The following is a 72,089-nucleotide window of genomic DNA, read 5'->3' on the forward strand; positions in this document are numbered from 1 at the left end:
AAATAACACCCGTTTTTCTTTAAATATTTTTTCCTTTAACAATCACTCAATGATTGTTTTAAATGAAAGGCAATACAACATTTAAAAGACACTTTAAACATTTTTTTTTGGTTTTAGTCTTTTGTTTTTATGTTTTTGAGTTTGAAATTTTCTTATTCTTTCTGATTTAATGGATGTGAGAATGAACATGGCCTCCTGGAGTATCAGAAAATTACAGGAACTCTTCCAGCAATGTTTATGAACCCATTGAAAATACACTTAGTGATGAAGATTTAAGTAAGTTTGGAAAAAGATTTAAGCACATAACTGGGAGAAAGCTTTAATACTGAACTTCCAGACAAATATTTACTAAAATTACATAAGACATTATGAAATGACATTTCACGTGAACAGTTCTGGGTGGATCCGGATTCAACCCTCTTTTTGTCTGTCAACACTTTGCTGACAGGTTTAATGGACACCTTTGTAAATTATTTTAACTGGTATTAACAACACTGGTCCTTAAGCCCCCTCAAATCTTACCCTACAGATTGACTTCTAATGGATTAACTGAATGCAGCGGACCAGAGTTGCCAAAGCATTAGCATTTCTTTACATTTCAGTTTTGGCTTAATGCTAAGATGTCAATGTTTACTTAAAAACTAAATCGTATCCCTGAAAAATATTTACCGTCCATGTGCCAATAACTTTGTCTAGCACTACGGCATAGGTAATTATAACTGATGGAAATCGGCAGTGATAAACTTGCTTAATAATATATCTCAGAGACGCTTGCAGTACACAGAACACACGCTTTTCCAGCTCATTATTAAAAACATCTGATATGTCTGTGAGAACCGGAGGGTTTTCTCCCCCCTCCACTGGTGTTCTGAGTACTGGGAACAGTTACAACTACAACGTTTTAAGAGACTGATTTTTTTTTTTTTCCCTTCACACACACACAAAACCATGAAAGGAGCTTTTACAGGAAGTAACAAATACTCCTAAATGACATTTCATTAAAAATGTGTTCCCTTGGAAAGCGGACAGAACTAAAAGCCATGCTTTTACTTGGCAGAAAAAGTGGTACAGCAGGCAATGTGTGAAGCTAAGGAGCATCAAAATCTACTTTGCCATGGATGTGAGAAGCATTCTGACCTAGAAAACAAAAAGGCAAAGGAATTTTATATGTGCTTTGATTTCTTCTAAAGTAAAGTTGCAGTGGAATTCCTGTTTCAAGGCAAAGAACAAACAAAATGCAGACAATTGTATATAAACTATGCTTAGTACAACACTACCAGCTATATTCCTGATTTCATTTTTTAAGAATCCCACATCATGACAATAAAGACTAAATGGTTTTTTTAAGGAAAAAAATTAATTTGAATATACATTTACACAAAATATGTCAATAGTATCTGAATACATCAATGATATTATGTCCGTCTTATTCTTTGTATGCTGTTCCTTTCCTTTCCTTTTTTTTTTTTTTAGCCAAATGAAATTTTGTTAAGGGTCCAGAATATATGAATTGTTTCTGCGATGAATAGAAAAATAATAAAAAAATTTTAAAAATTGTAAACAAGGTGGCCAAAGAAATATTTTAAGTCATTTTTGCTTAAGACATCTGCTTTTAGCTATACTTACCCCAAGGACAGATGATTAATCTGAGTTGTTTCCTCCTCTTCTAGATAGAAGCATGCCTAAGTCATTTTTCCCCTTTCCCCCTCTAAGTCCTAAAAAAGGAGATTACAATTGTCATTGAAAAATCTTCTGTCTGTGACAAGCTTTAACACACAGTAAAAGAGTTTGCAAAGCAGAGTCAAACTCTTCTGGGAATGGCATTGCCAAGTTGTTTTTCAAGGTTACTTTCTGCTCATTAAAAAACTTTGTAAAATAATAATGAAGAAGAAACTGCTTCCCATTAAGGAAAGAATAAGATCACTCGTCAGTTTTACTGCTCCCCTACTCTGACTTTCTCTTGGTTCGAGGGTAATTCTGCCTCATATTCTGTAAGAATTCTTTGCTTCACGTTCACTGTAAACAAAAAAGAGCCATGATTATATCACATTTGATCCATATCAAAGCAACTGATCCATGTATCGATTTACATAAAGTAAAGCACATAAAACATTTTTGCTCTTCACCCCTACTTCACCATTTTCTAAGGAAAGTTTCTTTTTGCATACTTCATTTGAATACAAAACCGTCTCGTTGAAATTTGTGATGTTAAACAAACCATACCAGTCATTCAACTTTTTAATTAAGGATTCAGTGTTCCATCCCTTTTCAGACATTAAAATTCAGGTGCAGTCATTAATCTTTCTAAACGAATTCACCTGTGGCTAATACTGATGTATTTTCTATGAGGCTTGTCATGGGCTGCATGCTGCATGCATAACCACTCCACAGTTAATTACACAGGGGATTATCGTTAGTGTCATAAAGATAAAGCCTGGCTAGCAGCATTATAGAGAAGGTTCTTTTTCTTTCTCTTCCCTCCCCTCTTTTTGGAGCAATGTCCTCTTTCATTTTTGTTAACATCCATATAAGTATTTAAGAATAACACATCGTGTTTACCTCAATAGCATGCTGAAGATATAAGCCACGGAATTAGTTAGATGGTGAGCAGGATGAGAGACCTATTTTACAGTTTTGCTATGAAAAACTAATTTGTACTCTATGGCCCAAACCCAAAAGAGCTGAGGATAATACAAATAAAATTACCTTTTCAGTTTTAGGCACCTTGATTAAATATACCAAGCAGTAGTTTTTCTGAACTTGTGGATTGAATGGTAGTACACATACCTGCATTCAAGCCAAAAGGAGAAGCTTTGCTGGTTTGGGTAGAGACCCCTTGAGAGAAGCAATGAGTAAAGTTTACAGGAAAGTTTTTTTTTTTTTTTAACCATAAAGTGGCTTTGTAGGCTACCTTCACAACAATCAAAAGCAAAGACAAAAAATAGGTCAGCAAATTAGATGAATGTATTTTATGTCAATAATTTAGACTAATCATATATAACAATTCTATATACTTATACTTCAGTAGCAATAAAAAAAAAGGATTCTCCTTTTTTTATAATCACACATCGAACTTTAAATATACACAGTCTAATTGCAATTAACTGATAATTTTTCTTGAAACTCTTAACAACAGCATAGTTGTATATTCTCAGAAAAGTGTAAAATACATATGAGATTAAATGAAAATATTGGCAACACATAGCTAAATTCAGACAATGTAAAATTACCTGAATCAACAAGAAGTCTTAGTTAAGGAGTCTAAAATCCCCTCTAATACATTCTTAAAAAAAACCCAAAAAACTTTAAAAAGCAAGTTGCCATCAAAAGGACAGAGATTGTACAGTTTTTTCCAATTTGCTTAATGTAGTTTAAACAGATTTTAATTTGTTGACAAAATATAGAAAATATAATTTTAGTATATTTTTTAATAACATTATGTTTAGAAATAAAAACTAATTATTCTTGTAAGAAATTTAGGTATTTCCAATATATAGGCAATTGCCTAAACATTTTTTCTATTTTTAGCTAAGATCAGCAGCAAGTAGGTGTAGCCACATTGTTTTTTTGGTTTTGAATAATAAAATGAAACATCTATTGTTTTAATCGCTAAGGAGATGATCAATTTGACTGGTTTCTTTAACGAATATATAGTTTCCTTGGTTTCAAGTAGACATAGACTGCCAAAATTATTAAGATACTTAAGAACTTTAAAATTTATTAAACTAATAATATTTCCCATGAAATTTCCAGTTTCTTCAAATCAAAAATTTAAGGTGCAAATACTTGACTTTCATGGTTTTTTGAATTTAATACCTATCCACTTCAAAACTATAATTATATTTTACTTTTTTGGTGTTTTTTTTAAGCCCCTAATTTATGCATGCCATTTGAGTTAAATTGATTATAACTATAAAGCAGTAATGCTGTAGTAGATACTGAACCTGTCTGTGGACAATGTTTTATTAGCATCACTGACTTTGTCATGAATAATCTGAAATGGAACTAAATTTGACACAGCCCAGATTTGTCTCATCTAATCATTTGGTCACTAAAATACATCAGTGCCACTCTCGCCCCCATGCAGATGTGACTGTGATCAACCAGGCTCTATGATGTAATTGTAGTTCCTTGTTTTTTTGATTAGGTGCATGGTGACAACTTAAGTGGATTCTTTTCTATGACTTCCCTATGCTTCTTAATGTTTTACATTAATATGTTGTGAGGAATGTCTGATGTTTTCATTCCTAGTGCATGAAATGCTAACAAAAATTAATAATACAAACACCTATGAGTATATAAAAATTTTGCTAATCAGGAACAAAAATTATTTTTTACTCATTGAACTTTTTAAAAAGCTTTCAAGCTTATAAATCATAGGGAATTTTTAAAAAAAAATTCTATCCACTTTATGGAAGTATATTGCTAAAGTTCCAATATGACTTTAAAAATCATTCCAAATATGGTGGGCATTTATACTCTTGGAAATATTACATTATACCAGTTGCTTCTATCAATTTTTCAGAAATAAAGTGTGTTCCTTGAAGCAATCTTTACAAAAGAGGTGGTTTTGCTCTTCATCCTTAAACTTTAATATAAAACCAATTATTCTCTTGATGGATCTTAAATTTGATTAAACTGCTGAGGGAAATAGAGTTGGGTAAGAAGATATGTGTATTGTATGTGGATGTTTTCAAATTTTGTGGTATTTACTGTTTTCTTACCCCTATTAGATTTAAGACTGAGTGTAGCCATACCTTTAAAAAATTAGATTTCTTTCTGTGTTAACATAGATGGTTTAAAGTTATACAAACTTTATAATGCAATGCTTTATTTTAAAAATTCTTTTGGATTTTTAATGCTTCCTACCCCCCCATCTTAAAAATGTTTTCTTATGAGCTTTTATATGTGCATTCTTCCCCTTCCTCAAGACTGTTAATAATGTAACAAATTACTGAGAAATAAGCAAACTAGAATGCATAGCTGACAATTCTTTCATTCTTAATGTACTATTCTATATAAGATACATTGCAGGTCAACTAGTGTGAATATTATCCCTGGGTGCAAATGTAGGTTTCTGAAATTCTTAGGTACAGCAGAATTAATAATTGGATTACATTTCAGATTTAAATATATATTGACTCTATTTAGGTGTGTTATAATAGTTGGAGCTTAAAAGGATGCTCAATTTTATATGTCAAATGCAATAGTAAATATGGTTTGGCAATTTTAAAACTGCATTTGTGGCCCATGAGTTTGAAAGATGATTGAAAATATCTAAAGCCACAGAGAGTTAACATGATATTTTCTGGCTAATCATTTAAGTCAGTATATTTTATATTGATCTATAATATTGCAAGCATTTTAAAGTTTTGAATAACTTCTTATGGAGTAAAGATGGTGAAATTTACTGTCCTATGATTTGTTTTGAAATGCTGTATATTCGTTAAAGAAACCAGTCAAATTGATCATCTCCTTAGTGATTAAAACAATAGATGTTTCATTTTATTATTCAAAACCAAAAAAACAATGTGGCTACACCTACTTGCTGCTGATCTTAGGTAAAAACAGAAAAATAGAAATTATCTACTATAATTCCAAACTTAATAGTATTTGGAAGTATTAGGTTACAATATTTATTCAATTTTTATTTGCATTTGTTGTCTACAACTTTATCTTAAAGCCTGACATTACATATATATGTACATTGTATGAGTTCAGAACACCGAAAAAATACAGTTAGTAAAATCAGTGTAAATAATATTTGAGGACACTCTTATAAATTCTGATTTTAAAGTTTTAGAAAATATTGATAAGATATTTATTTTTTGTGGAAAAATCTTATTTCTCAGTGTTTTGATCAACTGAATAATAAATAATTTAAAAAACACTGTGCTAGAAATTTGTACACATACAATTCGCCATGTAAATCTCATCCTAATACCCTAATTGAGGAAATAGAGAAAGCTTTATTTTAAAAATCTGCTCAGTTCATTGGGTTGGAATCAATAATTACAATACCAAGTATAAATTCCAGGAAGTTATTTTCAGAAAATATTTTAAAATGATTTTCAGGCCATGACCTTTTCTTTTCTTTCTTTTTTTTTTGAATTCCAGATACTGGATAAATCTGTAGTTTGAGTTGGCCGCCAGTTATTAAATTCAAAAACATTGAATGTGAGTCCAAACTCATACATGGAAAACAGAGCTCAGCATTGTGAATTAATGAGATTACTATTGATCTCACAATATTTTCCTTAATCATAATGTTCTTTTCCAGTTTTTGCTTATCATGCATATTCCTAATCCTCTAATTCAGGATCTTGAATTTCCTTGTTCATCAGTATCTCTACTCAAACTGAAAACATATTTCTTAGCCTGACTTTTGTATCTACCAAAGAAAAAGAACATTCCATCTACCTTTCATGCTGGTTACACATAGTAGACATATGCTGCACCCCTAATAGTCCCATACCATGACTTCAGTTTTATTGCAGACAGCTTGCAAACCTACTGACAGGATACAGTATAAACACACCAGGCTTTATGGAATTAGTCGATGCACTTGCAAGGTTAATGTAGCATCTGTGACGCAAATCTGTGACCATTCTAACAGCTCTGTTGGTAGACCCGTGCCATTTCTCAGATCTGCTCTTGAGTTCAATTTAAGCAGTTTCCTAGTCACCATTAACTTCAAGTATTATTTACATGGTAAATATATGAATCTATGGAAAGGAATACCAGAACTGCAACCCATTTACGCACCACAGGATACTGTTGAATCACAGAAGCACCAACCGCATTTAGAATATCCTGGACTGAGAGCACATTCTGAAACCTCACTTTGCATTTCTGGACACATGTTCAATTTCTGCTCATGAGTAAGCTGGTCACTGGGCTGATACAATTGCTATGAAAGGCTTCATTTTTCTCATTTAGAGGTTCAGCAACATGTCTTGCTGGGGATATTTACAAGGTGTCATATATTCTAACAAGCATGGGATAGGCTCTGGAGTGAGGAGCGAATTTCACACAGGACAAGCTTTCTTTTCTATCTGAGAGCACTGGGGCTGAGAGCCCAGCAGGATTCATCTAGTTCACAAAAGCTCTTCCATCCTGCACACAGTGTGTGCTTAGCCAGAACACCCACACATCATGCTTCCTCACCAAATGACATTTTCTGGCTGCTCACTTCATATTTGTCACTTGTATACAAAGTGTAATGTGTAAAGAAAGCATGATCAGCTTGTGCATCACTAATCTCATTACTGTAATGGCTCTGAAAACATGCAACAAAAAAAAGTAACTGGTAAGCCACTCCACATACGCATGCCATGCTCAGCATGTACCTCATTGAAACGTGCAATTCACTGGCTGCTAAGAAAGGCAGCAGTCAGCAGTTCCAGTTTGACTCCTCACTCCCTGCTGCCAATGAAGAATAACTCCTCAGGCCTAAATGAAAGGACTGCTGACAGGCCTATCTACCTTAACGAGCTATCAAGTACAAGGATGCAGCATAACACACACCAACCTTTCGAATCCAATTGAATGTTTCTTTTTTTGGAGATAGGAGGAAGGGAGCTCTGTCTGTCCATTTAAAATGTTCTCATTTTATTCTCCTTTTCATTTAGAATCTGACTCCTTAGACTTCAGTATGAGGTCTATGGAGACCCAGATTACAACATTACTGTTATGTGGCATGTTACACACTAATCATAACCATTACCACTTACAAGTCCATGGTTTCGTTCAATTAGCTGCCTGACATGGATTTTTCAGTTAATTCATGGTGAAGGTCGGCAGTGGTCAGAGTGGCAGGTGCATTCTGCTACCTTTTTGAATGCCAATTATCAGTCTTGGATAATTAGAGTGACTCTTGTAGACAAGTTAATCAGAGAGATCAAAAGCTAAGATATGTGGCTTATGGAACTGTCCAATACTATTAAAAATCATGTGGGATAGTCTATGTATTTAAATAAATATATAGCCCTTAATTTATTTAAAATTAAAATCTATATCTTTATTCTTCCCTCCTTTATTTTTATTACTGAAGAAAATGTTCATACTATGGATATATGAGTATATATGGTATACTTCATATATATAATTGAATTTGATTAATAGGCAATAATAAGTTTTTGAAAGTATGGTTTATAAAAATTTCAAATATCTTCTGTATAAAGTTTGTGAGCCAAATCACATTTATAGTTTAGAACTCAGAAAGTTGTCTTTCTTAAAAAACTAGAATATTTCTTTCTGATAATTAGAATTATATATCATGTGGAACTCCTTTGTGCTGTAGTTATTAAGAAACTCAGAGCTAATTTTGGTATTTCATTCAAAGTGTCTAGATTAGCCACATCCTTATCATACTGCTTTTTTTCCTGATTCATGGACTTCAATTATTTTAGACATGTAGTACGTAAGCAATCTTAAAAAAATATTTTTTGGGGACAGCTTATTTTCTGTCTCAAACACTAATTATATCACCAATGTATTTTATAGGCTATTCCTATTAAGAACATAAAGCTCTGAATTCATAAACTATTTAAAGAACTTGCCTTGTGCTAGACACTGTGTTTGCTAAGCAATAGGTATAAATAGTGAATTTGACTTGGTTCGATACAACACTGAAGTTAGAGTTTAGGGATAATACAGACAATATATAGTAAATTCAAATGCATTGTAATGAAACCATGATATGAAGAATGGCAGAGTGATAAATATATATCTAGTTGACAGTTACATGGGAACTCATTATACTATTCTATTTTGATATATTTGGAGAGAACTAAACCCATTGGTTTCAAGGTTAGTGACCTCTTTGTAGAGACATGCCTTCTCAGCTCAGGCAAAGTATGTCAGAGGTAGCCAAGTGAAGGTGTGTGTGAGGATATGAATGGGGTGGGATAGGTTGCTACCATCCCAAGAGGAGAAAACAGCATCCTCAAACACTGGAGTTGACGAGCCACAGGACAACTTCCAAGCAGTGAACAGAATGTAGCTCCAGATGAAGTCATGAGAAATGTGCCTAAAACAAAATCTAAATCAGTAAGGGTTTCTAAATCATGCTATTAAGTTTTGACTTTATTCTGGAAATACCTTGTCTTGTCTAGTATCAAAGTTAATACGACAACATATATTACAAAAGGTAATGTATTTTTAGAATAACAACTGCATTTTCAAAGAGTTAAATCAATACTTTGGGAACAAAACTTAGAGTCTTTAGAAAACATAATACAAGAAATTGGGACACTTTATAAGAAGGCTAGAGAAGGAGTTTAATCTGGTTTTCCTAAATATGGACTTTTAGAGCCAGTATTTTAATTTAGCCAACACTTAGAGATCATAGTATATTATAAAATCACATCTCAGAAAGATTTATTGAAATATGAAGGTTGCATGAATGCTGATTGGGACAATTTGTCAGATATATGAAAGGCCATATAAGCCATGTGGAAGTGCCTGTTATAGAATAGTCTTCTGTAGAGACAACTTTAGCCAGAGACAACCAACTATTTTATAGGTCTTAATAGCTGAGTTTATACTGGAGATAAACTAAAACAATCATGAAAGAACAAGATAAAAGAAATGTTAACTTATTAAGGTGACCAACATTTAGCATGTGGATTTCTTCAACTTTTCAGAATTTTATTTGTAGTTGTTTATACCAGTCATTGCTGCATTTTATCAATTCTTCCATTTCCTCTGATTTGTATTAATATTCTACAAACAAAAATCTACAAAGATGTTTAATCTAAACAATGGCAATGAAAATCCTTTGAAAGTACCAACTTTAAAACTGTACTTTATAGTTTCTTTCCCAAAAGTTATGAAAAATATGCAGGCAGCCAGAGAAGTAAATTTGCATGCATATTTTTTTTTCTCTTAGATTTTTAGTATCTGTAAGTAAAAAATTCTTCAGAAATGACCTTAGCAATTTTTTTACAGATAACAACATATTTTGGAAAGTATTGATTTCTAAATTTATTGAGTAGTTAAGAGAAAAAAGACAAATGTAATGTCTAGACTAAATTAAATTACTCAACATGAAAACTTGGTAATCTTTTGTGACTTTCATGTCTTTTATAATAAGAAATCCTATTCAGTAATGGGATCTGAATAATATTCTATTCAAAAATGGAACAGGTACAAGTATAGACCTGTCGGTTCATAAGTACCTGATGACTGCAGAGGTGTGACTCTAAAAGGATGACCTTGATTTACTTTTTCTTCTGAAAAATAATGATCTATCTTTATGCTGAAAATGTAAATCATCCATCAAATGTTAAGAATATGCCACTATTATTGTATAGTAGGTGATTTTAAAGAAATTGTTAGAGAACTTCTATCATTTTACTTCTCTTGGATGAGGTAGAATACAAATTAATAATCATAACATTGTGCAAATTATCATCATGTTTACTTTTAAGATGTAGTGTGTAGTCACAAGAAAAGTGCTAAAGTCAGAGTTATTTTAACAAATTTTTAAAAGTTCAATGAAGTGTTAAATATTGCAACTTTCAACACACTTTAAAATATCACCTGAATACAAGATAATATTTTCTAAGGCACTCTGAGAAAGAACATACAATATTCTTTGAGAAATGATATAGGAAAAGGAGATCTGAAGCAAAGCCAGTGGCTACTGTTTATAGAAGGAAGAACTATTAATTCATTCATTAATTATTAATAGCAACCTATTTTTATGATATTAATTTGCAGGCTTGTGATTATGAATTTATAGATGGAATCTGGGTCCCAACTGCAAAATATGAGATGGGAAAAATTTAAATATAGGGTTTTGTTATGTAGTAAATATTGTAGTTTATTCTAAGCTATGTGAAGAGAATAATACATTTGTCCAAAGCAAAGAAAGTGAAGAAGGAAATAGAATCTGTAATATAAACAGAATTCTATTTAAATGTATTAATTTTCCTCTATTCAAAACATCAGTCCCTTTTTGATTTTTACCAATAGCACATAATGTCTGGATTAACTCAAAGGCTTAATGTGAAACCTAGATAATTACTCCTAGCTTTCATGTATTCTGCAATAAAAAAAACAAGTGTCTTATTTAGCAATAGGACATGTACAAGTATACATATTCAGTTTACAAATGTCTGATGGTTGCAGAAATGGGACTCTAAGGATTATATTGATGAAAAATTTATGTTGATTTTTATTATAGAATGAATGGAGAGGTTATTGAGATGCAGAATTGACTTTTGACATTTCTTGAGACAATATTATATATAACAAAGTTATAGTAAATAATATTTTATGTTAAGAAAGGGAAAAAACATGTGTGTTAATGAAATATATTACTCAACCGAGATTTTACCTTTTACGGATAGTGATTGGCTAGGGAATTATTCTTTGATGTCTTTCATGGGAAGTAATTTGGTTTAAACTTAGCTGCAAAGAGTTTGAACTTCTTGAAACATTTAACATCATTCATATGCTTTGTTAATTTACCAAATGTTTTATTAATTAATTATTTTAGAAGTTTGTAAAGGAGAACCTTATTAAGAAATGTTATTTGCTTGATTCACTTCTAAAATTTTGCCTTTTCTTTTTCAAACCATATATAGATGCCTCAGGTGATAAATACTTCAATTACCTTGATTTGATTAATTCATATTGTGTGAGTGTAACAAAACAGCACATGTACACTATAAAGGTATACAACTATTATGTACCTGTCATAATTAAAAAAGAAAAACCATATTTAGATTTACATTGGAAGCAAAAGAGACATTCTATCTACACATTTTCCTATGTATCTAGATTCCAATGAAATTAATAACTACATAAAATAAATTATTTAGTCAATACATATTTATCATGTATTTACTACAAGTGAGGCACTGTGCTAAGTACTGGGATGCAGAGATAAAGGTTGATGCTTGATAAAGATTTTTTTATACCACCTGTGATAACATCCAAATAAAAACTATTTACTTAATTTTTATTTTATATTTCATTTATTTGTTAATATAAAAATGTGACAGAAATATCCCCTATGCTTAGTGGAATTCAAAATAAAAAGTTAAACTCATAATATAACCCAATCTTTGGAATTCACCAGTAAATGTCACTAAATTAAGAAGTTAAGTGGAAATTAAAAGAAGTGGTAACATTTTATAATGGCTAGGCATTAGCTGAACAAACTCAAGTTAATTCTGCAAACTAACCCAGTGACAAATGGGTTACCAAAAGTCATTCTACAAGGGTGAAATTTGCAGTTATGAATGAAATCTTTTTCTTTTCCCACTGAATTGAAGAAAAACTGAATGTATTTTGGTTGGTTTTTATAATATTTTTAAATCTTCTTCAGACACTTGGAGATAACAAATATTCCTAGTAAAGATGCTGAACTAGGGCAGTTGTTTATTGTAATTTAAAAAATTTGTCAGTTATAAAAATTTGTTTAATGACAACCATTATATACAACACTGTTTGAATTATGACACATATATGTATCCCACATATATAAAAAAGTAACAAAGCAAATCACAGTTTAACAAAATATGCAATATATTTTAAACTATATGCATTTATTATATATTTATTTTTTAGTCCTTTGTTTATTTATTTTTTATTTCAGAATATTTCTGGGGTACAAAAATTTTGGTTACATGAATTACTTTTATGCAGTTTGAGTCAAAGTTATAAGTGTATAGTCCATACTCAGATCATGTGCATTGTACGTTAGGTGTAAATTTACCCAATGCCTTCTGCCCCCTCCCACCTGCTTGATTCTGTTGAATTTTACTACCATGTGTACCCATGAGTGTTGATAATTACATCGAATGTAATAGTGAGTATATGTGGTGTTTGTTTTTCCATCCTTGTAATACTCATTTAGGAGGGTGGTCTCTATTTCCAACCAGGTTGTTACAAAAGGTATTAGTTCACCATTTTTTTTTATGGTTGAGTGATACCCCATGTTATACATATACCACATTTTATTAATCCATTCATGTATTGATTGGCACTTGGGTTGTTTCCACATCTTTGTGGTTGTGAATTGTGCTGCTATAAACATTTGAGTGCAAGTACCTTTTTTATAAAATGTCTTTTTTTTCCTTTGGATAAATACCCAGTAGTGGGATTGCTGGATCAAATGGTAGGTCTGCTGTTAGTTCTGCACCCTTTTATGTTAAGAACTCTTAACAAAATAGGCATAGATGGAACATACCTCAACATTATAAAAGCCATATATGACAAACCCACAGCCAACATCATACTGAATGGGAAAAAACTGAAAACATTCCTGCTTACCACTGGAACCAGACAATGTTGTCCACTGTCTCCACTTCTGTTCAACATAGTGCAGGAAGTCCTAGACTAGGTAATCAGGCAAGAGAAGGAAATCAAGTGTACCCAAATGCGGAAAGAAGAAGTCAAACTATCGCTCTTTGCTGACAATATGATCTTATATCTAAAACCCCAAAGATTCTGCCAAGAGACTCCTGGAATTGATAAATAAATTCAGGAAAGTTTCAGGTTACAAAATCAATGTACACAAATCAGTAGTATTCGTATACGCCAATAACTGTCAAGCTGAGAATCAAATCAAAGATCAATATCTTTCATCATAGCAACAAGGAAAATAAAATTCCTAGGAATATATTTAACCAAGGAAGGGAAAGACCTTTACAGGGAGAACTATGAAACATTGAGGAAGGAAATTGAAGAGGTTATAAACAAATGGAAAAGCATATCATGGTCATGGATTGACAGAATCAACATTGTTAAACTATACTACCCAAAGTGATCTACAGATTCAATGCAACCCCCATTAAAATACCAGTGTCATTTTTTGCAGATCTAGCAAAAATAATTTGACACTTCGTTTGGAAAAAGAAAAGACCCCAAATAGACGAAGCAACCTTAATAAAAAAAAAAAAAAAAAAAAAAAAAAAAAAAAAAAAACAAGCTATATTACAAGGCTACAGTAACCAAAACAGTGTGATACTGGCACAAGAACAGAGAACCCAGATATAAAACCACCCTCATATTACCATCTGATCATTGACAAAGTAGACAAAAACAATGGAGAAAGGAATCCCTATTCAATAAATGGTGCTGGGAAAACTGGATAGAAGACTGAAACAGGATCTGCACCTCTCATCACTCACAAAAATTAATTCACAATGAATAAGAGACTTAAAACTAAGGCATGAAACTATCAGAATTCTAGAAAAGGATGTTGGAAAAACTCCTATAGATACTGGCCTAGGCAAACAAGACCCCAAAGGCAAGCACAGCAACCAAAAATATAAATGGAACCTGATTAAAAAAGCTTCTGCATAGTCAAGGAAACAATCAATCGAGTGAATAGACAGCCTACAGAATGGGAGAAAATATTTGCATGCTACACGTCCAATAAAGAGCTAATATCCAGAATCTACAAAGAACTCAAGCAAATCAGCAAGAAAACATCAAACAACCCCATTAAAAGTGGGCAAAGACACAAACAGAAGCTTCAATATTTACTATATATTTAAAATAGGTAAATCTAATTATATAATGATAATATATATTTATACAAAGTGTATATTTAATTATATCATAAATAAAAATATGTATTATATAGGATAAAATACTAGGGGTGTGTTTCTGTCTGTGTGTATGAAAGCAGCTACACATTTTCCAGAAATATAATTTGAGTGCTTTCCCAAATTGCTTCACACTGGTGTGTACACTGGATAACTAATTTACCCTAGTGCTCCAGAAGCATGAATATGTTTCATAAAATTCTTCAACTATGATTTCTCAATATCCTTAAATACAAAATGAAATTTACTCAATCTAAGGATCAATGCATTAAATTTTAATATTTTTGAGCTACATAAAGTGTAGTATCTTCTACCACAACTCATCTGTGTCTGTTTCACCTCTAAATGACTTTTTCCAACTTTGTAATATGCAGTGTCCTATATTACAAATTCTATAAGTATATGTAGATCTGACATTGTATGACAAAAAATGAAAGTCGTGCATTATAGAGAAATCCCTCCATTTACTCTATGACAGTTTAATAGTTTTATTTATTATTATTTTTGATTTTCAAATAGTTTAAGCAGAAAACCAAGAGCACTGAATAGGAAATATAATTTTATTTGTTTAAATCACAAAGGATTACATTCCACAGAGGAAGGCAATGTCAAGTCATATGGACTCTTGTAAGGCCTGTATCTCTGACAATTACTGTTAATAGTTGTGTCATTTTGGCCAAATAACTTCGCTTTGCCTCTTTTTTCTCATTTGCAAAATGGGAAGGGATACAGGGAGGTGAAATTCAATAATCTACAGCAAATGATGGTAAGTAGGAAGCAATTGGTAAACATTAGCATTTTTAGCTGGCATTACTCTTTTCCAGTGTGCTTGCATCTTTTTAATCATCACAATTTCTTATATGTGATTTTTTTCCTACTTTGGTAAAATTTTTGATAAAGACAAGAGGAGGAAAAATAGATGTTCATTAAGCTATAGTTTCTCTGAAAATGATTATTTTATTTTTTGGTAGAAGTTGGCAAATTTGAGTAGTACTAGTGGTTTATAAAAATGATAAAATACAATGAACATGCAAATTATGCAAGGTAGACAAAAACGTATTAGAAGAACAAGGCAGCAAGTTTGCTTTTCTCCCCTCTTAGTTGTGCCCTATGAAGTAAAAGGTATAACAAAGTAACTTTTTGTCCCTAAAAAGAATTATTTTATTCAATTTTTATATCCTACCCAAATTATTTAATTCACATTAAATTAAATAACCAAATATTTAATTTACATTTGGGAAATAGAAGCAGAAAATGCCATTATAATTAAAAAACATAAATTAGGCAACTCTGTATTCTTAGTATATTAGTAGATGTTTTTCATTGCAAACTTCAACTATTGGTCCTTATCTTTAAAAGCATAGAAGCCCAAAGTAATACTGTTGATAACAAATATTTTAACAACTTAGAAACAACTGAAAAAATAAGGAACTAATACCAATGAAATAAAGTTATTTGAAGTACAACCAGGGGGATTAGACATTATTTACTCTGAGAACTGTGATTGTATTACCTGCAGAATTGGGTGGGTGGGTATTATTGTATGCTTTGTATACCAGCAGGGTTCAAAAGTTCACCAATCTCTTTTTGCCCGGGTTATGTCTGCTTGTTTGGGTCTTCCTCCAATCTCCCTCTCCCAACCCTGCATGTGTGTGTGTGCGCCACCCCTCCCCTACCCCTTGTAGTTTCATTGTAACTCTTTCTTTTCTTATCTTCCCAGATCTGCACTTGAATCTTACCTCTGGCACATAGATTAGCTGTGATCCTTAGTCCAGTTATTTAAACTCCCTGAACCTCAGTTACCTTGGGTTCATGTATTCATTATAATAGGAACTAACTCATACAATTATTTTTGTCAATGATACGATCAATAAGCAGGTAAAATATTTAAACTAATTTTATGATGGTTACATCTTTGCTCTATAATACTTTTATTAATCCAATGAACCTATACCTTTCTGTAGATGAAATCCCCCAAATGTGAGACTTCCAAAATAAGTGTTTTATGAATATATAGTATAAAATGGCTCCACCAAGGTAAAACATTGCTTTGAAAGACAACTTTGAAGCCAGTGAAGATTTCATTAGAGGCAACTTTCTTGGGAAACTATACAGTTTGTAGAGGTGACATCAGTTTGCTTTCTATTTTCAGAAATTTGACAACATGAATTAAATATCTTATTTTCTTCCTATTTTTCAGGACTTTCTTAGCTCATCTATGTTTTCTTTGTTCTGTTATCTCACTAGACAACAAAGCCCCTGGTGCCTGAAAATCCTTTCCCTTTGGATCTGCTAAATCAAGGCCTTCTGATAGTAAGCTCTTAAGGCCCATTTCTCTGAAGTTTGCAGTATGCGCTAGATAGAATATCAGTATAACAACAGTAGGCACCCAAGATGTAGATTGATAAATAATAGATGGACAAAGAGACGGTAAAAGCCATTGACTCTTTCCTTCCAAAGTTAAAAAGGAGAGAAAAATAGTCAGGAAAGAAGAATGACGAATGGAACCAAAATTAGTCAAACTGTTAACTCTTGAGCCATTCCCTATCATTAATGCATATATCATAAATAATCACCAAGAAATATTTGTATTATGTATTAGTAGAATAAATAAATATATTGAACAAGGCAAACCTAATTTAATGGATTATGTTTCAACTACTAAGCATAAATAATAGAACTTTGCAAAAAAAAAAAAAACCCTTAATTTAGATGTCAGTATTTACCACTTCCAAAGACCAATACCTCCAGATAAAATTGTTAATATTTATATGATGTTTTAATGTCCTAGGTAAACACTTTACATAGGTTCACTTATTTAATTCATATCAAAAAACTCTCTGTGGAAGATACTATTGTTACTGAGGTTAAGGGAGATTGGGTATCTATCTAATAGGTGAAATAACTTGTCTGAGTTACTCAGTTTAGAAGAAGAAGATTCCAGGTATGGACACCGATCATTTTATGCTTCCAGAGCCAGTTCTCTACACTCTTATGGCAAAAGACCGTACCAGCAAACAAAGCTTGCTTGAAAAGCAATACATACTTTACAGAATGACAAAATAACTTCTGATTTGAATGGCATTGTTTCATGTTAGAACATGATTAACCGAATATAATTTTCTATTAAATTCTTCCTGACTCAAATATTTTTTTTTCCATGTCCAGGAGAAGTTTTAAGGCAACAAGTTGTTTCAGCCAATTTAAGTCATCTGTTAATAGATATTTCAGCAGAACATTTTATCTCATGTATGTCTAGTAACATTTTTTTTTCACCTCTGGAAAAGATGGCAAAGCTTTAAAAATATTTGGATAAGAAATACTTTTTAAAAGTGTGCCTTAATACAACTATATTTTCCTGTTCACGTGAGAAGTGATTTTTTTTTCTTCACATGTTGCTAATTGGGGCAAAATTAAGTAATGTTTTTATTCTACCTAAGGAAGTTACTTAGTAAGTCTTCTTTGGATGGAGCAAAGTCTCAATCTTTTATCCCCAAAATGCCAGATTGTTTTGCAAACTGTTTTTTTTTTCCTATATATTATTTTCCTTTCCTATATAGCTAGGAAAAGCCATTATTCACCAGTTAAATTAAGAATGGTATTGCATATATGCATATACACGTATATTATATATAAGATTTTAATAATAGCATGTCTCAAGACAAATGTCAGTAGATAATAATATACTATTAATGCTGAGCTGCTCTGAGTTCAGATTTCCAAATTATCCAAACAGAAGGATATCAAGAAGCTCAAAATAGCATATACAAAGAAAGAATTTTGGAAATTTATCCTGCAGAGAAAGAAACTTTCATCTATGTAACATATACTCAGAACTTATTAGTACTATTGTATTTAAGAATATTTTAACTAACTTTAAAAATCTGATTTGGGGAAAAAAAAAAGGAAGGCTTTACTGCTGTTTTCAAAGTATTCAATTTGTAATCTAATCCCTCTTTTGCTCTCCCCAACACACACACACACAGACACACAAAGCATATTTTAAAATATATTCCAAATTAAAATTTAAAAACAATTGTGTATTTCAAATAACTTGTAATTTAGCAAAAATCACAGGCAACTAGGATTCTTTGATGAATGCTACCTGGAATCCTTGATATGTAAGAAATGCCACACTTGTCAAATTCCATTGCAAAAACATGCAGGTTCCCAATCTCTAAAAGTCTCTTTTGGAGTCCTTAACCAACGCTGCCTTTCATATATGAAGAATATTAGTCTCCAAAGGATATGCCCTGCTGACTTCCTTCCCTGTTAACAATATTAAATCATCTTTGAACAGAAACCCTTTATAGTTTATCATAGCCTGGCAGCCCAAAGATACAGGTAACTTTTATTTCTGGTCATTCAGGTGGGGCACTTCAAGTCATTGATATATATCTATTTCTATATTATAGTTTTGAAAGGAAAGATTATGTGTTTCCTTTTTGTTCTTGATGTAAATATATACCCTCTTTGGGTTTCTGCCCACTCTTTCCTCACCCCCAGGAGAAATCTCATTCACTCAGCAAAAAATCAAAAAATAAGAAAAACCAAAGAAACAAAAACAACTGGCAGCCAAAATCTAGCATTCTTAAGAAAAAAATGTAAATTGAAGAGTGCTTCTCAATACTTTAATTTCCTTTCCACATTGCATAGCCCCATCACCAAATTGGATTGTATGTGATGTAAGCATCTATTAGTATTAGTTGGAAAGTTAATGTAAAATGCTGTCACTATGATGGCTTCTTACATGAACAAGAGAACACAGCCAGGCACTTCTGTTTTGTAGTCAAGCAAGGCAGCCTTCATATGTTGTTTGTTAAATACCTCTACTGTGTACATAATTGGGTCAATTGTTTACTTCTAAGTTTTTTCAAGCTTCAAATTAGACTAAACCAAGAAATTATTATCAGTCAGCTGCATTTATTTGTTTGCAAAAGGAAAAAAATTAGAGATTCTTTTTTTCAGAAAATTGCCAGAGAAAATGGCAATTTTCCATATTTGGTGATTAATAAATTATCAGACAGATGTAAAACCATTGCAGATAATAGAAAATTATAAATGTTATATTCTTATTAGGAAAATACATTAACTTAAACATGCCTAAAATTAAATGAAAATAATTTTTAAAGTGTGGAAAAATTTTCTAATAGTTTTAAAAAGTTTTACTGGCCAAATGGCATTTTACTCATGACTTTGTTAAACAGTAAATTAGACCTTTTTTTTTTTTCTGCTTCTATCCATCAGGTCCAGATAAACTAGGTAGCGAAAAAAGTTCTTTTGGGTATGGAAAGAAGAGGGTATAAAAAATAAAAATAATTTTTTCAATATAATAAAAAATCTGATATGAATTTACTAAAACTAAAAAAGTCCAAAAAATGTAGATTATTTTGCTCATTATTTTCCTGATTTTGTTTACATTTAAAAATAAACAACAATGAAATAATCTAGAATATCCGTCTTGACAAGAATTAGAAGGAATTTTGAAAATGGGACCAGAGTTTCCATATTTGAAGTGAGTAAAGCAAAAACAAAATTATTTCTTTAGTTGAAATCATTACAAAAGAAATTTATTGACTTTATTGAATTTGTGAAATTACCTATACTGTAACTTTAAAAAACTTCAAGTTTAAAATGAAGATTTTTATTGCTGCTCATCTTACTTTCTTGTATATATGCTTTTAAAAAGTTTAATGTATCCTTTTGCAGGCTAGAACAATTAACTAGGTAACTTGGTTTCCCCACTTAAAGAACCTATAGTCCAGTTACAATTGCAGAATAAAAGAAATATCAAGGTAAAGTTTTCTTAGTGAACTTATTCTAGAAAGATTTGACTTAAAACACACAAATTAAGATATTGAGAAAAACATTAATGGAATATTGGGTATTAAATTCCTATCTATGCAAGTTGTGACAGATACTTATGATGGTAGGCTGTGCCACTACCATGTTCCAGTAGAGGTCAAAAAAGTTTTTGGAAAAGAAAACACCAGAAACAGGTCACAATTTATCACCAATAATATCAAAATAGTGGCCAATAATTCTAAATTTGCAAGCCCTTGTCAAAGCAAAGGAATCATTTCTTAAATTTTTTTTCATGTGTTATTTCTGTTTGATCTAAAATATGTATTTATGCTTGTGGGCAATTGCTATGGTCTGAATGTGTCCCCCCAAATTCATATGTTGCAACTTAATTGCTAATGTAATAGTATTAAGAGGTGGGAGGCTTTAAGAGGTAATTAAGTCATGAAGGCAGAACGTCATGGATGGGCTTAGGGCCCTTATAAAATGGTCTGAGGGAGTGGGTTTGTTCTCCTCTGCTCATCTGCCATGCAAGGACACTTAGATGGCACCATCTATGAGGAACGGGTCTTCACCAGATACCAAACCTACTGGCGACTTTATCTTGGACTTCCCAGCTCCCAAAACTGCGAGAAATAAATTTCTATTATCTATAAATTAACCAGTCTGTGGTATTTTGTTATAGCAGAACAAATGGACTAGACAGCAATGAATCTCAAATTCTTTTTTTTTTTTTCTTGGTGTGGGTAGGGTAGAAATAACATATATTTAAAACCACATGACATCTTTTGATTCACTTTTCCATGAATTATACACAAATCTTTGATTCATTGCTGGTACAGATTGAACACTCTACAATTTTATTCCTTATATTGACTTAATTGGTATCTTGATATTTGATTAAAAATTAAGAAATAAACTATTAAAATTGTAAATTTTACATAGGTAGAGTCTATAAAACAATTTTAAAAGTCTGAATTTTAATTTGGGTGAGTATAAAGTCTTCCACTTTTAGCCAACATCTGTAAAAGTTTAAATAAAAGAGGGAATACACTTTACATAAACATATAGCTTATAAATAATTACTAAAGCATATAATTTGGTTCTGAATTATATATTTGTGTGTTATGATAAAATAAAAGAACTTCTGCCAACTTTTCTCTTAATTTTCTGTTTTGTAGTCACAAAGCAATATCTCTCATCTGACGGCCTCGAGCTCCAGTCAGTAGTAATGAAATTGAAATTATAAGTAAAAACATAAACATAGAACTATGTTTCCATTTCTACTTTGTGTCCAGTCACATAAAAAATTGAATAATCTAAGGCTTTTATATTGTATGCAGTGGTATACCCCAAGAGCATGTTACAGTCCACTTTCTCCATTTCTAATCTTAGCATTGTTAGTGCTAACAAGACATCCAGGGTCGTTGAACATTCAGAATAATACACCTTGTAGCCTCGGTAAGTAAGTCAGCAAGGTCTCAAAGGTTGTACCATGTAAAAGTCAAGTAATTAAACACTGATTACTTACTGTTTAAAAAAAAAGAGGCGGCTGGGAAAAGTTGGATTTGGAAGGTCTAATTTCACACAGAAGATTTCAGTGAAAATTAAGCCTTTAACTATATTCTGCTTGACTTGATTTGAAAGAAAAGGATAACAAAAAAAGATTATAAAAGCTATTCAGTAATGTCTTTCTGCAGCAGAGCTTTGGGAGGTGACAAACAGCCACTGGTAATTCATTTAGTCATCTTTTCCCCAAACACCATTTGGATTCCTCTTCAAAATTTGGCTGCAACTCTTTGGTTTCATTATTCTTTCAAAATACAAAGGCTCCTCCCTTCTGCTCTCTTGGCACCAGTTGAAATGTTTTAGCTCCCTAGAAACAGCTAATTTCTAATAAAGTTTGCAAACATAGCAAAGTCCATTTTACCTGATGCTGTTTTATTTCTTATGCACAGAAAAAAAAAAAGGCAACCCTTCCCCAGATTTCTAATTTTGACCTATTTCAACTCTGTAATCTTTTCATTAGGATAATTAGAATTTAGAATAGATTTTAGTTGTTCTTCCTCCCACTATACCCTACTCCCCAATTTGTCTCAGTGGCTAGCATGTAGAAAAATGCCAGAGATGACATAAGTGCTAAAATACTTTTTCTTGCTGATAAAGTCATCTCTATTTTTATCCCCCTTATTCTTTCTCTGTTATAGAAGGCATTTCTTCCCATTTCATGGATGAGATTAAGGATTAGCTAACAGAAATAATTATATTGCTTGCTAAAATTTACTTAATTTATTTATTGGAACTATCAAGTATCCTGTTCACAAAAACATATAAATTACTTATTGTCTTATTTGTCTGGAATTATGTGTGGCAAATTTATTTCCTTACTCATTGTTCCTAAGAAAGAATTTCTACTTTACAGCGAGAATCCGTTTAGTTTATTAATGCCTGCTGGAACACTGGAACACTAACGCACATATGTGAGTTTATTTACACCTCTCTGGCACAAACATTTCAGTAGGTTAGATACAATTGGGGGAATTTTCTGCAGCAAAAACTAAGGAGAAAAGGAGAGTTTCAAATCATGCATGACTACTTAATAATTAAACATCTTCAAAGGTACTGATGGTGTAATCTTATGTAGTTGAAAGGTAAATTTTGATCCCTAAGTAGGTAATATTAAAATATGAGGGCTTTTCCTCTCAGATACTTTCCTTGATTGTGGTACTTCTTTCTTTAACTGACTTATAAAAAGTATATATATTTATTGTGTATAACATGATGTTTTGAAATATGTATACATTGTGGAATGACTTAATCCAGCTAATTAATATATAGATTACCTCACATACTTATCACTTTTTGTGATGAGAACACTTGAAATCTACTCTATTAGCAATTTTTAACATACATTGTTATTTACTGTAGTCACCATGGTGTATGATAGATTTCTTGAACTTATTTCTCCTATTTAACTGAAATGTTGTCCCCTTTGGCCAACATCTCCCCAGTCTCCAACCCTGACCCCAGCTTCTTGTAACCACCATTCTGTTCTGTGCTTCTATGGGTTCAACTTCTTTAGATTCCACATATAAGTGACATCATGCCATATTTGTCTTTCTGTGCCTGGCTTATTTCACTTACAGGATTTCTTTCTTTTTTGATCCTGAATAACATTCCATTGTATATGTATACCACATTTTCTTTATCCATTCATCTGTTGAAGGACACTTACACTGATCAGATATCTAGGCTATTGTGAATAATACTGCAATGAATATGGGACATACTGTTTTCATTTCTTTTGAATATATACCCCAAAGTGGGATTGCTGGATCATATGGTAGTTCTATTTTTAATATTGTGAGGAACCTCCATATTGTTTTCTATAATATAGTGGCTGTTCTAATTTACATTCTCACCAACAGTGTATGAGAGTTCCCTTTTCCCCACATCCTCACCAACACTTGTGATCTCTTGTTTTTTTTTTTTGTTTGTTTTTGTTTTTTTGATACTAGCCATCCTGTACTAACATGTGTGAAGTGATATCTTGTTGTGGTTTTACTTTGCATTTCCTTTATGATTAGTGATGTTATGCATTTTTTCATATACCTGTTTGCCCTTTTATGTCTTATTTTGAGAAATGTCTCTTCAGGTCCTTTGCCCATTTTTAATTGGGTTATTTATTTTGTTACTATTGAGTTGTTTGAATTCCTTATATATTTTGGATATTATTATGACCCCCTATCAGATGTGTGGTTTAGAAATATTCTCTCCCATTCCATAGATTGTCTTTTCACTCTGTTGATTGTTTCCTTTGCTGTGTGGAAGCTTTTTAGTTTGAGGTAATCCCATTTGTCTATTTTCACTTTTGTTGCCTTTGCAGTGCTGCTTTTTGGTTAGTTTTCTTTTCTTTTCCTTTTTCTTTCAATTATTATGGGTACCTAGTTGTATATATTTATAGGGTACCTGTGAGGTTTTGATATAGGCATACAATATGTATTAATCAAATTGGGTAATTAGGGTATCCATCAACTCAAGCATTTATCATGTCTTTGTGTTAGGAACATTCCAATTCCACATTTTTAGTTATTTTAAAGTATACCATAACTTATTGTTGATTATAATCACTTTGTTGTGCTGTCAAGTATTGTTCATTCCATCTAACTATTAATATCTAACTATATTTTTACACCCATTAACCATCTCCACTTTATCTCCCTTCCAGCCCCCCACTAACCTTTCCAGCCTCTGGTAACCATCATTCTACTTTCTGTCTCCATGAAATCAACTATTTTAATATTTAGCTCCCACATATGAATGAGAACATGTGAGATTTGTATTTCTGTGCTTGGCTTGTTTCACTTATTATAATGTTCTCCAGCTCCATCCATGTTGTAAACAGCAGGATTTCATTCTTTTTTTATGGCTGAATAGTATTCTATTGTGTACATGTACCACATTTTCTTTATCCATTCATCCATTGATGGACACTTGCATTGATTTCAAATCTTGGCTATTGTGAATAGTGCTGCAATAAACATGGGAGTGCAGATATCTTTTGGAGTATGCTGGTTTCCTTTCTTTTGTATATATACCTAACAGTGGGATTGCTGGGTCATAGAATAGTTCTATTTTTATATTTTTGAAGAATTTCCATACTGTTCTCCATAATGATTGCATTAATTTTCATTCCTACTGATAATGCAAAAGGGTTCTCCTTTCTCCATTCTAGCCAGCATTTGTTATTGCCTATCTTTTTGATAAAAGCCATTTTAACTGGGGTGAGATGATATTGTAGTTTTGATCTGCATTTCTCTCATGAATAATGATGTTGAGAATTTTTTCATATACTTATTGGCCATTCGTATATCTTCTTTTGAGAAATGTCTATTCAGATCCTTTGTCCATTTTTTAATTGGATTATTTTACTTTTTCCTATTGAGTTGTTGGAGCTCTTCATATATTCTCATTATTAATCCTTTGTTAGATGGGTAGTTTATAAATATTTTCTCCCATTCTGTGGGTTGTCTCTTCACTTTGTTGATTGTTTCCTTCACTGTGTAGAAGCTCTTTCACTTGATGTGATCATATTTGTCCAATTTTGCTTTGATTGCCTATATTTTTGGGGTATTATTCAAAAAATTCTTGCCCAGATTAATTTCCTGGAGTGTTCCCCAATGTCTTCTTTTAGTAGTTTCTTAACTTCAGGTCTTAGATTGATGTCTTGGGATTAGTTTTTTGGTTTCATTTTAATATTGTTTGCTTTGGGCTATAGAAATACTACTGAGTTTTGTATGTTGATTTTGTATCTTGCAACTTTACTAAATTTGTTTATCTGTTCTTATATATTTTTTGTAGACTCTTTAGGTTTCTCTAGATATAACATTGTACCATCCACAAACCACAGACCCATAGCTAGTATCATACTGAATGTGGAAAAACTGAAAGTCTTTCTCCTCTAAGATCTGGAACAAGACAAGGATGACTATTTTTACCGCTGTTATTCAACATTGCCCTGGAAGTTCTAGCTAGAGCAATCAGACAAGAGAAAGAAATAAAGGGCATCCAAATTGGAAAGGAAGAAGTCCAATTATTCTTGTTTGTGGATGATGTGATGTTACATCTAAAAATAATTATTTTAACATAAAATCTGTAGCAAATCATAACATTAGCAACTTCTAAGGACCCTTAGATATAAGAAAATCACTTTCTCTAAAAGGTACTCATTACTTATGAACAAGAGTTATAAATAAATGAAATATGACCATAGATCCACTGGCTTTGAAAGAACTTTGATAAGCTACCAGTTTACTCTCCCAACTCCAGTCTTAACAGAAATTAAATCATCCTATATGGTAGTTTTCTAGAGAATATTCTGTAAGAATGACTCTGTTACCCTCCATGATAGTATACCTCAGTGTTTTACAGCCTTTATTTTTCATAAACCCTCCCTGTATTTAACTGAGGTGCCCCAGGACTGCAGACAGATTTTGTGACCTGACTTTCAAATTTATTCTAGGCCCCAGGTTGCCTTTGTCAGGAGATGTTGGGGCTAGCTGGAATTCAGGTTTCTACCACTGGGGTGGAGAATTTTCCTCTGGCCAGGCTGGTCTAAATGCTTCCTCTGTGAGCGTCAACAGAATTCTGCCCTGTGGAGTGTTCACCTGTGACAGGTGGCTCTCAGTTCCAATGCAATGCTTATGATCACTTCACTCTCCCACCCCTGGGCCCACAGATCCTCTTTCCCCCCAGTGCTGGTGCTGGTGTGGCACTCCCTGGGGATGGGCATAGGCGATGTAGGTGACACAGGCAACACAAGAGTGTCTTTGCTGTCCTCTTCAGTGCCTCTTTCCTTGCTATAATGTTAAAACCAGATACTATGATTGCTCACCTGATTTTTGTGTTTTTCTGAAGGTGCTCTCTTACGTGGATAGCTGTTGAATTTGGTGTTCCTGCCAAGGGACAATTGATGGAGGGTTCTATTCAGCCAGCTCTCTCCACCCTTTCCTTTTCCATTTTATTTTCATATGAGAAATGTTGAGAATAGTAGCTGAGTCAAAGATGATTTTCATGAATCTTGTTAGCTAAACTGAAATTTATTTTAATACAATAAGATCATAAGCATGTAATTACAAAATAATATTTTTAAAAGCTGATATTTTTAATAAAGCTATTTTAAATACTGCATAGTACAACAATGAGCATAAATTCAAAATACCTCTGTTTTATATTTTGTGATAAGCTTTTTCATCCTGGCTAAGAAACCACCCTTCAGTGTTAAACTCCCACCTGAAAGACAAGTGGTCTTCCAGGAAGTTTTGTACAGTGAGAATAAAAACGGGTTCTTTTGTAAAGAAAAATGTGATGTCAGAGGAGCATTAAAATGGTTTTCAAAAATTATTAGTGGAAACATACCCTGAACCAACAGGTCTTTTAATTCAGCTTCTTTTCTTTGACGCATTTAGATCCTACTTCTGCACACTTCCAGAGATTGTGGATTTCAGCATTCTAATGGGTGCTACATGCAAAAGGAGAGTGAGATACTGCTTTTGTGATACACAAAAGTGCCTAAGTGAGGATTTTCTAATGAAGAAATATACCCTTAAATTTTACCAAGAAAAACAATTGCAAATTGTTTGTAAAAGAGAGAATTCCATTGGAAATCCTTTGCCGGACTGACCTTCAGAAAAACAGTAAGGCAGCAAAGTGGGTGGTATCTTTGCTGCTTCCCAGGCAGAAAGAACGAACAGGAAGGAACTAGGAGTCAGAAATACTTCATTTGGTGGAAGGTTCTAATCTTATCTCTATTCTGACAACATCTCCTTTTACTTGTTAAAATAAAAATAGCAATCCTACATTTAATATAGTTCAAAGGGACTAGATAAAAATGAGGACATTTCCTTGGCTTATGTTCTCTTTCTGCTTTTGATCCATCTATGAATATACAAAATATCTTAATTATTTTATTCTTAAAGTTAGCGTTAGCTAACTTGGTAACATGGCCCAGTAATCCCTAAAACATACACATAATCAGGAGGAATATTTTCCCTGAAAATGCCAGTAATAACAGCTACCTATTTACTCAAATTTCTTCTAGCAAGCATTTCTGCTGACGGCTTAGACTTGGGAACTTATTAAACTAATCAGCAACTAGAAAATGCATGTGACTTTGTTTTGTAAATCACAATTGGATTTTGTCAAGCCCATGTCTTTGAATATGTAAAACTAAGTGGTTTACAGGGGAAACATAATCATTGACTTGAGATTCATCTTTACTTTCGTCATCAAAATCTTCGTGAGAGCCAATTCATATCTAATGACAGAACTAATCTTTTCAGCTAAAAGTCTTTCCTTTAAGTTGTTTTTTTGACTAACAAGAGCAAATAGCACATCCCTAGTAAGTTTAAAAGCAAAAGTGTTCAAGCTACTCTGCAATTCAAGATTTTGGGGAACAAGATTAAATTTGTTAAAAGTTTTCTCATACAGTGACTCAAAGATACCAGACTCACAATGATTTTGAGATTGTATGTGTCATATTGGATAAAAGAGAAATTATTTTGGCTGTAAGACACAGATTATCTGTGCAGTAGTAATTGAAACAAATAGAGATTTATTTTTCTTTCATTATCGTAGTCTCAAAATTCTGGTATTGGCTGAGTAGCTAAATGACATCAAGACCAACTTTAGACTTTCTCTCATGATTCTTAGATAAAGGCTCTAGCATAAGCATGAAGTCTCCATTCAAGGCTGGAAAAATAGGTGGGTGAACAGGCGATAAGAAATACCAATAGTTATCAGTCTTTTTTTCAGCAGGAAAGCACATTATTCCCAGAAAGATCCCAGTAGATATCTGCTTATGTCTTATTTTCCAGAACTGTCTTGTATGGGCCTTGCTCCCTCCCTTGGAGGCCGGGAGAAGTAGGTTTTAGTTGTGTTGGGTTCCTTCAGCTTCTAGAGTGAAGGCAAATAAGAGAGGAAAAGCTGGAAATGGGTGTTGAGTTAGCTTCACATATGACTTGCCACACACATTTTATTTTTCTCCTTTTAAAGGAAAATTATCAATTAATAAGACATTGCCAAAAATTGACAAATGGAATATTTAAAAAATCTCACATTTTAATATCCTAACATAGTAATTATCATTTGGTGTATTTCATTCTAAGCCTCTACAGTCATATGTTTTAAAATCAGTTTATAATCATACTATGATACAATTTTATAGTCTCTTTCTTTTATTTTACAATGTACATAAGACATTTCAACACTTGTAGTCTTCTTAATCAACATTTTTAATGGCTAACCAGTAGGTAAATTTATCCTTGTTTTTTTAGTACTGTCATATTGTCAATGCATGATATATCTTTACACCTCTTTGTATTCAGGTTGCTATTGTCAACAAAATTTCAATTTAAAGCATATTAGAGACTTCTTGAGTTCTTTCCACAATTAAGGAGTATCTTATGAATGGCAGTGAGCAAATATAGCACAGAGCCATGGGAGGGGTGTTTAAACTGCAACAAGATGCACCTCAGTCTGTGAAAAATAAGGGCTGTAAAACACTGAGGTATACTATAATGGAGGGTAGAGGAGTCATCTTTACAGAATATTCTCTAGAAAACTGCCATACAGGATGATTTAATTTCTGTTAAGACTGGAGTTGGGAGAATAAACTGGTGGCTTATCAAAGTTCCTTTAAAGCCAGTGGATCTATGGTCATATTTCATTTATTTATAACTCTAGTTCATAAGTTATGAGTACCTTTTAGAGAAAGTGATTTTCTTATATCTATGGGTCCTCAGAAGTTGCTATATTATGATTTGCTACAGATTTTATGTTAAAATAATTATTTTTTGAATAGCCTTTTAAGCATTAAGTTATGAAAGAAAACAAACTATCATCTTTGTCTAAGCTTATAAAGCATTCATAAAAGGAAGAACAATAAAAATGCTTAAAAATACAAATTGAAATTAAACACAGTCTTTCCAAAATTACACACCAAAGGATTTCGCTAACTTGAAAGTTACAAAAGAAAAATCATGAATAGAATTGTAGCAATTTGATAGTATTTAAAATAATTCCTACTTTAAATAATAGACGAAATCTGTCAAATGGCATTGTATGCAACCCTGTGGGAAGGTTTTCTAAACTCAGCTCTAAGATTAGATATATATGGAACAATTACCATGGTAACTATTTTTGAGGCTAACAAAAGTATACCAAATATGGACTAAAAAATACCTATAAAACCTCCACCAAGACAGTAAATTATCCCTTCTTAGTAAAAAAGTCATTGAAAAAAGTAAAACACCTTAGACATATAGATTCCTTTGTTGTCATAGAGAACACTTGTTTTCTGCTGGTTTCTTCTTTTTGTGGCATGTAAAGCTTCCCTTCAGGGTAAAAGTGAGATTTATTCTTATGCATAAAGGGAGAAAAGGGTTTAGTGACAGTGAAATTTGTGGATGGTACACACTTTTAAAATATGGTTTTCTTCCTAACCTAAGCATAAATCATATTTTATAAACAATTTCTATTGTTCCCTCTTTTGTTTTAAAGTAGACAAAACTATAATGCAGTACTGGCATTTTATAACTGCTGGGAATAAAAAAACTTTTGTAATTTTTTTTTCTGCGAAATTCCCTGAAAATTATTTTGTATATATTTTTTCTTTTGGAGGTAAAATATATTTATTTATGATACCATTTGAAAAATTAGTGTTAATTTTCAAATAGATCTGCAAAAGGAGTAGAGATAAGGATTTGCAAGGGAAGACAAATTTTATAAGTAGTTTGCAAGAAAAAATTTAACCTCAGTCCACTGGATTTCTACCTCATATCACTTCAGAAATACTACTAATCAAATATTGTTTCACAAAATGGAGTGTAGTATTCTGATGAAGGCTAAGGGAATAAGGTCTAAATATAAAATAATCCATTTCTGATTCTTCATTATGACATTTATACAAAGTTAAGTGCATAGTCCGCTGAGCAGTAGTGGTTTCCATTCTTCAGAATTGTGGTCTATTGGTGAAGTCACAGACAAAACACCCAGTCTTTTAGCTTTCTCAGTATCCCAGTATTTTTCTTCGTAGCTGTAAAAGTTTCCCAGCACTAAGCAAGTGGAGCTTGACCAGGTTTCCTCTTTAAAGCAATATATACTACAGTTGAGATTAAAACAGATCAACTGGGCTGGCTATTGTGGAGTATGAATAACTGCTGCATTACCCAAACACAACGGGCAGAGTAAACACAAGGATTTTGCACAGCAGAACTTCAAGCCCTGTGGCACTGGTACAAACTGCCTGGAAAGGATTTCAGCTAGGTCACCCTGACATGCAAAAAACAAAAATAGGGATCACTTATTTTCAGCCAAAAACAATGAAGCATAGGGTGTGCAAAGTGGCAGAAGCTTCCTCATAACAGAATTACAGAAATCAAAAAGATTTCAGGCTGTGTGTCTTGTTTTAATACTAGCAAAAATTGTCAGATTCTCATTAGTGGCATCCAAGCATCTGGTATACCAGGTACGGTGCATTGGGATGCACATTGAGGATGCAGCGGTGAGTAACACAAAGCCCCTGCCCTCACTGGATACATAGTCATATACAAGGAGATATAAGTTAAGTGAAAATACATTATGCCAGGATTTAAATAAAGAAATTATTATTTGCTATTTCATTACATCACAATCTCTTTACAAGCTAATAATCAACATTCCCATTTTACAAATGGATAAAATGAGACTCAGACAGAAAGAGCCACTTAGTCAAAAATCTGTGTAGAGTCAGAATCTGAACTTAAATTTTATACAACTTTATATTAATAGATTACACCATCTGTCTGCCTACCTGTCCTCTATCAATGTGTGTACCTATCTAGGTACATATGTGCAATGTATCTATCAATGTACATTTTTTGTAAATATTTTCAAGAATATTTCTTTGTCTCTAATGAGAAAACATGTAAACAGAAAAATCACTGTGTAATTTATAATTGCTACATTAATAACTTAAAGCATAAACAGTTCAAAGATTTATTCAGGAAGAAACTCCTAAGTGGGCTGGAAAAGTCAGAAAGATTTCATAGAAGGATGATTGGGAAACTCTTATTACTGTCACCCTTTAGAATTTCCTCATAACTTATACTATCTTCATAATAATCTTGGAATCAAAAGCACATGATAAATTCAATATTTCCATTGTTATTTAGATGCTCAAATAAACAAAATAAAAACTCCTGATTCTAATTTTACATGTGGAGTTTTGTCAGGTTAAGGCAATAATAGCTATTATTCTTGTGTACTTACTATGGTCAGGCACTAGCCTAACTACTTTATATTCAGTCTTTCTAACAACAAAATGAGGCCTGAATTTCTACTAACCCTATTTCATACATGAGAAAACTAAAGCTTAAATCAATAAGGTAGCTTGATTAAGGTCACACCAAATAAGTATAGAAGTTGGGGTCCCCACCTGGATCTGTTTCCCCATGCTTTAGCTCCGCATCTTTAGTTGCCCCACTATACCACCTCATAATAAATATAAGTTAATCAATTTCATTTGGACATGTGGGAGAGCTAAACATTTTTGAGCAAAATTAGGGATTTATTGTTTTGGAGTTAATTCACACCTGATATCCTTTCCATGTTAGATTTTCCACCCCCCTTAGCGTGGAAAAGTCTCTTCTGGACACACAAACTACCTTTTTCCTTCATAATGGTCCTAACATCATAGATCTGATCTGCTTTCACCTTGACTGTTACATAGAAGAGAAATAAACTTCTGTCTTCATAAAGTAACTGCTATTTGGGGTCTCCTATGTAAAGCCACCTTCACATTCCACTTATTCAAGCACATAGCTCTACTAATCCTTTCCTCTCTCCTGCATCATCACGATTTCACTCTCTACTGGAATTTCTCCATCATCATACAAACATGCTGTTATTCCTACTATCTTTACAAAATATCTTCTCACAAACCCCCTTCCTCCTCTAACTACCTTTTCTCTGATGCCCTTATGGATAAACTTCCTTGTAAAAAGCACTCCAGTCAGGGTACTCCTATCAATCCACCAAAACTGTTCTTGTCAAGGTTGCCACTGACTACCATATTGATAAATCTGAGTCACTTCATGCTTCTGCCTTAGGACTTTGGACTTTAACTTTTTCCTGCTTTAAACAGTTCTTCTCCCAGATATCATTATAGCTTACCCCTCATTCCCTTCAGTCTTTTCTCCAATGTCACTTTCCCTGTGAAGCTTTCCTTAACCGCCTTATTTAAAGTCCTCAACTTCACCACAAACTCTATCCCCCTTCACTGTCTTATTTTCCCCCGTAGCATTTATCACCAGCTACTGCATAATTTATTTATTTTTTTATTCATTACTTAGCCCAATTCTCAATGAGAAAGTAAGCCCTGTGGGGCATGTATTTTATCTGTTATATTTGCTGTGGTATCCCCAGACCCCAGAGGACTGCAGGTCATATGGTAGGTATTGAATGTCTGAATGAATGAACAGATAGTTGTTGAGACTCTATTAGATGTCATTCAACTTGCTATGTGTTATGGGTACAAACTGAACAAGATAGATGGAGTCTTCCCTTTCAAAATACTTATAATCTAGATTGGAAGAGACAGATTAATTCACTCAGTTTCCATACAACGTAAAAATGCTGTTAGAAGTATATAATAAGAACAGGAAGAAGAAACGTTGGACATAAATTTGAGAGATCAAGGAGGGTACTGATAGCAAACCAAGGAAGAAAGTGATATCAATCTTGGGACCTTGAGTAAAAGTTATCCTTGAGAAGTGAATGGGGTGGAGAGAGGGTAAAAGTCCAGGCAGAAGAAGTGGGTTCAAGTGAGAATGGTATGTTGGAAGAACTTCAAAAAGTTCAGTATACACTGGAACATGGAGTATAAAATAAAAGTAATGAAAGAGAGAGGGAGTTATGTAGTAGTTAAAATTGAGGGCCCAAAGGACAGACTGCTTGAATTTGAAGCTTCACTGTGTCACTTACTCCTTATTGTACTGGGGCATGTTATTTAATCTCACTGTGCTTCAGTTTACTTATCTGTGAACTCAAGATAATGTTATCTCACTTGGCGTTTTGAATATTCAGTAGGGTATGGATTAAAGGAATTTAGCATAGGGTCTGATAAACAATAAGTCTCAATAAATGCTAGTTGCTGCTGTTTGACTTGTGAAATAAGCAGGGAAGAGATCATTATGATTTATGCAGGGCATGTCAGGGAACTAGATAGTCCGTCCATTCCTGACAACCTTTGAGACATTATGTGTTGCTAGTCCAATTATTTTTCTATCATTATTATTACAAATGAATACTTTTCCTATTTCCCAGAATCATCTCCAAGATATTGAACAGAAAATTGATGTGCTGGCTTCATGTTAGTTCAAAGAGGAGTAGGGGCAGAGGGAGAAGAGGGGAATTGTGCACTGTCTTTATGAAAGCACTTGCTGAAAACACAATTCAATTTATCTACAGAGACATATTTCAGGGGTATGTTTGTGATAAAACATACAACAAAATTCAATAAATCACAGGCAATGAAAATAATAGAAAGAATGTATATAATCATAAATAAACCCATTTTATTATATTTGAACATACATTTTATTGGTATATATATATTTTTAATGGGCACCTGATGTTTGCTAAAATGAAGCTAAAGTTCTGGAACAGTGTTTGCAATGCATCTCCCTCATCTCTCACCCGGTAGCTTTTACCTGTTCTAGGAAAGAGACAACCTAAGTAATTCAGTGCTTTGGGGAGTCTGAATCATTGGAATAATTACCTTAATTCTCCATTAAAAGAAAGCTATTTTAAAAGGGACGTTGTTTGATTGACATTTGTCTGCATTTTTTAAAAGATAGACAAAAGAGGTATTTAGTATAATTATTGACTTTCACTGCATTACACAATATGAAGTGATAAGGGCCCAAATCCTGAAGATGTAGGATACCTTATTGCAGACTCTTTTCTGGTCACTTAGTAGGCAACCCTTATTTCCTATTAATTAAATGTCAACTGTACAAGTAATCAGCAGTGAAATTGACCATCTATTTGTAAGAGGGTAAGAAGGGTTATTTTTAAGCTTCATTAAATTCTTTGTGCTTTCTGTTGTTCATTTGTTGCATTGTCTGCTTTTGGCACAAAAGTGTCAACAGGTGTAACAAAGTTTAAATGAATGCGGGATGCCAACTGCTTCTCTAACTCTGGCATGAGAAAGGACCTCCTGTAAGAAGAGCTGCCTCCTGAAGCATTTTGTTCGCTGTCATTGGCTGGAGCTCATGTCATAGTACAAGACAGCAGCCAACTTATGAATAGGCAAGCTGCCATCTAAACAGATGGGCAAGTGTTTGGCAGCCAAGAGGCCAAGTACATACAGCAAATATAGGTATCAGGGCCTCAGTTCCAACTGAGATTGCTGAAAAGTCTGTTTGTCCTAATATCATATGAGCTGTTGGGACAGTTTTGATCAGTTTTTAAGGCACAAATGACATTAAATACTATTCAAATAAACATTTCAATACTTTGATTGACTATCAAGAACTTACTTAGAAAAGTGGAAAATAAAACTGGGAAAAGAAACGTTTTAAAAGAACACTAAATGTGTAAAAATTGGATTTTACACTGATATGCAATATGTTCATGTGATGAAGGAACACTTTTTTAATACCTTTGTATTGACCCCTTAGAGCAACTATTCTGAGAGCAAGAATAATTTTTTGGGTATGTTTGTGATAATGCATACAACAAAACTTAATAAATTACAGGCAACTAAAACAATATAAATAATGCATATTATTTTAAATTAAAGCTCTATGAGGAAAAAGGTCTTGTAAATCTTACTGTTTCTGCTTCTCAGTGCTAAGTAGGTGCTCATTAAATGCTTATGGAATGAATGTATAGTTAAAACAATTATCTGGTTACCTTGTAACATTTACTAATCATGTTTCAAATAAGTTCAACATAATATAAAACAAAATTTTCTGCAACAATGAACCTAATTGAATCTCTTTGAGGACTCAAGACAGCTTTAAAAAATTCAGTTTAAATGTATGAATGTTTGAATGAAATTTGTGGTGATTTAAAATTTGCATTTGGAATTTTTGTCAGAGTCAGAGATATCATTGATATCATATTGATATCATATTTATTTTAAATATATGCAGACAAATACAGAAATCACTCCATATGCAGGTTAGTATACACATACATATTTTTTAGCTTTGTCCATTGAGATATATGCTAAGCAGTGACACCCCAGTAGCAATAAGCACAGCTAGCATCCAAATCTTGGTTCCTAAACACTATTCTCCAATCAAAGGGGATAAGAGTACTTAGACAAATAACTGATTCTAGAGATGGGGAAGAAAATGTACAAGATTAACTTCGAGTAGTAAAGAAGTACTTACAGAAGGAAAAAAAAAAAAAAGGATGGGGTCTTATCAAAAGGACACTAGTGCTAACCTAAAAGAGAACCCAATGGCCAAACCTGCAACATTTTGAGCAATAAACAAATAATAATAGCATTGGATTATGCTAGGGTTTGAATGGGTTCCCTCTAAAATTCGTGTTGAAACTGAATGGCCAATGTGATAATATTAAGAGGCGTGGTGGCCTTTAAGAGGTAATGAGGCCATGAGGGCTCCTCTCTCATAAATGGGATTAAGTCCTTTATAAAAAAGGCTTCACAGAGTATTCAGTCCTCTGGCTCTTTTGCCTTCTTCCATGTGAAGACAGAGCATTTCCCCACTCTGGAGGGTACAGCAACAAGGCACCATCTTGAAAGCAGAGAGTAGCCCTCACCAGACAACCCAACTTACCAGCACCTTGACCTTGGATTTCCAGTCTTCAGAACTGAAAGAAAATAAATTTCTCTTCTTTATAAATTACCCAGTCTACAGTATTTTGTTATAGCAGCATAAAATGGACTAAGCCAGATTATAACACAAGAACTCATATATGTATACTGATATAAATAAACAAACAAACAAATAAATAAATAGTAGAAAAGGATCAAATCTTATGCACAGAAGAATTTCATGCAATAAGTGTACAAGGACTGAGGCAATAGAAAATCACAATTATAATGTCACAATAATAATTACAGCAGGAAAATTTACTGATAAATGCTAAAATTAGTGGGTATAACTTTAAGGAGAAACAGGATATTTGTACAGCCTTAAAGTGTCTACCATCAAATATTTATTAAATATTACAAATTATTTGATATTTCTTCATCCAGGAGAAGGAGCTTAATTCCTCATCCCTTGGATACAGGTTGAACTTAGTGACTTGCTTCCCGAGAATAGAGTATGGAGAAGGAAAAATAGTGGAGAAACCTGGTGGACACTACCGTAGCCAAGTGATAAAAGTTATTAATAACATCACCAGGAAGAAGTCATGTTGACATCATGTACATCATGGTAGGATGAAATGTTCTGCTCAAAATCCATAAGCTCAGTTTAATCATGAGATAACATTGGACAAACCCAAATAGAATACATTCTACAAAAAACTTGACCTGTATACTCTTCAAAAGTGTCACGGTAATGAAAAATGACAAAAGACCAGGAAACCATCACTAATTTGAGGTGCCTAAGGAGACATGATGATTAAATACAATATGGCATCCTGGAATGGATCTACGAACAGAAAAGGACATTTTTGGAAAACGTGGTGAAGTCTGAATAAAGTCTCTAGCTCAGTTAATAGTATTGCACTATTAATTCTTAATTTCAAAAGAGGTAACATTGTTATGTCAGATGTCAACATTAGGGAAGCTGGGTGAAGCTTTCGTTCACCAGAAAATCTATCTTTGCAGCTTTTCTGTAAATGTAAGCTTACATAAAGTTTAAAAAGTTATATTTAAAAATTAATATGAATTTACTAACATATAGTTTGACTTGGACTTAGAGACAGAGAGTAGAACGTAAATATAATTTTGTTTATATGATTTTTTGATACAAAGATTCCATGTTATTAGTATTATGGAATAAATTTAAGATACCTTGCTAAAAACTGCTCTTAAATTCAAATAAGTATGAGAAAACATTTTAATTAGGATTATCATATTCAGAGCAAGCTGTAATACTAGAAATATGGCTACCTTTTTTTTTATTTTTTAAGAATAATCAACTTTGTAGACTTCAGTTTTATCGACGAACTGTTAACAGATGGCCATGTAAGAGTCACTATTTTTTGAATATAACTCATGAAAATCTGAGTTGGATTTCCAAAACTAATTTAGCCTTGAAAAGTTTTCCCTCCAAAATAACTGCAAACACACCTACTTAAAGTGGAATATCTTTTTACAGCTGGTGAAACTTTGTTTGAATAAAATAATTTAAAATCACAGGGTAAAATCCTACAATAGTCTTCAGGTTCCATCTGTGAGCCTACCTGGAATAGAGGATGCAAAGAATAATACATTGTAATAGATCATTGATAATTGCACAAACCTCTGAACAAATCACTTCAGGAAACTTGAGTTTCTTATACTTGTTTAGGAATGAAAAGTTATAATAGGTTTCTTGAATAGGGGGGTGGGTTGACAAAGATCACACAGAAAAGGCTTGGTGTGGTCCTAGTTTAAATTCCTTTATTTCTAATCATCTTGAAAATTCAGGAAACGATTCACAAAATCCCCAAATTCAAACTGCATTCATTAAGAGCAAAAATGTGAAAAGAATTGCTAAGATGTTTTAAAGTAAAGTTTTCTATTTTACCACATTTCACCAAATTACGATTTGGGGCAAGTGGGAGATTCAGTGTATTTGTGTGAATTCTGGGAAATGGGTTCATGGAGGGAAGAAGGTCTAGAAGAAGGAAATTTCAGTGTTCTGAATTCGAACTTCTTTATCTTTTTTTTTTTTTTTTTGGTATCTTTCAGTTATTTAATTAGGTTCTTTGTGAAAATGTAGCATACCAATCTGTGAGGATAAACTCCATTTGTCAGGGCAAACACAGATCGCAGGTAGCCCTGGAGCTAGGAATAGCCTGATTTTTGGTAAAATTTGGGAGTTCACAGCTTTCTGATCCACCTTGTGCTGTTCTACAATCTCATATTTCTCTTTTTCTGTGTGGAATATCTCACCCTCCTGGTGTCTGAGCTTCTGCAGCTGCTGCTTCTTGAAGTAAGCATCCATAAGATGTTCAGGGATTTTCACATTGCTGCTATCTATTTTTGTGGAGGTGGTGATGACAAATTTCTGGTGTGTCCTTTGCAGAGGAACTCGATTGGGGGACAGAGGTCCAGTTACAAGTAACAAGCCACTGCCCAGTTGCTTCAGGAAAACCACCTTCTTCCCTCTGTGGTGCCTGGTGAGGATCGTTAGAATGGTCCCGGGAGTGGTGCTAGCTCTCAGTTTTCTCACATGTTGGCTAAAGGGTTTTTTGCTGTGACTCAACAGCTTTGGAGGCACATCTTCAGGTGGATAATATCTAGGCATTTTGCGAAGTTTAACCACTGAGTACCACCATTCTTGTTACCACCAACTGATTTTGTAATAAATGGCGAGGACCTTCTCCTTCTTCTTTTCAACCTTAGATTTAGGCACTGAATATTTCCTCCTGTACATGACCTTTCTAGAATACATAGCAGATCAGGAATATCTGCCTATTTCCTCTGAGGAGAACAGGATGTCGGCTGCAGTGGGGCATCTTGGCTTCAGGTTTCTTCTCTTTAGTATCTGGCTTCTCAACTTTTTCACCCACCATCTTGTGAAATGGGAAAGAGAGCCAAATTTCTTTATCTCATGTTTGAGATCTTTCTTGTTTGTTTCAAGTTTATTTTTCAAATTATTCAGGTCAGAAAGTATTTGGTAGCAAAGAAAATACGACTGCTCAAACTAGCTCAACAAACAAACAAATAAAAAAAGATTTATTTGGAGGGGAGAATTAATTTTAAGACTGAAACCACTCTTTTCCATAAAGGGGTGCAAGGAGAGAACTGGGGTAAGGGCCTAAAGTTTTTGAAAAGGCATAGGCTTAGCTAAAAATAATAATAATCCCCTATCTCGTCATTTGCTTGATAATGATTAGTTGTCCCCTTGTTTGCTTCTCTATAGTTGCTACTCTGGAGTCACATAGCTGGTGGTCATAAAGACTCTTAACTCTCTCCGTAGGTAACATCAACTTTCTGAAATCTAAAGAAAGTTTCTGAGATGTCTTCCAGGCGCCGCATTCTGAAGGAACGGCTGACCCACCCAGACCAGTGGCCCATATCAAGAAACTGACTCAACTGGCCTTGTGACCCCCACCTAAGAACCTGGTCAGCAAAGAAGACAATTTCTACATGCCTATGGTTCATTCTGCCCTGAACCCAGCCAATTAGCAGACCCAATTGCATAGCATTTTGCCTGCCAAACTGTCTTTAAAAACCATTTCTCCAAAATTTTGGGGAAGGCAGATTTGAGAAATTCTCCCCATCTCCCCACTTAGCAATGAGAATTAAACCCTTTCTCTCCTATAACACCTGCTGTCTCATTGTATCGGTTTCCTCTGGGCAGTGGGCAGTGAACCTGGTTGGGCAGTAACAAGACCGTAAGGACCCCCATGCAGGAAATATAGGCAGGACTTGAAAGTGATGGTTTAATAAAAATAAAAATAATAATAGCAGCTAACATTACTTACCAGGTGCTTGGTACTCTCTGTATATTATCTCATTTAATTTTCAAAATGACCCAAAGGTAATTACTCTTTCTATTTCATCTCCTATTTTACATGGAGGTTTGGTTGCTTTCCTGACATCAATGTGCTTATTAGAGGAAGAGCTGGGATTGATTCCTGGTGGCTCAGTACCAGAGACCACCTGTTTAGACATTCTACCATGTATCTCTCTGTATATTGGCTCCATTTCTTCCTTCCTTCAGGGTTCCTCTACAGGACACTTGCTTCTGCATCCCCATGATAACTACTGTTTGCACATGCCTTTGCTTTGCCACAGCTCTGACTCCAGTTCCATGATCTTGCTGCTTTGCTTCCCAGAGCTAAATGACTCAATCTCGCAATATTCCTGTTGCAGGTTTCTGGAACAGATAATTGGATTAATTCATCCTGTGTCAGAAATTCAACTCTGATCCAATCAGGTGAGGGAGGGAGAGACAGAGAGAAAGAGAGAAAATGGCAGGTTCAGATCACCTTATGCGAATAAGGTAGGTGAGACCTTTCCCTTTAGTAAGGGCTGAAGGTGGAATAGATTGTCTTGGAAAGGTTCAACACTCTGGATGCTATGGCTAGCATCTTTTTTCACCTACCTTGCTGTCCTTATTTTTCATACCTGTTCTATGGATTCTTTGTTGTTTTCAGACAAATATATTCTTTAGTCTCTGAACATGTTGAATGCATTTCAACATCAGTGCTTTTGCTCACTCCATTTTTCTGGCCTGGAATTTATCTGTCCTTATGACTCAACCGCTCTGATTATTATCAGTGCTTCAAGGCCCAAACCAACTCATAGTTTGCAACCCTGCTCCCACATCTGACCTCCTACAGAACTTGTCTTAGCACATGCCTGCACTTTATTAGAGGCCCTCTTACATTGTTATTTATATTTTTTATTAGTATTGTATGTCTTTTCTCCCCAACTAGGTCAATTACTTAAGACATAGATTTCTTGAGATCTTAATCTATGTATTTAAATTTGTATTCCAACCCAATTGTGGCAATTTTATACATTGATTAATGTACCTACTGACTGATTAGAAGAAAGAAAGAAAAAAGATCCAAAAAGCACAATGGGAACAGAAAATGGAGGCTTGTTGGCCTGAAAGGAAAGTGGAGATATTTAAAACTTGAGTTTTCATTCACCTTATTTTTTTATTCTTTCGTAGGATTTAGAACAGAATTTCAATTCCTAATGGATGAAAGGTTTTCCCTTCAATCCTTGAGTCTCATCTCTTTCCAGGTAATTGTTGGCTGTTGATTAGTATTTTAATGTCTGACTGACAAACATACCTTCTCAAGTCTTTAGGTTATTCTTGTACACTGAATAAATTTAACTTATGAATAAGCTAAATATTAAATTGTCTTAAATGTTCCAATGCTAATTATAAACAGTAAAATTTTACTTTGAGATTAAAATGTGAAACACAAAATTATATCAAGTATACATTTAACAGTGGAATTATGATCAACTCTGACTCTAGGCCAAATTTCTTAAAAATTATAAACAAAATGCCATATTTATTATTTTCATTTCTATTTATATACATTATTTCACTAGGTTAAATACATTCATTGACTAATTTACAAAAAGCCATTTCAAATAATTTGGACTTATTTCCCTAGCTCAATTTCTGGAATTTATTTTTTATTGGCAAATGTTGCCCGTACTACCTGAGAACTAGTAAAGACTAGAGATGTAGAGGTGTCGAGCTCTAGAGCAGTTTGTCTCACAATCCTGGTGATTAGGTTACATCTGTTCCAGTGGTCTCTTAGATCTAGTTCTGTGTTTTAGTTGAAGTAATACTAGAAATTTGAGGCAAAATACAGCCTTCCAAGTTACAGCCATTCATTTGTTCAACAAAGACTTTCTGAGCACCTACTTTGTGCCATCATTCCAGGTTGGACCCAGAGAAAAGTTTTCATGTAAGTGGGCTTGAGTTTGCCAACCTTTCCACCTCTCCCTCTGTTAGGAACTCACTTCTCAGGTTGTGGATGCTGTGTGCTGATGGACCCAGCTCCATGATCCATGCCTTGACCCTCTCTCCCTGGGAAGTGCTCCACAGTCATTCTTCTTGGTCCAGTCTTAGGCAATATGTTTATTTTTTCATAAGAAATTTCCCAATATATAATACTTTATCCTAATAAGACTTTTAAACTTTAAGTATCTCTACTCAGAGTAAAACATACATTTTACATTGTGACCTACATGTAAAAGTACATGTATGCACGTGAAATTAGTGTTTTATGGGACAATACTTGCTGTTAAAAATCCAACAAAAATCATAAAGTTAATATTGAATATGATTTTATTGATAGTGCAGTGCAACATTGTATTCTATTTCATTTAAATACCAATCTGAACCTACTAAATTTACCTCAAGACCTACTAAAGGGTCATGAACAAGACCCTTGAGTATTTTTTCTAATTTTAGTATTTTTAGTATCTTACATTTTTTATTGAAAGGTGTTTCTGGCGTGAAAGTGGTTTTATTCATACCTTATATTATACAAAGGCAGGGGATGCTGCTCTATGACATTCATCCATGTTTCCCCAGAATTTCTACTTTGTTGTGAAGAGTGTCTTCTGAGTCTAACAGAGTTTGGGCAAAGTGAAGGACCAGCTGAGGGAAGCTTACAACCTTAAGGAGTCCTTTAATTCTCTCTATCATTTAGACTCCACAGGATTCTTGGGAAAGGCTTCACTGAGCAATTAAACACTGAGAAATTCACCTGTATATCCAAATTTGGAAAAGTGATGAATATGCAATTTTGCCCTCAGATATGGCTCTAGACTCCTCCTTCCTCCATTCAAATAAGTGGATGCTTATTAAGCATCTCCCATGGTGTTTTAAAGTTAAGTTTAAGTAGGCGTCATGACACAGAAAGTTATTTTTTCCATACTTAAGAGGATTGTATAACATCTAATGTGATCAGACTTCTTACTGAGTAATGAATATGGAAATTAGATAGTTGGACTACAGTAGAAGGTTAAGATGAACTTCAAGAATTTAAATAAATAAGGCTGAAAGGATGTGGGTAACTTTTGTGTATCTGGGAGTGAAGAGTGAGTGGTAATAGTTGTTTGGGACACATTTTTTAAATCTAATAATTCTTAAAACAATTGTTTTGGCCTCTCATAATTGAATACTACTATGAACAGCTTTTAAATTAAGAGAGGTACTCTGGACTTGATGAAAAATGTTTCTGCATTTTACTTAGAAACAGCTATATTTCTGATTTGGGGGAATGATTTTGGGAAGATGTTTCTTAATAGCCTTGGTATAAAATAGAGACTTGTCAAGGTATTTCATGCTTTGTGATTATGTTCCTTCAATTTTAAATCCACTGACCCTATGAGCCCAGTTTAACCAGAGCCAGGTTTAAGGCTTAAGGTTCAACATTTATTGTCCTGCTATGGGTACTCTTGTTCTCTTTCTTTATCCTTTAAATGTCTAGTCTTCTTAGTTTTTTATTATTTTGATTTTATGCATACAGTCACTTCTGGTTATGGTTACATAAGTGAAAGACATCTAGATCAATAGATGCTATACTTGTCGTTTTCATTAGACAGGAACTTTTTCAAGAAAATGAATTAAATCCTTTGCTTCCTTCATGATTGTCTATAACCCCTAGTGTTCTGTTCATAAATATACTCAATATATGCTATTGATGTGCTGACCAGCTGCTCATAAACTAAATATTTTACAGATTCTACCTAGAAATAGGGTTCAAGAGGGTCAAAAATTAAGTAATCTTCCGATAAAACCTTCCTAATAAAGCTAAATTTGAATTCCAATTCAAGTCAAATACTCAGGGGTGGAAGGAAGGCTCTTTGAAGTCATTATACAAAATAACCAGTCAAAGCTACTGTACTTAAATATCATACATTTATTCAGTAGCTATATCTAGTTGATATGTAAAAGTAAGGAACACTTAGATCAGATGATATATTGCATTTAGGAATGGGTTTAGAATAAGTTTCATATTGGAAGAAGGCATGGCATAGAAATTTCCATGTCTAAGTGCATGTGTAAGGATTCACATTTACATGTACACACATACACAGGCACACCCGATTAATAGAATAGTGAAAAAAACTATAAGCTGTGCTTAGGGACATATTTTAATAGCCATCTTCCACCTCATAGGACCTTAGCTGAAATTATGATTTCTAAAAGAGCAAAAAAAATTAAAAACAAAAAGTCATGTGTGCATATAATATATATAATGTTAGTATCTCTAACATATTCTGTTCCAAGGAATATAAAACTTTTTAAACAAAAAACAGATACTTTTTGGGCATCCTCTTAATAACTAGGCTAAAAATTTCTTTTTTTCCTCCTTCTTTTGATAATCTGGTAGCTCCAAGACAGATAGCCTTGCTAAGTTAAAAACAAAAAGAAAAAGGGACAGAAGGAAAGCAAAGAAAAAAAGAAAGAATGCTATTTCTCTTACTTGAAAATGTAATTACTATACCAGAAATGTCCACAAAGTCCTGAAAACTGAACAGAACTCATAAAATTCATAGCACGAAAACTGTAGAAAACTGTTTTCTGTTACTATTTTACATGTATATTTTTATATGCAAAAACACAGAGGAGGGCTTTATTTAGATTTACGTACATTGTTGTATTTATTCAACTTAGTTATTAAGGCTCCATATGCTGTGTATTATATCATGCATGTTACCTTTCACACCAAAGCTTTAAAGTATTTGTCACATGAATTACTATTCAGTATGTTTGAGTAGAAGCAGAAGCTTGGAAAGTAGATACCACCTGAGACAGCGCAATAGTCCAGTACCACTAAGGCTCAAGTTCATCAAATTCTCAAACTTTGGGAACATAATAATGGAGATTGTATACCAGAGGCAGTATGATCTACAGTAAAGGTCTTCACATTGGTGTCAAGTATCAACTTTCAAAGAGGTATGCACACATAGATGTTCTTAAGGGAGTCAATTTTCAGAACTTCAACTTCCATATATAGCATCTTTAGAACTGATTATCCAAAGAAGAAACCTGAATTTACAGTAGTTCCTTCACTTTACAAAAGAAAGACACGTTCTTCACCTTTCCTATAATTTGCTATTATGCATGACCCTGGGATATAAAGACCTCAGGTATTTCAAGAACTCACTAGCTAATAATCAAGGCATTTTAAACTCTAGGACTTTCTGTCTTTCTCAGTCTTTTTTTTTTTTTTTCCTGAGATAGGGTCTCACTCTGTTGCCCAGGCTAGAGTGCCATGGCATCAGCCTAGCTCACAGCAACCTCAAACTCCTGGGCTCAAGTGATCCTCCTGCCTCAGCCTCCCAAGTAGCTGGGACTACAGGTACTCATCACCATATCTGGATAATTTTTTGTTTCTATTTTTAGTTGGCCAGCTAATTTGTTTTTATTTTTAGTAGAAATGGGGGTCTCACTCTTGCTCAGGCTGATCTCAAACTCCAGACCTCAAGGGATCCTCCTGCCTTTGCTTCCCAGAGTGCTAACAGTATAGGCATGAGCCACCCTGCCCAGCCTCTTTCTCAGTATTAACCATATTTCTGTTCAGAGTTAACTTTGATGTTAGCACTGAGATATCTGTGTCTGTTTGGAAACATTCTGAATTTATAATAGCCAAAGCTGTGAGATTAGAGGCAATGATTATTTTTCAGTGTAACTGAAATCTTTGAGACTACCAAAATTATCAAGATACATGGAGTAAAGTTTAGACATATATTTTATGTGACTTTTTTCAGAGTGGTTTTTAAAACATTTTGTCAAACATACTTGAGTTTTTTTATTCTGATAAAATATCATTTTTTATTTTGAGCATTCTATATTTTCTGTTCCTTATTATCAAAAATAAACTTATTTAAATTCATGCTGAAAAATATTAATTTGATGCGTGAGGAAGTATAAGTATAGTTTACTACATTATTTAAGAGCATATGAACAAAGAAGTTTGAATACTATTATCTAAGACTTGTTATCACAGTGTATGGAGGGCGAGAAAGAGATGGAAGTAAAAATGGTGAGGAATTTCTATTTGTTTTCGGAATCCCCATAACCCCTGGGAAGAGTAACCTCATTTCTCCTAGGTCAGGCCAGTCACCTATCCCTCTCACCCCATCCTCCCAGAATCTTTTCTTGTGAACAGGCTTGTTCTGTGGGCCTGAGCTTGAGGGATGGTAAGTGAATCCTGTCAATACTTCCTCAGGAAGATGAAGAAAAAAGTCTCTCAAGACACGAAGGCCCGGCGGCTCACTTTCCATAAGGTCATTGCAGAAAGTGCCTTTCATTCTTTCAGCCAAAAATGAGAGTGATAATTTCTCATTTTATTTGGCAAAATAATAAAAAATTTAAATAAGAATAACTGAATTTAAATAATAGAATAAAAACGATGTCAATTTTCTTTATATTAATTCTATTTACCCATGGATTCAAGCCTGAAAATCGGAAATTGCTATTTTCACTCACTTCTTCCTCTTTAGCTGTGATACATCACGGAGCCCTGTTTGTTTTACCTTCAAAATGAATGTCTAATCTATACTTTTCTTCCCATGTCTACTGCCACTGCTCCTGCTAGGCTAAGCCACCACGATTCCTCATTTAAAATATAGCCTAAACATGTCTCTCTACATCTACTCTTACTCTCTTTTAAACCATTATTGACATAATAGCCAGTATGATCTTTTAAAAACCTCTATTAGATTGTGCCACATTCTTGATTTCTCTTGCATTTGGAAACAAATTAAAATGTCCACATGTTTTAATGAGACTTTTCATGATCCCGTACCTATTCTCCAAATTCATCTCATCCCACCTGTCACTTCTCTCCAGCCACACCCATGATTTTCAATTTTCCTGAATTTGCCAGATTCTTGGTCCTTGCACAAGCTGTACTAAATGCTTGCATTTCATTCCTCCTTCCCCAACTCATCATTTGACTGAGTCCTTCTCTTTCAGATCTCAGCTTAATTTTCACCTTCTCTAAGAAACCTTCCTAAATTAACCAATCTAAACTAGGTCTTTCCTGTTACACTCTCCCACTGAGTTTTACTTTTACTTCCTTCCACTTACCAGGATTTGGAATTACACATTGTTTGTTTACCTCCCTCATCAAACTGTGTATTCCAAGAATTCAAAGATCTTGGCCCGCATTATATCCAATACCCAGCACAGTGTCTGAATCCTATTACTTATACAATATCTGTTGAGTGACTTAACTAATTAGTATAAGATTAACAATGTTATTAATTGATTAAGTCATATTGGTAAATTATAGCATATGCTCCAGATACAAATTTTTAAGTCTCTTCACTTAAGGAATTGGAATAGAACTTTAAGCACTTTTATGGTATAGCATGGATTATTCTTCCAAGTATTGTAAAATGTCTTGTGATTTTATTTAGTAGCCCTAAAGTTGTTTTTTATCTTTCAAATCCCAGTGCTCTGCCTTGCCTGGTATACAGTAATCAACTGTCTCTACTTTATCATAATTACAGGAGTATAATAGTTTAAACTCTTTTTAGAATGAAATCTCTTTCTGAAGAGTATCTAAAGAGAAATATTGATGAGAAATAGGAACAGGCTACTTCAATACAAAAATACTGAACATGCATTCCTTCAGCCATAGCAGCTCAAAACTCTGAGATAAACTAGTTTAACCATTTCATTCTCAATATCCTATCTAGCATCAGACCTAGCTAGGCCCTGATGTGAGCAACTGCTTGTGCAACTTACTCATGTCCTGTCCAATCAGTGATGACGAGCATAAAAGCAGAAATTGCCTTCCAACTGACTGAATGGTTCTTGAACCAGCATCTTTCCAATACATGTAACTGGAATCACTTAACAGCCAACTGGCAAATTAAGTGCCATCTCTGGTTCTTGGAACAATTTTCTTCTCAGGGAGGGGAAATTTATCTTCTTTAGTCTCATGGCTACAGGAGCGAGCCAAAAGGCAATTTGTTGTTAATCTGCCTTTGATATTGAATCTACTTTCTGGATTCCGTTTGATCCTTATGGCAAACCTTCCTGAATCAAGATCCACTCACCAGAGACTTTGGAATTGCTTTCCTCCTTGGAACTTTGGTAAACTTTTTTCTCTACTGGGGGCTCTTTTGTTGACACATAGTATTCCAGAGCTTGGGCTGTGGGGCCAGCCAGATTTGGATGTGATTTCTCAATGTGTAAATGCTCTGTGTGTGTGTGTGTGTGTGTGTGTGTGTGTGTGTGTGTGTGTTTTGGTTGCTGTTGTTATTGCACAAATTATATAACCTATCTAAATCTTATTTTTCTCATCTGTATAGAGAGTATAACATCGATTTCCTCATAGAAACATTGTGGGAATTAATTGTGATTAGGCATGTAAAGTGCTTAAGGACTGCTTTAAAAGTAGTGAAACTCTTTTCCCTGAAAGTGACCAACAAATGGCTAGAGGTTCATGTCTGCATCATCCTCAGATTGAAGAGGGCATCCCCATTTCAGGAGGCAGAACTCTTGATTTTCCCATCTGCCTGAACCCATCCTTTCCCACTGTTTTCTGCATCAGTTAAATTGCTCGCATTGCAATCTCAGGAGCAATACTTGACTCCTCATTTTCCCACACTCCTAACACACAATACATCAGCAAGCCCTTTGGGCTCCATCTGAAAGTGTTTCCTGAACCACACTACTTCTCATGATTTCATTCTTAACTACTAAAGTGACTGTCATCTCTTACCTGCACTATTGTGGTAGACTCCTGATCTTTCTTGTAGTCTCATTTGTCTAAGGTCCCATTTCCACATATCAACAAATGGGTATTTTAAATATATAAATCCTACCATAGTACTCCTTTGCTTAAAACTATATGAAGGCTTTTTGATTGAATAAACATCCAGTCTTGTTACTCTTCAAGGCCCTCCTAATTTGACCTCCAACTAACTCTTTGGCCTCATTTTCTCCATGTCATGTAATTGCTCAATTTTCTCACCATCTCTCTTTTCCTCACACATGTTAATCTTGTTATTACCTCTGAGCTTTGCACTTGGTTTTCTTATGTCTGGAAAACTCCTTTCCTAGGGCTTTGCCCGGCTAACTCATTCTCATTATTCAGACGTCAGCCTCAATACTACATCTTCTGAGTTACCATCCCTACTGCTCTTTTTAAAGTAAGACTCCTCCTTCTCCCATCCAGTTACTCTCTATCCTATTACTGTTCCCCATTTTCTTCACAGCTATGGTCGCTACAGGCATACCTCACATACCTCACTGTATCATGCTTTACTTTATTGCACTTTGTGGATAATGCACTTTTTTTTTTTTTTTGACAAATTAAATGTTTATAGGAACCCTGCTTGAGCAAGTCTGTTACCACCAGTTTCCAACACCATGTGCTCACTTCATGTTTCTATGTTGCATTTTGGTAATGCTCACAATATTTCAAACATTATTATTATTATTATATTTGTTATGGTGATTTGTGCCATTCCCCCGTCTGTCTTCCTCTCCTTGGGCCTCCCTATTATGTGAGACATAAAAATATTGAAATTAGGCCAATTAATATCCCTACAATGGCCCATAAGTGTTCAAGTGAAAGGAGGAGTCCTATGTCTCTCACTTTAAATCAAAAGCTAGAAGTGATTAAGCTTAGTGAGGAAAGCATGCCGAAATCAGAGGCCGGCCAAAATGCTAAGCCTCTTGTGCCAAACCATTAGCCAAGCTGTGAATGAAAAGGAAAACTTCTTGGAGGAAATTAAAAGTGCTGTTCCAGTGAACACATGAAAAATAAGAAGGTGAAACAGCCTTATTTTTGATATGGAGAAAATTTTAGTGGTCTAGGTAGAAGATCAACCAGCCACAACATTCTCTTAAGGCAAAGCCTAAACCAGAACAAGACCTTAACACTCTTTAATTCTGTGAAGGCCAAGAGAGGTAGAGAAGCTGCAGAAGAAAAGTTTGAAGCTAGCAGATTTGGTTCATGAGATTTAAGGAAATAAGCTGTCTCTATAACATAAAAGTACAAGGTGAAGCAGCAAGTGCTGATGGAGAAGCTGTGGCAAGTTACACAGATCTAGCTAAGGTTATTGATAAAGGTGGTTACACTAAACAATAAATTTTCAATATAGACAAAATGACCTTCTATTGGAAGAAGATGCTGTCTAGGACTTTCATAGCTAGAGAGAAGTCAATGTCTGACTTCAAAGGACAGGCTAACTCTCTTGTTAGGAGCTAATGCAACTGGCGACTTTAAGTTGAAAACAGTGATCATTTACCATGCTGAAATCCCAGGGCTGTTAAGAATTATCCTAAATCTACTCTGCCAGTGCTCTGTGGAACAACAAAACCTGGATGACGGGACATCTGTTTACAGCATAGTTTATTTACTGAACGTTTAAAGTCCAGATTTGAGACCTACTGCTTAGAAAAAAATTCCTTTCTTCTTCCCATTGACAGCATGTCTAGTTAACCAAGAACTCTGACGGAGATGTATAAGGAAATACAACATCCATTCGGCAGCCCATAGATCAAAGAATAATTTTGACTTTCAAGTCTTGTTATTTAAGAAACACATTTTGTAAACCTATAACTGCCATAACTAGTGATTTCTGTGTTGGGTTTGGGAAATGTAAATTGAAAACCTCCTGGAAAAGATTCGCTGTTGTAGATTCCATTAAGAAGATTTGTGACCCATGGGAGGAGGTTAAAATATCAATATAAATAGCAGTTTGGAAGAAGTTGATTTGAACCCTCACGGATGACTTCTAGGGGTTCAAGACTTCAGTGGAGGACGTCATTGCAGATGTTGTGGAAATAGCAAGAGAACTAGAATTAAAAGTGGAGCCTGAAGATGTAACTGCATTGCTGCATTCTCATGGTAAAACTTAAACAGATGAGCTTCTTATGGATGAGAAAAGAAAGTGATTTCTTAACATGGAATCTGCTCCTGGTGAAGATGCTGTGAACATTGTCAAAATGACAACGAAGGAGTTAGAACATTACATAAACTTAGTTGGTAAAGCAGCAACGGGGTTTGAGAGGACTGACTAATTTTGAAAGAAGTTCTACTTTGGGTAAAATGCTCTCAAATCGCATCACATGCTACAGAGAAATCTTTGTGAAAGGAAGAGTCAACTGATATAGCAAACTTCATTGTTGTTTTATTTTCAGAAATTGCCACAGCCACTCCAATCTTCAGCAACCACCACCCCAATCAGTCAGCAGCCATCAACATTGAGGCAAGACCCTCCACCAGCAAAAAGATTATGACTTGCTTAAGGCTCAGATGATCACTACCATTTTTTAGCAATAAAGTACTTTTAAATTAAGGTATGTATATTGTTCTTTTAGACATAATCCTATTGCACACTTAATGGGCTTAAGTATAGTGTAAACATAACTCATCTGCACTGAGAAACCAAAAAATTCCTGTGACTCATTTCATGATGATACTTTATTACAGTGGTCTGGAACCGAGCCCACTAGATCTCTGAGGTATGCCTGCATATGATTCACAGATGAAAACAGAATTAGCTAATGCCTCTGTAAATAAATATTCATGGTTACTATTAATCAGAGAAACAATCAAAATAGCAAATGCAAGACCAATTATCAACTATAAAATTGTCAAGGTATATTTTCAAATTTAAATCAATTTTTTAATCTAGAGATTTATTATTTTGTGATTAATAAGTAGTCAAACTGGTTATGAAACTATCCCACACTCAAAAGTACCACTTTCCAGAACAAAGGCTTTTAAACCAGACTGAGTTATTAAGCAGAAATAGCAAAGACACATTCATATCATCCTTAGTATCTTACATTAGTAGTATAAATCCATCCTGACCTTTGTATATATTTGCTTCCTAGGAAATGTGCTATTGCACACTTAGTAGATTATAGTATAATGTAAATGTAACTTTTATATGCACTGAGAAACCAAAAAAATTGTGTTCCTCACTTTATTGCGATATGCACTTTATTACTGTGGTCTGGAACAGAATCAGCAATATCTCTGAGGCATGCCTGTATCTGAAATATTTTTATTTCCAGCTCACCTCCTCAACCCCCAAGAATATATACTCTATCATCTCAAGATTCCTCATTCCCCATAGTATTCTCAGTGTGTAAAACAGTGAAGACATATGATAGATGCATAATAAATATTGAATATACTCAATGAATGAGATTTGTAAGTCTGCACTTTGCCTTGTTAATTGGTGCTAGAAACAATGTGAAAAAGAAATCATAAAAAGAAGAGTTTGTTCTGCATAAGACTTTTGCTACCTTTTCAACAATTACAACCACAAACAAATGACAGGCCCTACAGACCTGACCTTTTTTAGGCACATCTACAACCGAAAGGGCATACTTCATTGTATTTTTACCACATCTGCATACTTAATAAGAGAACAGTTAGCAACAAGAGCAACAATTCAAAAACAAAAGGCAAGAATAACTCCTTTGACATTTTTTAAAACTATTTTTAGACTTGTTGATGATTTATGTTTCTTTCTGTTAGAGAACAAACTCTTAAGGGGAATATAATAATTAAAAAATCTGAAAATAGGTATGAGTAGTAAATATAATCATGGATTCTCTTCTAATCTCTATTCTCTCTCTTTAAGATTTACATTCCAAATTAATTACTTTATAAGCTCAATGAAGGAAGATTGTTTGGTTATCATAGTTTAGGTAAATTTTCCCCCCAAGGAAAGAAAGCAGTTCAAATAATTGTTCTGTGTTGTGACTAAATATTTTTGTATTCACCATACAGAAGAAAGTTACTACTTGTCAGTGGAGGAACTGTGAACAATGGCATACAGTTAAACCTCACCTCAAAGTAAATTGTCCCAATGTTCTGAAACATTCATTTTTGAATAGCTAAAGAGCAAGGCCGTTATTGATCACAAATAAGACTGAACAGTGCATACAAATATGACCCTTAACTTTTGTAAATATCAAAGTTTAGGTTTGGGTAGACAAAATAGAGTAGAAAATTGATACTGACTAATGAATACAGTCAATATGGACATTGCAGTTTGCCTTAGAACATTTGATTTCTTCTAAAGCAAATTTTCAAATCTCTTTATCTATGTTTCTGCCTTTGTGTCCAAAAAAAATGGCAATGATAAAATAATAAAAAGAGCATTATCCATTTAGAAGGTAGTATATTTTCACACACTTTTACAACCTTGAAGTAGCAAAAGAAAAATAGATAAAAGGGATTTCTAGAAGAAAACTGAAAAAAAGAAAAAAACCCAGAAAGGTGGAGGCAGATGATGGATTTATTTATTAACTTAAGTTGAAACAGGCCTTACATTGCATTTTAAAGAAAAATCATGCTTGGAAATCTGCCTTTTAATACCTCTCTGTATCTGTGTGAATTTTTACTTGTCAATCAGAATATGTACATAGATAAACTGTTTTCATTTTAGAACAAAACTGAAAGTTCCTAGTACTCTTCCCTCTTAGCATACAAAAAACAAACAAACAAACAAACAATGAATAGATATTAATAGCTAAATTTTGTTCAAAATAACCAAAGGAGAGCACAGGAGAACACAAAGGAGCCGCAGAAATCCTGTGGAGCAAAGAAATCCAGGATGGCTGTGTAGAAAAGGGAAGAAAACACCCTTGCCTCTGTCACCCCATCTTCTAGTCGGGATCAGCTTGGAACTAGGAGGAATGACTCCCTTCGGGAAAAGGTAAGCAAGAGACCCCAACAGCCTCCATCATTACTGTGAATGCCTGCAGTCTTCCCTACTGGAGACTCCTGAATTCCTCACAGGCTTTGAGCCAAGCTGAGGGAGCTCTCCAAAGCTGACAGAGTTCATTGCTCCGAGAAGGAGCTGACACTGCCCCACTCCCCTGTGGCCCAAGCTGCTATCGTGCTGTGGTATCTTAGAACTGAAGCCACTGCTGGAGTGTGTCCTGCTTCAATGATAAGTTGCCTTTGTAATCCTCTATCCTTGAGGTTTTGCTCCTATTGCAGCGTGCCCACACGGCAGCATGCCATCCCTGAGCCAAGGTGCAACTATGTCCTACTTTAAGGGTCTAAGCACTGTGGAGCCTTCTATCTCCCATTCCAGTCACTGAATTGGTAGCCTGTCCCCTTGGGACCCTGAGCCTTGGCACACTAGAGCAGTTGTGCTCCTGGTGCCAGAGACAACATGGCGTACTCTCTCCTGGGGACTTCAGTCTCTGACACACCAGAAAAGTCATACCTTCTGGTGCTTGAGATGATGCAGCACCCCACTTCTCCAGGGACTCTGAGCTGTGGCACACTGGGAGGAGTCACACCCCTTGTGTGGGGGCTAATGTGGTATCCCACCCACTGGGATTCAGCAATGGATAAACCAACAAGACAGAAAATTAATAAGGAAATACTGGACTTGAATTGCACTTTAGACCAAATGGATCTAGCAGACGTATATAAAATTTTCCATTTCTAACAGCAGCAGAATACATATTTTTCTCCAGCACAAATAGCATATTCTCCAGGATAAACCATCTGTTAGGTCACAAAAAAAGTCTTAACAAATTTAAAAAGATTGAAATCATATGCAGTATTGATTCAGACCACAATGGTAAAAAACTAGAAATCAATAACTGGAGGAATCTTAGAAAATTCACAAATATGTGGAAATTCAACATGGTGCAGAACTATCAGTAGGTTAAAGAAAAAATCAAAAGGAAAATTAAAAAATATCTTGAGACAAATAACAATGGAAACACAACATATCAAAACCTATGGGATGCAGTAAAAACTATTCTAAGAGGGAGGTTTATAGCAATAGATGCCTACATTAAAAAAGAAGAAAGATTCCAAATAAATAGTCTAACATTATACCTCAAGAAACTAGAAAAAGAAAGACAAACTAAACCCAAAATTAGCAGAAGAAATGAAATAATAAAGATCATAACAGAATTAAATAGCAGAAAAATCATAGAAAGATCAATAAAACTAAGAACTAAGAGTTTTTTGCTGTTATTTATTTTTCATGTGTGCATGGGGTGTTTTTAGTGGCAGGGTCTTATGATGTTGCCCAACCCATGCTGCATTCAAACTCTAGGGCTCAAATAATTCTCTTGCCTCAGCCTCCCAAGTAGCTGGGGCTACAGGCACATGGCACTGAGCCCAGCATCAGTTTTTGTTGAAAAAGTAAATAACATTGACAAACCTTTATCTAGTTTAATTAAGAAAAAGAGAAAGAGAACTCAAATAAATAAAATAAAAAATAAAAATGAAAACATTACAATAGATACCTCAGAAATAAAAACGATCATAAGGGACTATTACGAATAATTACAGGCAAAAAACAAAATTGGATAACCCAGAGAATATAGACAAATTCCCAGAAGAATACAAAATATCAAGATTAGGTCAGAAAGAAATAGAAAATATGAATGGATCAATAGCAAAGAGATTGTTGGGAGTTTTTTATTCCTTTTTCAAAGTAAAACCCAAGACCAGATGACTTTATGGCTGAATTCTACCAAACATTAAAAAATAAACTAATACCAATACTTTTTAAACCATTCCAAAAAATAGAGCTAGAGGGAATACTTCCAAACACATTTTATGAAGCCAGCATCACTTTGACACCTAAGCCAGACAAAGATATCACAAAAAAAGAAAGCTACAGACCATTTTCTTTGATGAACATTCATGCAAAAATCCTCAGTAAAATATTAATGAAGTAAACTCAACAACACATCAAAAAAATTATACATTATGATCAAGTGGGATTTATCACAGGCATGCAAGGCTGGTTTAACATATGCAAATCAATGTGATACATTAAGATAAAAGAGGAAAGATAAAAATCATACGATCATCTTAATTGACACGGAAAAAGCATTTGACAGACCAACATTCTGTCTTGATAAAGACTCAAAACCTTAAGTATGGAAAGAGAGTTCCTCAACATATTAAAGGCAATTTATGAAAAATCCACAGCTAAAATTATACTAAATGATGAGAAATTAAAAGCTTTTCCTCTAAAATCTGGTACAAGGCAAGGATGCACACTCTTACCGCTTCAATTCAACATAGTACTGGAAATACTAACAAGAGCAATCAAATAAAAAGAAAATAAAAAACATACAAATCAGAAAAGGGGGAATTAAATTATCTCTATTTGCAGATGACATGATCCTATGTGTAAAAAACCCCAAAGATTCCATAAAAAACTATTAGAGCTAATAAACGAATTTAGTAAAGTTGCAGGATACAAAATCAACATATTAAAAATTGGTAGCATTTTTATACAGAAATAATGACCTAGCTGAAAAAGAAATCAAGAAAATGATCTCATTTAAGATAGTATAAAATAAAATAAAATAACTTAGGCATAAATTCAATCCAGAAAGTACAAGATCTATGTGTTGAAAAGTGTAAAACATCAGTGTAAGTAATTAAAGAAGACACAAATAAATGGAATGATATCCCATGTTCATGGACCAGAAGAATTAATATTGTTAAAATGTCCATACTACCCAAAGCAATATAGAGTCAATGTAACTCCTATCAAAATTCCAATGGCATTCTTTACAGATTGAGAAAAAAACAACCCTAAAATTTGTGTGGAACTACAAAAGACCCTGAACAGTCAAAACAATTCTGAGAAAGAAAAACAAACTTGGAGACATCGCATTTCCTGATTTAAAATTATATTACAAACGCATAGTATCAAAACAGTATAGTACTGGCAAATAAAGAGACACGTAGACCAATGCATCAGAATAGGAAGCCCAGAAATAAACCCAAACATACACAGTCAACTAATTTTTGAACAGGACACCAAGAGCACACAATGGGTGAGGACAGTTTCTTCAATAAATGTTGCTGGGAAAACTAGAATTACACATGCCAAAGAATGAAATTGTATGCTTATCTTATACCATATACAGAAGTCAACTCAAAATGTATAAGAGCCCTAAATGTAGGACCTAAAATTCCTAGAAGGGAATATATGGGAAAAGCTCTTTGACATTGGCCTTGGCAATCAATTTTTGGATATTACACCAAAAGCTCAGGCTACAAAAGCAAAAATAAATAAATGAGGTTACATCACACTAAAAAGCTTCTGCACAGCAAAGAAAACAATCAACAAAATGAAATGACATTCTATGTATTTGGAAAAATATTTGCAAGCCATGTATCTGATAAATGGTTAATATCCAAAGTTTATAAAGAACTTATACAACTCAATAGCAGAAAAACAAATAACCTGATTAACAACTGGGCAAAAGACCTAAGTAGACTTTTCTCTAAAGAAGATATAAAAATGTCCATCAGGTATATGGAAAAGTGCTCAACATCATTAGTCATCAGGAAAATGCAAATCAAAACCACCATGAGATACCACCTCATACTTGTTAGAATAGCTATTATCAAAAATTCAAAAGATAACAAATCTTGGCAGGAGAGACAAACAACCCTGGTACACTGTTGGTGAGAATGTAGATTGGTGCAGCCATTATGGAAAACAGTAAATAGTTTTCTAAAGAAATTAAAAGTAAAACTACTGTATGACCCAGCAAGCCCTCTTCTGGGAATAGATCCAAAGGAAATGAAATCACCACCTCGTAAAGATATCTGCATTCTCACGTTTATTACAGCATTATTCACAATAAGCAAGACATGGAAGCAACTTAAGCGTCCATCAATGGTCAAATGGATAAAGAAACAACAGAGTATATATACAATGAAATCTTATGTAGCCTTAATAATAATGAAGATCCTGACATTTGCTACGACATGGATGAACCCAAAGGACATTATGCTAAGTGAAATAAGCCAGACTTAGAAAGATAAATACTGCATGATCTCACTCATGTGGGGAATCTAAAAAAAAGCCGAATATACAGAGAAAGAGAATAAAATAGTGGCCAGAAGGGGTGAAAGGTAGGGAGAAAACAGGGAGATGTAGGTCAGAGGACACAAAATAGCAGATATGTAGGAGGAACAAGTCTAGAGATTTAATGTACAGCATGAGGACTATTGGTAATGACTGTGTTGAAGTTCCTGTCAAATGAGTAGATTTTCAGCTGCAAAAAAACAAAAACAAAAATGATAACCATGTGAAATGATGGTTAATTTCCTTCACTATAGTAATCATTTTACTATTTATATGTATCCCATAATGTCATGTTGTACATCTTAAGTATACACAATGAAATTTGTTTAAAAAAAAAAACCCAATTACCAACCAACACATGCTTCCTAATCATATGACTACAAAGCAATGGAATGGTAAAGAGGATTTGTTTGTGGATTTGATTTAGACACAAATGTTCACCCTGGGTATGTGCTGATTGTCCTAGCTACCTAAAATATCTTTACTGATTTCCACATGCCATATTCCCACTCTTGTGCATAAAGCATATGGGGCAGTCTCTAAGATGGTCAGTTGCAGCAGCAATGAGGAGATAGGGGAGTGATTCCTGAAAGCTCCTTTGGGTTGGCTGGTGACTAGGGAAAAGAAGAATATCTCAGAAGACTAACGTAGTCTAAAGTAGTATTGTGAAGATTGATGAAAATACCTAACACATGTTAAGCAATAAATTTATTAAAATATGACAATAAAAAGATAATCATTGAGAAGACACTCAGCCTGTAATCTTGATGTTGAGAGAACCACAGTCAAACTGAAACATCTTTAAGTCTCTAAATTGGATGTCAAAAAGGACACTAAAGCTTATTTGTCTACGATGAAAAATGTCCCTTGTATCCTGACATAGGAATTACAAAATCTTTTTTTAAATAAAAATATATAATTGGGACAACCCTTAATATTTACTTATCATTTAGTATAATATTTTAGAGGATTAAAAGTGGCCACCATAAAAAGGGGTTAGAGGTAAATTCAATGACCAGTGAACCATATGACTTAGACAATGGGGGAAAATCAGAAAGTTCTGAACATGTGTACCAAGGTACACATTTTGAACCTATTTAGTGCATAACACAGCTTCATATATTTTCTTGCAAATAAATGTAAGTATCTTTTAAAGGCATCAGTTCTATTTAACAAATTTTAAGTTCTTTGATGCAGAGACTAAGTCTTCAAAATTATACCCAGTGTGAATATAGTAACTGGCACATAACAAGAGCTTAATAAAGTCCTTGCTGTTGAATGATTGATTTTATCTTTAAAACTCTAAGGAGAATATATTTTCTTTCTCGGTGTATCTTTTTATGTAACTGTTGATTTCCTTAAATTTGGGAGACTGTTCAATGGAAGTCTTTATGTTGATCGCACTACCATTAGCAATGAAGTATGTTCTAATAACATACAACATGGCTGATTCTCCAAATATTTAATAGTAGGTTCTAAAAGACACATATTTCATAGCTTGAATGTACACAAATTTGCTTTGTCAATAGTTTTCTGTGTGACCTTGGACAATTCATTTAACCTCTCTATGATATAAATTTCCCATCTGTGAAATGAGAATAATACTACCTGTCTCCTGCCTACTTCACAGGGATAGTAGGTCCACATCTGAGATAATGGCTGTAAGTCGTTTGGAGCTCATTGGAGAAAAGTGCTATTTAGTTAGGACTGTTATTATTTCTTAGAGAGAGTTGGTGATGATAATGGGAGAAAGAGATGTCATCCAAGATATGTTTAAATACATGTAGGCTATGAGCAAAACAAACAAAATGAGAAAAGGAGAGCATAACTAAAATTCCTGCCAAAGTAAAGCCAATAAAATTCTTCTTGCTTTGGAATTACCAAAAATTAGAAAGTTTTTTCTAAAGAAGCAAAGAGAAAATAATAAAGAAATTGACAATGAGGAATAATTTTTTTTGATGACTTTATCTGAACAAGTATAAAGAATTAAAAAAAATTAGCAAGTATAAGAACTTTTAATAAGATTTCTAATGTACTTTTTAGAGACAAGTGCCTGTTGGTTATATGTTTGTGGCTTATCCACTTTCTGTACTATCTAGGTTAAATCTGCACCCCTGGGCAGACATTTCCCTTGCCTGCATGTTTCTGGGTCAAGTCCCTCTTTCTGTGCCCTCTCCCTGAGGCAGTTTTTATGTCAAGGAATGCAAACCAATTTTAATATTAGCCTAAGGTAAACATAATTAGGAGGGTAAATTTTCTGCTGAAAGGGAGGAAATCATACCATGTATTTCAAACTCAAATGTAATTTTTGTAAAAAGTATTATGTCTTATATGTCTCCAAAATATCATCATATCAAAGCAATGTAGGGTTAGATATCATCCATAAACCATTACCACTTGTCCGACGAGGACAGTATCTTTGAAGATAATTTTGTAAAAGTTATTAAACCTGTACTTGCTTGAAAATATTCACAGATCCCCTCCAACTTGCCAACAAATTACAACACCATAGATTAAGTATATAGAACCCGATAAATATTTAATATCCATAAGATGTATTCCAGGTACTTGAAAAATCAGAAAGTAAAATAAAGCAAATATGAGTAAAAGATAAATAGAATAAATGTCATTTAACAGTGGAGTGATTTATTGAATAGCAATACAAAATTGGGCGTCGAGAGTGTAGGTACGAGCTCCTTGAGGACAGGAAGGAAAGGAACTGTTTGCTTTTTCCATCATTATAATATATTCTCCCAGCAAATAGAGGAAAAGCTCATTAAAGTCACTACTGAGAGAAGGGTAGGGTAGGCAGGTAGTATAGTACAAGAAAAAAAGGGAATGAATGAAAGAAAAAGATGCAGGTACGTTAGCAATGAAAACCAATGTCATTTGACTTTTTAAGAGGCTTGATTTTTTTTGAGTCCGACAGATAAACTTTCAGGCCATTTCGATTTTCATGGTTATTTCCTGCTTTTTTCCATTTTCTAGTCAAACTAGCTTCTATCTGTTGTGGTGTTTCTCTCTAATTCCCATTCTTGTATATGTTTTTAGTCTTTAAGTTTAAAAAGATGAATGATTTTCTAGTTAGCAGCAAAAGGATCATTAATCCCAATGGCAGCTGGAATCCTATGTGTCCTGCCAAACAGGGCGATCCCATTCTTAACCTCCAGGGCGAAGTGCCCTCCCTTGCCCAGTGACCTCCTATGCCAGGGGACACTAGTCTTCTGGACTAAGAAAAGATGGTAATTCCTAAGCAGAGAACTGGACAACAAGGGTGAATAAATTCCAGAAACATTTTAAGCATTTCCAACAAGGGTGAATAAATTCCAGAAACATTTTAAGCATTTCCATCTTACATGTTCTCCCACTGGTGTGGATTTGCTCAAGGATGTAGCTTTTAAACATGAACCCTGCTCATGTCACTGGTTAATCATAAAACATTTATAGTTACAGGTTTGGCTTGCCTCTTTTTCCCCAGATTTGAGGATCTCTCATCTCACTTCCTATGCTGACTTAGTGCTGCAGAATTTTCTGGGACAAACTGAGAAGAAAGTCAGTACCAAAGAGATATTTTCTGTTTTACTAATAGAGCTCACAATCCACCTGTTTTCTGACATAGACAAACTTGGGTAGTTTAGAAAGAGATTGCCTGCTGCCCTTTTTTTTTCAGTAGCATTGTTTTTGAAAAAATTTACCTATTTTAGAGAAGGGTTTAGGTATTCCAGTGATTTGAATTAGCAAAGCTGGGATCCATGGTTTCTAATTGTACAACACACCTGAGAAATGACCTTTCACGTGAAGCAGCACTGCAGCATCACAGCTGTGGAGCCTACCTCTGGGTGCTTCTTGGAAACAAAAGGTAAATTGCACAAGTAGTAGCTGGGGGAACAAATGATCCCCACAAGCAAAAAATTAAAAAAACCAGCAACTAAAAATAGGCAAACTTGCCTGCATAAGAATTCAGTACTGGACCCTTTGACCTTAGTCTACTGATCCAAATGGATCTGCACTGGTAATGGGGGTTTTATGGCTATTAGACGTGGAAAAGAAATCAACCTAGAGCGTGAATTGAAGGAATGAGTTGCATATTTCTACAATCTTTGAAGACATGAAAAGTTTGTCAATAAGCTGATCTTGCCCATCTATGATTATTAATGGCTTCCAAGGTTTCAGAGCTTGGCAGTATATTGTTTCCAACATTTCATACTATTCTGTCTCTGTTTATATCTCCCTGGTAGTCATACACACAACTTTAAATGAGAAACTCTTCCTAAGAGACAGCCTCAATGGATTCTATTTATGCACACAGTGCTTGAAATAAGACATATCCTATCCTTTAATTATGAATTACTACCTAAGTTTCAAGGAGTATAAAAATGGTGGAAAAGCAATGAGAAAATCATGCTGATTTTTTTTACGATAACAAAATCTTGAGGCTGATTTAACAGGGGTTCTTTGACTTTAAAAGTCATATGCTGAAAGCTCTTGTTAAAAAAAAAAAAAGATTGGCACAGGTGACATTGTCAAGGATAAACAATCATGCTTAAATCCTTTGTTTCAGGCCACAATGAAACTTAATCCCCGAGGTGTTCCTGTCTGTCCATGCCTGCATGTGGGTCTCCATTCCTCCAGTCCTGGTGCTTGCTTTCAGGCGCAGAGCTCTGGACTGGAAGGCATTTGATTCTGGTAATTAATCAGCTCATCATACACGCTGTGTTTCTCCCACAGGCCCAGCTCAAGTGAGTGATCCAAATCTGGCTTCAGGAAAAAAGAAATCGTTTATGCTCTGAGTGCACAGAATGAAACACTGATAAACAGTTTTTGGTAAAACATTGAATTCAGATGGCATTATTTTTCTTTTCAAGTCATAAGTCATCATAAAAAAAATACACATAGCAAAAACCCAAAACCAAAACAAAAGCCAAACAAAAACATGTTGGATGCCCTTTAAACAGAAAGCATTTTGTCCTAATAAAAAGAGTTATCAAGATTTGCTGGTATTTGTGAGTCTGGTGCCTTTCAAAAGTGTTTGCCTAGAATGTTAATGTTCATTTTTTTAAACACCTTTTTGTTGGACTCTTTATCCACAGTACTTTATCTCAGAATTTCTTGTTTGGCTTGTCTCTGTAGTAACTCAGTTACTACTAATTTTATCAGTTGTGAGAAAACCTGAACTTATATTAGTAATTCTTCATGCCTAGAGACTTGGCAACTTTCATTCCTTTCAATTACTTACTTGTCTGCCTCAACAACCATTTTTAAAGTCAGGTTTTGTTATTAGAACTGAGAATAGTCTCATATATTTGTCTTGCAGGTAATTTTGAGCCCTCTTGTTTCTATAAATAATGTAGTCCTATAATGGGTTCTCTTGTCTCGCCAATTATTCTGCTCAAAACTGAGATTAATCAATCAATCAGTTGTCAAAAGCATTTCTGAGTTGGCTGTATTTGATTTATAGAAGCTACACGTGAACGTTAAGCAGTGGGAAACATGGTGTATCAAAACTATAATAAACTTTAATGATTTTGAAGACAGCGTGAATCTCCAGTAATGCCAACCCACATAATTTTCTCCAAGTCTGATAATATTACTCATTGTTATGATGCAATAATCCTATCTTAAAGAATTATTTCTTCTAGGCATCTGACTTACAGTCTTTTACAATGATAAGTTACGTCAGAGATTCTCAGGAGATTTTTTTTCCCCGCCAGGTGACATTTAACAATTCTAGAGATGTTTTTGATTCTCACAACTGGGGAGGGGAGATACTACTGGCATCTAGTGGATAAAGGTCAGGAATGCTTCTGAACATCCTACAGGGCAAAGAACAACCCCCACAACAAAGAATTATGTGATGTGAAATGTCCATAGTGCCAAGGCTGAGAAATCTTGGATTACAAATATATGTATAAATATTTATAATGTACAGCTTAAACAAATTTCACAAATTAAACATATCCATGTAAGTTATACCAAGATCAAGAAAAACAAGATGATGGATACTCCAGAACCACCCCCACTCCTTTCCAGGGCATCTATCTATATTTTATATACATTATATAGATGCTGCTCTCTTTCCATTTGAATCACAACTTCTACTGAATCCTACAAATTGGAGATGATACTTATTCTGACTCAGGGAAAATTGAAGAACTTTGGCGTTAGGTTGAATTTATTGAAGGTTTTTATTTATTATTATTTAAGCATTGAAAGAGAAGGCAGTTATCTCCAGTGCATTATCTGTTTCCACACCTTTACCCCAGCTCGCTTCATCCTTCTTGGGCCTCCTGTTGCCAGGTGATGGAAAGACACCTGGTCCCTGGTCAGGGTCAGCAACTTTGTCCTGATGGGAAAGGGAGACACGAATTCATAAAAGAAAGATGCCAAAGGCTGGTCAAATAAAACGAAGAAGCATTCTCTGAGGTTTTGTTTGTTTTACTTCAAACAAACTCACATACAAAGAGAGAGAGCCCTTGAAGCCACAAGTAAATGATGCAGACTCTTAGCCAAATGGGGAAAAAGTGCCTTATATGTCATGTCTTGTACTCTTGTGCTGTTTCCAATTTCTCCTGCTTCTTAGTTCTAAGCATACCATCCACATAAGTAAAATAAACCACATAGGGCTAGAGCTTAAGTTAAATATCAAAATCACTGCATGCTGACCGTGAAAACTCACTCATGCTGAACATTTGTAGGTTATCAGGATCAAAGAAGACTTCGATATTTATCAAAAAATTTAGCCCACTGTGGTTTAGCCTTCATTAACCTGGTATGTATTTGAAGAATTCAATAGAGTTAATGCGGGCCAAGCCCAAATTGAATTTTTTTTCAACTTAGGAAAACACTTATACTCTTGAAGAGATAGATATCAGTTTTTAAATATTGGGAAAGGGCAAAATAACATAAGGTTCACACATGGTTGTCTGAACGTGATGAGCTCACTACAGGACTGAATTATGCTTTGTACATGAAGAGACATAAGAACAAATTTGTCTTTTATATAATGCTTTTAATACTGATTTGAGGTACTATGGGAAATCATAGTGAGTCTAGGCAACACAATTTTTCTAGTTTAGGTCCAAAATTATTTTAAATAAGAATAAGCCTAGTTGCAAAATTACAGGCATCAGAATAAGCAGAGCCTTCTCCAATAAATTTCACTTACAAGTCTACTACCTACAGACAAGTCTGGGTGATGGGGTGGTCTTTCCTGAATCAGAGACAGGGGAAGTTTACCTTCAAAAACAGGCCAACTGTTTGTGGTAGCATTGCCTTGCTACATAAAAAGTAGTGAGATAGACCGTCCTTTTATTAAAATATTCCAATATTATAACCACTGGTATGTTTATTGCCACTTACCATTCCACTATATTTCTTGCTTGGGAATATGGATATTTCATTCATTGCACCTGTTGGAGAATGACAATGTCAGGGTGTGGGTCGAGGGGTGGAGAGCAAAAAAAAAATAAAAATAAAAATAAAAAATAAATCATTTGCATCAAAAGACTAAAGAGATTTTCCAGATGCTCTTGGTAATAAGGAAAATGCTCTGAGTAAGAAAATGGTAGCCAGGGATAGAGAAAGGATCTAACAACTTTCCAGGCAAATATTTAGCACAGCATCTATTAGTTGAGGTCCCACAGATAATAAATTCCTTGTTATTACATCATTTTAAATATGCCATCTTATGTAACATAAAGAGATAAAGTACAATACAAAATTCTAAGAAAGAGAATGCTTAGGAAAAAATCATTTGCTTTTATAGACTTTGCTTCTTTTTTTATGTCCATTATTTATATAACAAAAATAGAGATTTGCCATTTTCCCTCTAGGTATAGTTATAATGCTGTGCTGCATTCTTTCAAGGTCAGCTTTCTCTTCCATGCTTCTAAGATGCATTTTTTTGCTAATAGAGTTGTCCATGCATAAAAAGTATACAATGCTATAATTATTTGAAAGTATCACTTAATTTTTATAACTATAGAATCAATGATCAAGTCAAAACTTTAATGTCATACGAATTGTCCTTGTGTTTTTTTCTGTTTGCCTAGGATAAGGCATTCTTTGTAAACTAAGGTGCACATAGCTGTAAACATTCACAGTAATCAGTCAGTGAGAAAAAGTTTCACATTCATCTTAAACAATGTTTCTCTAAATGTGGTGTGTGGATCACCATCAGATTTCTTGGGAAGCAGGGGGTGTTTGGTAGAAATGTCCATTCCTAGTCCCTGCTATACTTCTATTCAACCAGAATATCTGTGGGTTGTGCCTAGCAAAATATATTTTAATACATACGTGAATAATTCTTAGGTACAGTAAATTTTGAGACTCACTGATCTAGAAAATATTCATATGTTTACATCATCTTCAAAACTATAATTTTTTGCAAGGAAATGAGAAGTATTTCTTAAAAAACTATTTGAAAGGCATTTAGAAAGGAATAAATAGCTTTGGTAAAAAATACCTAGATGTGAAATCATTTCAGAAGTAGAGAAAACTTGCTCCTTTTTTTTATGTTGTTGATGTTTTAATGTTAACACATAAACAGATATCTGGATTTTAAGAGATATTTTTTTCTTCATGTAGCTAACCTGACCTATTCCTATGAATAAACTAACTTTGAAGTAGGAGCTGTCATTATCCCATCCTACAGTTGAGGAAACCTAGGCTCAGAGATATTAAGTGACTTAGCCAAGGTCCCACATATAGTAAATTGTGGAGCTGTCATTTATACAAGGCAATTTGATGCTACTTTGCATAGTACCTCTTGCATTTTTCCAATTTAAATATTATAGGATGTTCAGCTGGGCATGGTGGCTCATACCTGTAATCCTAGAATTTTGGGAGGCCAAAGTGGGAAGATCACTTGAGCACAGGAATATGAGACCAGCTTGTGCAACATAGCAGGGCCTCATCTTTAAAAAAAAAAAAAAAAAGTTAGCCAGGCTAATTTCAAGGTTTTAGTGAACATGATCATGCCACTGCACTCCAGCTTGGGTGACAAAGCGAGATCCTGTCTCAGAAATAACTAACTAAATAAACACGATATTGAGTCTGATTTTTACCTGAGTTAGAATCAAAGCTGAAAAGAAAAGATCCTAGGTAATCAATCCCTCAATCCAAACCCAGCCCTGCACTATGATGGGCACGGCAAGAGTCCTGGTACTTGAAATTCCTTTGAGACCAGGACTCCATAGAAGGTAATTGAACTTTACTCTGCATTGCTGCTCCATCACCTAAGACAGGATGCCTCTGAGTCCTCTGCTTCGGGTGTGGAGATCCCGTCAGCTCCTTTTATAGAAGCTAAAGATTTGAGCTCAAGCCTGTGTCTAAGCCCAGTACTGAGGAAGCTCCACTGGGCCAACAAAGGGCATGCTTGAAACCCACGAGAGCCAGTTATTGGGACAATTATGACGAGGAGGGAGTTGCCAGTGAGTACTGGCCTAAGAAACAGCAGCACTCTGCCCTATTACAAACCAAGATGCTTCCCCTTTCCCCTCATTTCTCTTCCCTAACTCCACATCAAAAGTGGGGATGGAAAGGAGGCATGTAATGTACAGAGAACGCTTCTACTGCCATTCTTGTTCCTCAAACCCAGAAGCTCAGCCTTTGTCGGGGGAGCAGACATGTGATGGAGGTTTTTAATCAGCTTCAACGGAGTTCTAATTGTTGAAAGTGTTTAGAGATTTGGGGAATCTCCTTCTCTCTTTTTAAGGGTTGAGGCATCAAAATTTAACACAGCATGACTAATAGCAGTGATTGAGAAAAAAAAATTTATTTATATACCCCTCTCCTGATTAAGACTTCTCAATAAGCTGTTTATGTAAATTACATATTTCAAGTAGGATTCTTCATTGCAATCCCCAAACTTATACTGAGATTTCATGCTAAACAGTACATGTAGGACTGACATCTTGTAAGGATCTCCAGATATTTCCTGAGGGCTAGAATACAGGACAGGGAGCTCAATTGTATACGTGTGCACATTTATGAACACATGCCAATGGGAAGGTTCTGAAGGGACTGGCTTTGGCTTTAAAATTGGAATAAATGTTCATGTATTGTTTTTTATCCAGACCGTTTTGATACCAATCATCTTCTATCAGATACAAATAATGGTTGTAGGCTTGCAAATAACTGTTCATCTCCGTAGACAGACCTTGGAATCAAAACATCTCTATGGCAGCCTTGTTACATTGAGTTCAGCAATAATCTACTTATAGTTAAAACAATGAGTCAATATAATCCTTTCTGAGTTGTGCAGACTAGTAACTATTTGATCTTTATCCACTGGCAAGGTTCATGTAAAATTGACCACACAGAAGAGAAATTTGCTAACAATAGCATTATTGATAACCAGAAGTTAGAAGCTTCAGAACCCTGAATTTTGAATGCCTGACAGCTCCTCTATACATTGCCTACAGCTGCTTGGATTTCTAGAAGCTTTCTACTAGTACAGGTTTATTGCTGAAAGAATGTAAAGATGGGTGCACAAGTAGTGCCACATGAAATGGCAAACATGAAAAGTATACAGTGAGTCATTCAGGTGCGGCATGGGAACACAGGCCAGCTTATCTGTGTATGAATGGCACTTAATTCAGTTGTTAGCGGGAGGTTCATAACATTCATGCCAGTAGCTGACTCAAATTTTAATACTTGGTACTCTAGAAAAAAAAAAAACGAGAGAGACTACCTTATACCTTTATCCTGTGTGCAGAGAATAGGAATGCTTGATATAAAGCCAGTTGAAGAGCCTCTGATTTATGTCACTATAAATACTTTATACACATGTATGGTTAAACTGCAGCTTACATATCATTCATAGCACAGAGCAGAGTTCCGGTATGAAGAACCAGCAGGCCACCTGTCTTTATTGAAAATGACACATTGGAATGTATCTGCAGTTGTTTGAATTGGGAGAGTGGGCCAAATTGTTTTACCAGAAATCCTCTCTGAGGGATGGAATGTTTGCACATGTATATTGTAACATCACTCAGGGATTGATAGAACACTTCACTATTGTTGTGTCTCATCATTCAAGGAATGTGTCTGGCGAGCCATATGGGACATCTCATCATTTATGGAAGACTTACTCCAAAACGAAACAACAGGTCTGAGTGAGATCTTGCTTATTCACTTCACATCTTGCTATCCTTGTTTACTGTGGTATTTTTCATCTAAGAAGTCAATAGACAAAATTGTTTGCTGATAAGCTTACAGGAGAACAAACTTTTGACCTGCATGCTGTTGGTCATTTACAATGTGTTATCAAGATGTGAATGCCGGGAGATAGAACACAGAGTGCTATGAAGAGATTCAGAATCATTTGTCTATAAATGGAGGAGAAATGAAAACATACTAATGGAGTTTTTTGGGGGGTATCATACGCTTAAATACAGTGCAATTGTTAAATATTAGGTCACAGGTTAAAAGCAACTGTATCCTTTCCCTGATGGGATCCCAAAGGAAAATTTCTCTGGCCAGTAAAAGTTACCATAAAAATTAAAATTGAAACATAGCATTTATACATAGGATTTTGCTTTTGTTTTAACTTCGTTTTGCTGAGTCACTGCCTAATGTTCTATGAGCAGTGTTTCTCAATTGCAGCACTACTGACATTGCGTACTGTTTTGTTGTGGAGACTGCCCCACAATATTGTATGATTTTTGTAAAATTGTAGGATGTTTAGCAGCATTCTTGGCCTCTACCATCTAGATTCTAGTAGTACCCTTCCAGTATTAAAAGATAAAATATCTCCAGACATTGCCAACTGTCCTCAAGAAGGCAAAATTGCTCTGGATTGCGAACCACTGTTCTATCAGTATTATACAGAGATGCATCATCTTAATACATTTGGTAAATTTGGCAAGAGGGAGTGATAACATGGTAGATATTTTAATGTGTCATATCTTTCTGAATATTTTCAGAGGCAAGATGCAGAATTTTGGTTCATTATCAAATACATTTGATATTTTGCCCTATTTAGAAACATTTCCTTCTACCAAGGGATGTACTAGCCTAGATTTCCACGGCACGTTCATTTGAAAGTAGTTATTCAACACAATCACAGAAGGTCATATGTGCCATCATACTAGGTCAAACTGGTTAATCATCTAGACAGTCTATGATTTGGCTTCTGATGTTCCCCAAGGTATATTTTGAGGCTTTAAAAAATGCTTTGTATAACATCACATTCCAAAAAGAATCTCAAACATTCCTTGTTTGATTAAAATACCCATTATAAAATAGTTACACCATATAAGTGTATTTAAAACTGTTTTTGAGCCCGTTTATAAACAAACTCTTTATCTTCTAGAGAAGATAAATTTCTAACTATTAGGGAGTCTGAAGGTATTTCTATAGCCCGGCCACAGGGCCCACCTCATGCAGGGTCCTTCACTTGTGTCTTGCTGCAAGCTGGCAAAACTCAGCCAGTTTTCCTCTTTCTGATAACCACTGCCGCCCGTTCTATCTTTTGGGGTTTTGTTATCCAGCAAGAAGGAAGGCAAAATCTTGTGAAGTCTTGCCAGTTTGACCTTTTATTTACCTACCTCTGACAGAATCACACAGACCTCTTTTGTTTTAAGGGTTTCATTGCTAATTCCTCTGGGAAAAATATCGAAGAGATAAAAATAACAAACGTGGGAAAGTGATGAAAGTTACAGACTTGCAAAGTTCTTGCAGTCTTATTCCCTTGCTGATGGCTCTCGACTCTCTCTCTTCTGAAGGCAAGAATTGGAAACTTTCCTTTGAATTCTGTCCTGTAATTTTATTTTTCAGAGTGGGGCTTATCCAAATGTCACTTCTCCTCTGAGCCATCTATGGAGTAGGTGACATGCAATCTTTTCTCCTTGAGGGCTCCTGGCTCACCATTGGAAAGGCTTAAAGCAGATGCAGACTTTCAGACTCCCCCCCCCCCCCCGAACTGGTCTCTAGTCACACAGGAATTACACCTTTCAGACACTTCCTCACAATGCTGTCTACAATCTTGATTCCTTACTCATGCCCAATAATGCATGTTATTTTATTTCAAACTTCCAGGCATGTTTCCTTGTTCCAGGGTTTCATATTTTAATCATAGTCTCTCTCAGTCTTAATTATTTTCATCTTTTCTCATATGTAACTCTGTCTGCCTAATTTTCCCTCTTCTTAGAGGCTTTGTTGCAGTGTGACATCTAGGAATACAAATAATTTCATTTTCATGCAAGATCAGATTCCTTTGTTTAGCAAACATGTACTTATCAGCTAATGAGTGCCAGGGACTTTTGTAGGCATTGGGAATATAGCCACAGACAAAATAGAAAACTGCCTTCATGAAGGTTATAGTCCAGTGGTGGAGACAGACTATAAACAAAGAAATAAAGCATATGGTATGTTAAATGGTAATAAATGCTATAGAGAACATAAGGCAGAAAAGAAGTAGAAATTGCTGATTTGCAGGGGAGTCTTTACAATTTTCAGTGGAGTGGCAAGAAAACTTCAAAGAAAGGAAATATTGGAATAAAGACTTTAGGAAGACAAAGAAGAGAGTTAAGTGGCTATCTGGAGGAAGAAAAAACTAAGAGAATCATCAATTCAGTGTTTACTAGATATAAGAAAGAGACAATGCAAAAGTCCAGACGTGGGAACATGCTTCACACATTTGATGGAAAGCAAGAAGTGTAGGGTAGGTAGGGTAGAGCCAGTGA

General features: G+C 34.3%; 1 pseudogene; it reads right to left on the reverse strand.

The window, feature by feature from the left end:
- Nucleotides 1–38,790: 38,790 nt before the first annotated feature.
- Nucleotides 38,791–39,617, reverse strand: LOC123634846 (annotated as a pseudogene).
- Nucleotides 39,618–72,089: the final 32,472 nt, after the last annotated feature.

This window comes from Lemur catta, chromosome 3, assembly GCF_020740605.2.
Source record: "Lemur catta isolate mLemCat1 chromosome 3, mLemCat1.pri, whole genome shotgun sequence".
Taxonomy (NCBI): Eukaryota; Metazoa; Chordata; class Mammalia; order Primates; family Lemuridae; genus Lemur; species Lemur catta.